This window comes from Meles meles, chromosome 14 (genome assembly GCF_922984935.1).
Source record: "Meles meles chromosome 14, mMelMel3.1 paternal haplotype, whole genome shotgun sequence".
Taxonomy (NCBI): Eukaryota; Metazoa; Chordata; class Mammalia; order Carnivora; family Mustelidae; genus Meles; species Meles meles.
The window spans coordinates 26,531,907-26,603,995 of NC_060079.1; positions in this window are offsets into that span (position 1 = coordinate 26,531,907).

Sequence of the window (72,089 nt, forward strand, 5' to 3'; positions counted from 1 at the left end):
TGTTGGAAGGGATGTGGAGAAAGGGGAACCCTCTTATACTGTTGGTGGGAATGCAAGTTGGTGCAGCCACTTTGGAGAACAGTGTGGAGATTCCTTAAGAAATTAAAAATAGAGCTTCCCTATGACCCTGCAATTGCACTACTGGGTATTTACCCCAAAAAAAACAGATGTAGTGAAAGAAGGGCCATCTGTACCCCAATGTTCATAGCAGCAATGGCCACAATAGCCATTATGGAAAGAGCCAAGATGCCCTTCAACAAACGAATGGATAAAGAAGACATGGTCCATATTGACAATGGAATATTACCCAGCCTCAGAAAGGATGAATACACAAATTTTGGGTCAATATGGATGAGACTGGAGGAGATTATGCTGAGTAAAATAAGTCAAGCAGAGACAGTCAATCATCATATGGTTTCACTTATTTGTGAAACACAAGGAATAGCATGGAGGACATTAGGAGAAGGAAGGGAAAAATGAAGGGTGAAATCAGAGAGGGAGATGAACCATAAGAGACTATTGACTCCAGGAAACAAACTGAGGGTTTCAGAGGGGAGGAGGTTGGGGGGATGGGAGAGCCTGGTGATGGGTATTAAGAATGAAGACATACAAATGGCTATCAGATACATGAAAAAATGTTTATCATCACTACCCATCAGGGAGATTCAAATTAAAACCACATTGAGATACCACCGTACACCAGTTAGAATGGCCACAATTGACAAGACAGGAAACAACGTGTGTTGGAGAGGATGTGAAGAAAGGGGAACCCTCTTACACTGTTGGTGGGAATGCAAGTTGGTGCAGCCACCTTGGAGAACAGTGTGGAGATTCCTTAAGAAATTAAGAATAGAGCTTCCTTATGACCCTGCAATTGCACTACTGGGTATTTACCCCAAAGATACAGATGTAGTGAAAGAAGGGCCATCTGTACCTCAATGTTCATAGCAGCAATGGCCATGGTCGCCAAACTGTGGAAAGAACCAAGATGCCCTTCAACAGACGAATGGATAAGGAAGATGTGGTCCATATACACTATGGAGTATTATGCCTCCATCAGAAAGGATGAATACCCAACTTTTGTATCAACATGGACAGGACTGGAAGAGAGTATGCTGAGTGAAATAAGTCAAGCAGAGAGAGCCAATTATCATATGGTTTCACTTATTTGTGGAGCATAACAAATAACATGGAGGATATAGGGAGATGGAGAGGAGAAGGGAGTTGAGGGAAATTGGAAGGGGAGATGAACCATGAGAGACTATAGACTCTGAAAAACAATCTGAGGGTTTTGAAGGGGCGGGGGGGGGTGGGAAGTTGGGGAGCCAGGTGGTGGGTATTGTGGAGGGCATGTATTGCATGGAGCACTGGGTGTGGTGCATAAACAATGAATTCTGTTACGCTGAAAAGAAATTAGTAAAAAAAAAAGAAAAAAAAAAGAAGGGCATATATTGCATGGAGTGGTGGGTGTTATACATGAACAAAGAATCATGGAACACTACATCAAAAACTAATGTATTATATTGTGACTCACATAACATAATTAAAAATGCATTAGTGTTTTAATACTGTGTATTTTTCTAATATTTTAGATACACTTGATTTTTTTAAAATATTTTATTTATTTATTTGACAGAGAGAGAGAGATCACAAGTAGATAGAAAGGCAGGCAGAGAGAGAGAGAGGGAAGCAGGCTCCGTGCTGAGCAGAGAGCCCGATGCGGGACTTGATCCCAGGACCCTGAGATCATGACCTGAGCCGAAGGCAGCAGCTTAACCCACTGAGCCACCCAGGTGCCCCTTACCTGATTTTTAAAAAAATATTATTAAAGTTAATTTCATCTATTTCTTTTTATCCTTTTTAATGGGTCACTAGAAAATTTAAGGTAACACTATCCTAAATTGTATTTCTCTGGGCGGTGAGTACTGCCTTTGAGTGTGAGCCATGTTTGCCTTAGATAGTATAAAAAAAGATAATGATACAGTCACTTTGGAAGATAGTTTGGAGATTTCTTATAAAACTAAGCACACTCTTCTCATACAACCCAACAATCACAGTCCTTGGTATTTTCCCAAGGAGTTGAAAATTTAGATATACACGAAAACTTGCACATGGATATTTATGACACTGTGTTCCTAACTGCCAAACCCTGGAAGCACCCAAGATGTCCTTTAATAGGTGGATGGATGAATAAATAGTGGTACATCCAGATAACAGAATATTATTCAGTGATAAAAAGAAATGATCAAGCCATGAAAAGACATGGAGGAATCTTAAATGTCTATTACTAAATGAAAGAAGCCAATCTGAAAGGCTACATACTGTTTGATTTCAAATATATGAAATTCTGAGAAAGGCAAAACTAGAGAGACAATAAAAAGATAATTGGTTGCCAAAGACTAGGGGGGAGACTGGGATAAATAGGAGGAGAACAGAAGATTTTTAGGGCAGTGAAAATACTCTGTATGATTGTAAGATTGGTTGGCATATGTCATTATACATTTGTCCAAAACTATAGAATGTGCAACACAGAGAGTGAACATTAATGTAAATTAAGGTAAATGGTATGTAACACTCTGGTGGGTAATGTACTGATACTGATCTCAGTAAAAGAATTTAAATAAAAACACATATGAGCATTATAAAAACTGGTCATTCAGTCATTTTTTTGGTAAAATTGGTACAGAAGAAATTTGTAGGATTGATCATTTTTATTGCAGAATTTAAAAAAACAGTGTGTTGAAGATTTTCATATTTGTGTTTTTTAAAACATTGACAATGGTTTGAAATAGTAATCATGAGAGCATTTCTTATGACTTACTCCTTATCATTTGTTTTCCTCATTCTAATAAGTTGAGTAAAATCTGGTTTAGTTCTTCTACATTAAAAAAAAAAAAAGGCTGTGGGGCAGTGGTGCTGGGAGCCTCGTGGGTGCGGCACTGTTACTCGCAGTCGGTTGGCAGCAGCGGCACAGCGCTGAGCGCACATCGCACCTTAGCAGCAGCAACAACAGTGGAGGCACCCCCACCATTACAGCGCCTGCGCTGGTGTAGCCACCCTTGCTCCCTCTCTCTTCTTCCCTTCTCTCGCACCATGGCTGATCAGCTGACCAAAGAACAGATTGCTGAGTTCAAGGAAGTCTTTTTGTTTGTCTGTTTTTGTTTGTATACTTCATAAATCTTACCTTTGGGGCCCATTTGGGCTGGGCCTTCTCTTTTATCTTTCTTTTTTTTCCCCCATCTCTGTCTTTCTTTTCTTTCTTTTTGGTGGGCACTCTCGATTGCTCAGAAGCGTTCCAGGGTATACCTTGCCTGCACCATGGTTGATACATTCAGCTAAACATCCATTCAGCCATCTCTCACCAAAATGACTAGGAGGAGGAATGCCCAACAGAAGAAAAATTCAGAGACTGGGACCTCTCCATCACACATAGATCACACATGGATATGCACATAGACAGTATGTCAGAAAGGGAATTCAGGCTAACAATTAACAAGGCAATAGCTAGGTTGGAGAAGGCCTTTGATGACAAAATGGAATTGAGTAGGGCAGAAGTGAAAACCACAAGGGATGATGTTAACAATGCTCCCAATGAATTCTAATCTAATCTAAATTCTCTAAAAGCTAGGGTAACAGAGGCAGAAGATGGAATTGGTGATCTGGAGGAAAAACAGATAGAGAAAAATTATCAGGAGGAAGGCTGGAACAAACAGCCTTGAAAACAGAATTAGGGAAATAAATGATGCGATGAAATGTTCCAACGTCAGAATTATTGGAATCCCTGGGGGAAGGAGAAAGAAAGAAGACTAGAAGATACAGTAGAACAAATTCTCCATGAAAATTTTCCCTATCTGGCGATTGGAACCAGTGTTCGTGTACTAGAGGCAGAAAGGTTTCCTCCCAAGATCATAGAATCTGGAAAGACCTTGAGACACCTCATTGTGAAAATGATGAATCATAATTGTAGATAGGAGTTCTTGAAAGGAGCTAGGGTGAAGAAATTCCTTACATACAGAGGAAAGCCCACCAGAATAACGTCAGACCTGTCCACAGAAACCTGGCAAGCCAGAAAGGGCTGGCAAGATGTATTCAAGGCACTGAATGAGAAGAACTTGCAGCCAAGAACACTTCCAGAAAGACTGACATTCAAAATAGATGGAGATATAAAGAGCTTCCAAGACCAGCATGGTTTAAAAAAGTATGTGACCACTAAGCCGACACTGCAGAAAATATTAGAGGTGGGAGGTTCTATAAAAGAGGAAAAAAATCCAAGAATATCATTGAACAGAAATACAAGGAGACAAATCTATAGAAACAAAGACTTCACAGGTAACATGATGTCAACAAAAACATATCTCTAAATAATCACTCTCAACATGAATGGCCTAAATGCACCCATAAAATGACACAGAGTTGCAGATTAGATAAAACGACAGGACCCATCCATATGTTGTCTACAAGAGACCCATTTTGAACCTAAGAATACATCCAGACTGAAAGTGAAGGAATGGCGAAGCATATTTCATGTCAATGGGCCTCAAAAGAAGGCTGGGGTAGTGATTCTCATATCAGATAAATTAGATTTTAAACTAAAGACTGTAGTTAGAGATACAGAAGGACACTACATCATTCTTAAAGTATCTATCCAGCAAGAAGATCTAACAAGTGTAAATATTTATGCCCCAATACAGGAGCAGGCAACGACATAAGACAACTGTTAATCAGGATGAAGAGTCATATTGATACGAATACCTTAATAGTAGGAGATCTTAACATGCCACTCTCAGTAATAGATCATCCAAGCAGAAAATCAATAAAGAAACAAGAGCATTGAATGACATATTGGACCAGATGGACCTCATAGATATATACAGAACATTTCACCCTAAAACAACAGAATATTCATTCTTCTTGAGTGCACACGGAACCTTCTCCAGAATAGACCACATACTGGGTCACAAATCAGGGCTCAACTGATACCAAAACACTGAGATTATTCCCTGCATATTCTCAGATGGCAATGCTTTGAAACGGGAGCTCAACTACAAGGAAAAGTTTGGAAGGAATTCAAACACCTGGAAGCTGAAGACCACTTCGCTTATGAATGCTTGGATCAACCAGGAAATCAAAGAAGAACTTAAACCATTCATGGAAACCAATGAGAATGAAGACACTTCAGTCCAAAATCTATGGGATACAGCAAAGGTGGTCCTAAGGGGGAAATACAGAGCCATTCAAGCCACTCTCAAAAAAATTGAAAAAATCCAGAATACACCAGCTCTCTCTACACCTTAAAGAACTGGAAAATCAACAACAAATTAAGCCAACTCCACACACAAACAGGGAAATAATAAAGATTAGAGCAGAGATCAATGAGACAGAAACTAGAGATACAGCAGAATGCATCAATGAAACTAGAAGCTGGTTTTTTGCAAGAATCATTAAGATCGATGAACCATTGTCCACACTAATCCAAAAGAAAAGAGAGAAAGCCCAAATTAATAAAATTATGAATGAAAAGGGAGAGATCACAACTAACATCAAGGAAGTAGAAACGATCATCAGAAGTTATTATCAAGAATTATATGCCAATAAGTTAAGCAACCTAGATGAAATGGATGCATTACTGGAAAACTATAAACTCCCAAAATTGAACCAGGAAGAAACTGACAATCTGAATAGACCAATATCTAGTAACGAGATTGAAGCACTGATCAAAAACCTCCCAAAAAACAAGAGCCCAGGACCTGACAGATTCCGTGGTGAATTCTACCAAATTTTCAAAGAAGAAATAACACCTGTTCTTCTGAAGCAGTTTCAAAAAATAGAATCAGAAGGAAAACTTCCAGACTCTTTTTATGAAGCCAGCATTACCCTGATCCCCAAACCAGGCAAAGACCCTACCAAAAAGGAGAATTTCAGACCAATATCCCTGATGAATATGGATGCTAAGATTCTGAACAAGATCCTAGCAAATGGGATCCAACAGCACATTAAAAAGATTATCCACCATGACCAGGTGGGGTTCATCCCTGGGTTGCAAGGATGGTTCAACATTTGTAAATCAATCCATATGACAGAAGAAATCAGTAAGAAAAGAGAGAAGAACCACGTGGTCCTCTCAACTGATGCAGAAAAAGCATTTGACAAATCCAGCATCCGTTCCTGATTAAAATGCTTCAAAGTATAGGGATAGTGGGAACATTCTTCAACATCATAAAATCTATCTATGAAAAAACCAAACAAATATCATCTTCAATGGGAGAAAGCTCATAGCCTTCCCGTTGAGATCAGGAACACGATGAGGATGCCCACTCTCACCACTCTTGTTCAACATAGCATTAGAAGTCCTAGCAACAGCAATCAGACAACAAAGAGAAATAAAAGGTATGCAAATTGGCAATGAAGAATTCAAACTCTCTCTCTTCGCAGATGACATGATACTTTATCTGGAAAACCCCAAAGACTTCACCCTCAAACTACTAGAACTCAAACAGCAATTCAGTAACATGGCAGGATACAAAGTCAATGTACAGAAATCAGTTGCTTTGTTATACACTAACAATGAAAATACAGAAAGGGAAATTAGAGAATCAATTCCATTTACTATAGCATCAAGAACCATAAGATACCTGGGAATAAATCTAACCAAAGAGGTAAAGGATCTGTACTCGAGGAACTACAGAACACTCCTGAAAGAAATTGAAGAAGACATAAAAAGATGGAAGACCCTTCCATGCTCTTGGATCGGTAGGATAAACATTGTTAAATGTCTATACTGCCTAGAACAATCTATACTTTCAATCCCATTCTGATCAAAATTCCACTGACACTTTTCAAAGAGCTGGAGCAAACAATCCTAAAATTTGTATGGAATCAGAAGAGACCCTGAATTGCTAAGGAAATGTTGAAAAAAAAAACCACAAAACTGGGGGCATCACGTTGCCTGATTTCAAGCTTTACTACAAAGCTATGGTCACCAAGACAGCATGGTACTGACATAAAAACAGACACATAGACCAGTGGAACAGAGTAGAGAGCCTAGATATGGACTCTCAACTCTATGGTCAACTAATCTTTGAAAAAACAGGAAAAAATATACAGTGGAAAGAAGACAGTCTCTTCAATAAATTGTGCTGGGAAAATTGGAGAGCTATATGTAGAAGAATGAAACTCAAACATTCTTTTATACCATAGACACAGATAAACTCGAAATGGATGAAAGACTTCAATGTGAGACAGGAATCCATCAGAATCCTAGAGGAGAACATAGGCAATAACCTCTTTGATATCAGCCACAGCAACTTCTTTCAAGATAAGTCTCTAAAGGCAAAGGAAACAAACGCGAAAATGAGTTTTTGGTACTTCATCAAGATCAAAAGCTTCTGCATAGCAAAGGAAACAGTCAACAAAACAAAGAGGCAACCCATGGAATGGGAGAAGATATTTGTAAATGACAGTACGGACAAAAGGCTGACATCCAGGATCTATAAAGAACTTCTCAAACTCAACACACACAAAACAGATAATCATGTCAAAAAATGAGCAGAAGATATGAACAGACACTTCTCCAATGAAGACATACAAATGGCTATCAGAAACATGAAAAAATGTTCATCATCACTAGGCATCAGGGAGATTCAAATCAAAACCACATTGAGATACCACCTTACACCAATTAGAATGGCCACAATTGACAAGACAGGAAACAACGTGTGTTGGAGAGGATGTGAAGAAAGGGGAACCCTCTTATACTGTTGGTGGGAATGCAAGTTGGTGCAGTCACTTTGGAGAATAGTGTGGAGATTCCTCAAGAAATTAAAAATAGAGCTTCCCTATGACCCTGCAATTGCACTACTGGGTATTTACCCCAAAGATACAGATGTAGTGAAAAGAAGGTCATCTGTACCCCAGTGTTCATAGCAGCAATGGCTTGGTGGAAAGAACCAAGATGTCCTTCAACAGACGAATGGATAAGGAAGATGTGGTCCATATATACTATGGAGTATTATGCCTCCATCAGAAAGGATGAATACCCAACTTTTGTATCAACATGGACAGGACTGGAAGAGATTATGCTGAGTGAAATAAGTCAAGCAGAGAGAGTCAATTATCATATGGTTTGGCTTATTTGTGGAGCATAAGAAATAAAATGGAGGACATGGGGAGATGGAGAGGTGAAGGGAGTTGGGGGAAATTGGAGGGGGAGATGAACCATGAGAGACTATGGACTCTGAAAAACAACTGGAGGGTTTTGAAGGGGCGGGGGGGTGGAAGGTTGGGGAAGCCTGGTGGTGGGTATTATGTATTGCTTGGAGCACTGGGTGTGGTGCATAAACAATGAATTCTGGTATACTGAAAAGAAATTAAAAAAATAAAAAATAATTTTTAAAAAAGGCTTTGTGTAAGAGGAAAGGAGGTATATAAGAACTCTGCACTTCCCGCTCAATTTTGTGATGAACCTAAAACTGCTCTTAAAAAGTATTACACAGGAGGCGCCTGGGTGGCTCAGTGGTTTAAGCCTCTGCCTTTGGCTCAGGTCATGAGCTCAGGGTCCTGGTATTGAGCCCCGCATCAGGCTCTCTGCTCAGTGAGGAGCATGTTTCTCCCTGCCTCTCTGCCTATTTGTGACCTCTCTCTCTGTCAAATAAATAAATATTTAAAAAAAAGTATTACACAGGTTGGGAGCAAGATGGCAGAGAAATAGCAGGCTGAGAATACATCAGGTAGCAGGAGATCAGCTAGATATCTTATCAAACCACTGCAAACACCTACAAATCCAACACGAGGTTGAAGAGAAGAACAGCAATTCTAGAAACAGAAAATCGACCACTATCTGAAAGGTGGAACCAGCGGAAAAGTGAATCCAAAGCAACGGGAAGATAGACTGCGGGGGGAGGGTCCAGCTCCTGGCAAGCAGCAGAACAACGGAGCACAAAATCAGGACTTTTAAAAGTCTGCTCCACTGAGGGACATCGCTCCAGAGGCTAAGCAGGGGTGAAGCCCATGTGGGGTCAGCATGGCCCCAGGTCCCACAGGGTCACAGAAGAATCGGGTGCCTGAGTGTCTCAGAGCTCGCAGGTATTAGAGCAGGGATGCCGGCTACAGAGACAGAGCCGAGGAGTGAGCTCTCAGCTCGGGGTTACCTTGAACCAGTCACAGGCTGGGTGAGCTCGGAGCGCGGATGGAGGCCAGGGAGATGGGAATGATTGGACGCTATTCTCTGATGGTGCACTGAGGAGTGGGGCCCCGAGGTCTTGGGTCCTCCCAGCCGGAGATTGGGAGGCCGCCATTTTCATTCCCGTCCTCCGGAACTCTACGGAAAGTGTTCAGGGGACAAAAGCTCCCAAAAGCGAACCCGAGTGGATTACTTAGCCTGGCCCCTGGTAAGGGCAGTAAATTCCACCTTGGGCAAAGACGCTTGAGAATCACTACAACCGGCCCCTCCCCCAGAAGATCAACAAGATATCCAGCCAAGACCAAGTTCACCTATCAAGGAGAGCAGCAGAATTCCAGAGGAGGAGGAAGCAAAGCACAGAACTCATGGCTTTCTCCCCATGATTCTTTACTCTTGCTGTTAATTTTTTTAAAATTTTTTTTCTTCTGCTAATTTTTTTAACTTTTACCCTTTTCTTTTTAAACGTTTTTTAACTAGTTTATCTAATATATATATATATATGTATATATATATATTATATTTTTTCTTTATTTTTGTTCTTTTTTAATTTTTTTTCTTCTTCTTTTCTGTACTTCCTTTTAATCCCCTTTCTCCCCCCCATGATTTGGTGTCTCTTCTGATTTGGTTAAAGCACATTATCCTGGGGTCTTTGCCACCCTTTTAGTATTTTATTGCTCCTTCATATACTCTTATCTGGACAAAATGACAAGGTGGAAAAACTTACCACAAAAAAAAAAAAAAAAAAAAGAACAAGAGGCAATACCGAAGGCTAGGGACCTAATCAATACAGACATTGGTAATATGTCAGATCTAGAGTTCAGAATGAAAATTCTCAAGGTTCTAGCCAGGCTTGAAAAAGGCATGGAAGAAACCCTCTCTGGAGATATAAAAGCCCTTTCTGGAGAAGTATAAGAACTAAAATCTAACCAAGTTGAAATAAAAAAAGCTATTAATGAGGTGCAATAAAAAATGTAGGCTCTTACTACTAGGACAAATGAGGCAGAAGAAAGAATTAGTGATATAGAAGACCAAATGACAGAGAATAAAGAAGCTGAGCAAAAGAGGGACAAACAGCTACTGCACCACGAGGGGAGAATTCGAGAGATAAGTGACACCATAAGACGAAACAACATTACAATAATTGGGATTCCAGAAGAAGAAGAAAGAGAGAGGGGAGCAGAAGGTCTGTTGGAGAGAATTATTGGAGAGAATTTTCCTAATATGGCAAAGGGAACAAGCATCAAAATCCAGGAGGTGCAGAGAATCCCCCTCAAAGTCACAAGAATAGGTCCACACCCCGTCACTTAAAAGAAAAATTTACAAGTCTTAGTGACAAAGAAAATCCTGAAAGCAGCCCGGGAAAAGAAGTCTGTAACATACAATGGTAAAAATATTAGATTGGCAGCAGACTTATCCACAGAGACCTGGCAGGCCAGAAAGAACTGGCATGAGATAGAGCACTAAATGAGAAAAACATGCAGCCAAGAAAACTATATCCTGCTAGGCTATCATTGAAAATAGAAGGAGAGATAAAAAGCTTCCAGGACAAACAAAAACTGAAAGAATTTGCAAACACCAAACCAGCTCTAACAGGAAATATTGAAAGGGGTCCTCCAAGCAAAGAGAAAGCCTAAAAGTAGTAGTCCAGATTTAAAGTGAGGGGGTGGAAAACAATGTACCATGCTAATGGACATCAGAAGAAAGTTGGGTTGGCAATCCTTATATCAGATCAATTAGATTTTAAGCCAAAGACTATAATAAGACATGAGGAAGGACACTATATCATACTCAAAGGGTCTGTCCAAAAAGAAGATCTAGTAATTTTAAATATCTATGCCCCTAACATGGGAGCCACCAATTATATAAACCAATTAATAACAAAATCAAAGAAACACATCAACAATAATACAATAATAGCAGGGGACTTTAACACTCCCTTCACTGAAATGGACAGATCATTCAAGCAAAAGATCAACAAGGAAATAAAGGCCTTAAATGACACACTGGACCAGATGGACATCACAGATCTATTCAGAACATTTCATCCCAAAGCAACAGAATACACATTCTTCTCTAGTGCACATGGAACATTCTCCAGAATAGATCACATCCTGGGTCACAAATCAGGTCTCAATTTGTATCAAAAGTTTGGGATCATTCCCTGCATATTTTCAGACCACAATACTCTGAAGCTAGAACTCAATCACAAGAGGAAATTTGGAAAGAACCCAAATACATGGAGACTAAACAGCATCCGCAAATCAATCAGTGTGATACAACACATGAATAAAAGAAAGAACAAGAACCATATGATACTCTCAAAAGATGCTGCAAAAGCATTTGACATCCCTTCCTGATCAAAACTCTTCAAAGTGTAGGGATAGAGGGCACATACCTTAATATTATCAAAGCCATCTATGAAAAACCCACCACGAATATCATTCTCAATGGAGAAAACCTGAAAGCTTTTCTGCTAAGGTCAAGAACACTGCAGGGATGCCCATTATCACCATTGCTATTCAACATAGTACTAGAAGTCCCAGCTTCAGCAATCAGACAACAAAAAGAAATTAAAAGCATCCAAATCAGCAGAGAAGAAGTCAAACTATCACTCTTCGCAGATGATATGATACTATATGTGGAAAACCCAAAAGACTCCACTCCAAAACTGCTAGAACTTGTACAGGAATTCAGTAAAGTGTCAGAATATAAAATCAATGCACAGAAATCAGTTGCATTTCTGTACACCAACAACAAGACAGAAGAAATAGAAATTAAGGAGTCAATCCCATTTACAATTGCACCCAAAATTATAAGATACCTAGGAATAAACTCAACCAAAGAGGCTAAGAATCTATACTCAGAAAACTATAAAGTACTCATGAACGAAATTGAGGAAGACACAAAGAAATGGAAAAATGTTCCATGCTCCTGGATTGGAAGAACAAATATTGTGAAAATGTCTATTCTACCTAAAGCAATCTACACATTTAATGCAATCCATATCAAAAATCCCACCCATTTTTTTTCAAAGAAATGGAACAAATAATCCTAAAATTCATATGGAACCAGAAAAGTCCTCGAATAGCCAAAGGAATATTGAAAAAGAAAGCCAACGTTGGTAGCATCACAATTCCAGACTTCAAGCTCTATTACAAAGCTGTCATCATCAAGACAGCAAGGTACTGGCACAAAAACAGACACATAGATCAATGGAACATAACAGAGAGTCCAGAAATAGACCCTCAACTCTATGGTCAACAATCTTCAACAAAGCAGGAAAGAATGTCCAATGGGAAAAAGACAGCCTCTTCAATAAATGGTGTTGGGAAAATTGAACGGCCACTGCAGAAAAATGAAATTGGACCATTTCCTTTCACCACACACGAAAATAGACTCAAAATGGATGAAGGACTTCAATGTAAGAAAGGAATCCATCAAAATCCTTGAGGAGAACACAGGCATCAACATCTTCAACCTCAGCCTCAGCAACATCTTCCTAGGAACATCGCCAAAGGCATGGGAAGCAAGGGCAAAAATGAACTATTGGGATTTCATCAAGATCAAAAGCTTTTGCACAGTAAAGGAAACAGTTAACAAAACCCAAAGACAACTGACAGATTGGGAGAAGATATTTGCAAATGACATATCAGATAAAGGGCTAGTGTCCAAAATCTATAAAGAGCTTAGGAAACTCAACACCCAAGGAACAAATAATCCAACCAAGAAATGGGCAGAGGACATGAACAGACATTTCTGCAAAGAAGACATCCAGATGGCCAACAGACACATGAAAAAGTGCTCCACATCACTCGGCATCAGGGAAATACAAATCAAAACCACCATGAGATATCACTTCACACCAGTCAGAATGGCTAAAATTAACAAGTCAGGAAAGGACAGATGCTGGCGAGGATACGGAGAAAGGGGAACCCTCCTACACTGTTGATGGAAATGCTAGCTGGTGCAACCACTCTGGAAAACAGCATGGAGGTTCCTCAAAATGTTGAAAATAGAACTACCCTATGACCCAATGATTGCACTACTGGGTATTTACCCTAAAGATACAAACGTAGTTATCCGAAGGGGCACGTGCACCCGAATGTTTATAGCAGCAATGTCCACAATAGCCAAACTATGGAAAGAACCTAGATGTCCATCAACAGATGAATGGATAAAGAAGATGTGGTATATATACACAATGGAATACTATGCAGCCATCAAAAGAAATGAAATCTTGCCATTTGCGACGACGTGGATGGAACTAGAGGATATCATGCTTAGTGAAATAAGTCAATCGGAGAAAGACAACTATCATATGATCTCCCTGATATGAGGAAGTGGAGATGCAACATGGGGGGTTTGGGGGTAGGAGAAGAGTAAATGAAACAAGATGGGATCGGTAGGGAGACAAACCATAAGTGACTCTTAATCTCACAAAACAAACTGAGGGTTGCTGGGGGAGGGGGGTTGGGAGAGGGGGGTGGGGTTATGGACATTGGGGAGGGTATGTGCTATGGTGAGTGCTGTGAAGTGTGTAAACCTGGTGATTCACAGACCTGTACCCCTGGGGATAAAAATACATTATATGTTTATTAAAAAAATAATAAAAATTAAAAAAAAGACGCTTAGAATGGGGGTGAAGAGGGACTTTTTAATTTTTTTTTTCTAATTTGCATCCAAAAAAAAAATAGTACACACACACACACACACACACACACACACACAGCAATACAAAACAAATCCACCCCTTTCATCATGTTTTAAGTAATCTGTGATTCAATGAACTTAGTAACACGCATACTGGCACATATTCTAATTTGAGAATTTCTGATGTTGGTTTGACAAATAAGGGATTTTCTAAAGGTTTCCAGCTCACCTGCCACTCTCAAAGAGTCAGTTATCTGGACTCTTCCAGAAGTTACAAAATAAACAATTAACAGAAATGCTTGGCATCCAGCAGGGGCTGAGTTGAAAAGTGGAGACCCAGTAGCACTGCTTCCCTTCGGCCCTGCCTCCGCTGCAGGAACTGTTGGAGCGGACATTCTCTCACAGCCATGCCTCTCCCCTTCTCCTGATCAGGAAGATGAAGGATGCTAATGCTTCTTAAGACTCCAGTGGGCATTTGACAAACAATGAAAATTTTTCAATAAATGTGTCTCTGGGAACTAATGCAAATAAAGAAAGCTCTGAAAAACTTTGCTTTTTATAGTGAACAAAAATTAGAGTAGCTTAAGCTAAAAATTGTGACCTGACTATAGCTATTTACAAAAATATCTCAGTCATATATCAAACATATCAAGGTCTAAGTTGAAAATTTATACACACTTTACAAAACCCACCAGTTCCTTGGAAAGAACCTAAATTTTCCACGTGTATACTATATAAATCTCCCAAGCGTAAGCAACGCATTTGTCTTCATTTAGCCTTCAACCACTTCATTCCCAAGGAATTGCTTGGCTATTTAAATATAACTTACTTCTGGGGCAGTACAGTTTCTCAGCACAATGTTTAACTTCCCAGAAGCCTGAGGTTTAAAAGGAAAATGTGTACAGTCCTGGGAGATTATGATAAATTGTATTTAGGTTCATAAAATTTTCAAAAATTGCCCTAGGGATACAAATGACCATGCATAGATGTGATATCCATGCCGAGACGGGTATGGAGAGGCCATTACACCTATTCTCCTGCCTTCACATAGGACTCCACCATCCACACTGGCCTGGGTCCTATTGGGTCGAACTCACAGGACAGTTTTGAAGTAGGACACTAAGGGAGAAGTCTGACTGCAGGCAGGGTGCACTCAGGACATTGAAACCACATAGGTATCCTAACAGGCAACTTAATACAGACAATTGTGAAGCAAGTTTTAGAGAATTTCAAAGACAGAAGGGATACAGTGAGGTCTCCCAGAGGAAGTGAACAAGCAAGCAGCTACCATCCCTGAGAAAAAGGGAAGAGAGTGGGATGAAAAGCTTGGAGGAGGAGTCCTGTGGAACTGGGACCACACCTGGGAGGAGAGGGGCTGCAGGCTGGATCTGGCTTCTCCCAGGGGGGTAGCCAGGGTGTTTCTGAGGGCGTGGAAGAAACTGCTGGTGTGAAACCAACTGCTGTATGAAGAACCCATTCTGGAGTGACATAAACAGCAAAAGGAAGCAACGTGGGGAGGAGTAACTTTCTTCTCCCTTCTTCCCTCTAGTTTCTAGCAAAGAACCCCACAGAGAGCTTAATGGCAAAAAAATAAAATAAAATAAAATAAAAAATCACAGTGTGATTTATGGATCTCAGCCCCAGGGTCCCAAAGCAGAGTAAGGAGGGGGGTTTGTCCTGAAAGCTAAAGTTCAATAACCCACATATCAGCTACATGAAAGCCGGTGAGGCTTTACAGTTGGGGCATATGTCCAAATAACTTTGTGAAAAGGTCTGTCTGGGTACAGGACAGCAGGACAGAAAGCAAGGAATCAGTTGAGTTGAAATGTAAAGCTGGGTTAGGGTGGTTCATCATGGAAAACAGACAAGCGCCAGCGTTTGTGAAAACTTTCAGTCCCTTAAAAGCAGAGATAACAGCAGCAAAGTGAATGAGCTTGTCTCTCTGTTCTTTCTTTCAAAGTTTATCTGCACCTTAAGCCAAAAAACAAAACAAAACCCAACAAAACAACAAAAACACCCCCCCCAACCAGAAAACAAAAGCAGCTTTGTCTCCTATTAACACAAAGACCCTGCTTCAGGGTCTGTGGTGCTTCTTAGTGCTTGTCTCAGTGATTTTGTTCTCCCTGGTGTATCAGGAGGACCACTTGGAGACATTATGAGAAGGGGAATTGGGGCTCTCGTTTTCCTAAACATAGAACTCTAGACTTAGCAGGTGTAGACAGGAGTAGACACTGGAACAACGTGTCCTGTCCTCTAGGACCCGGAGTTCCTTACGTTAATACCAGAAAATGAATCATGTATTAAAATACCATCATCACTCTGTTTTCCTCCCAGTCATATGCCCATTACTGCTTTAACCCTAGCTTTCCCTCCTGGGCTGCAGTGAAAGGGAAGTGGGTGAAGATTTCTATTCTACACCTCACTGTGAATGGACTTATATTTATAGCTATGTTTAACTATCAAATTGTCAGGGAAAAGGGAGATTTCCTTCTAATCAGTATCTATCCCATTTTCCCCCCAAACACATGCACACATATACAACCACATGCACATGATAAAATGATCTGTAAAAAGAGCAGGACACCTGCTGACACTGAATATTGTCAGAAAATATAAAAATGAAGACATAAGAGCCTAACAATCAGATGCATATGGATGTTAGAAGCAAAGAGAGAAAGTGGAAGTCATAGCCTGCCTCATCCATTCACGTCAGAGTAGAATGAATCATAGCAGCAACTGGGATAGTGACTCAAACAGTAATTTGAAAAGAAATTTTCTAAGGAGAGGGTGAGAAGAAGAGCTGGCAACTCTGTAACCCTTGAAAGGATAGGTTCATGCAAAACTAGTGGGCCTTATGTGGCCAACTGACTTGTAACAATGAACTGTCAACAGGTGTCTCTGCACGTCGATATGATGACCTTCCTCCTCATTCTAAAGATGGGTAAGAAAAAGTCAGTTAATGGTGGGTCTCTTTAAGCCACCACTTCCTAAAGGAGATGCCAAGATACCCTGAGCTGGGACTATAAACCCAGAGATGTAGCTGATTAAGGGGTGATCTCTCACTAGAAGACTGGTTACTCCTTAGTAATCCTGAAAGAAACAAAAGCAGCCACCGAATTTAATCACAGCTGGTAGTTTCTAGAAAGAATGAAGGAAACCAGAAATGAAAAATCCTTGTAAATCACTAATTTCTCAAAACTCCAATCAAAATGACTCTTCCAGTCATCTTCACCAAATAGGGGTCTGTGGAGGGATGCTTCAGCCCTTCCAGGATCTAGCATGGCTGTGGAACAAATCAGGGCCACAAAGCAGAAGTTCACAGGCATTTGTTTCCTTCACAAAACCTGGAAGCCCACGTCTTGGGGGAGATGGCAGGGGAAGGAGGCACACAGAGGCAATGCTTTCAGCTGCTTAGGCTTCTGTCATCAACCACCCTAATCCAATGAGGCTTCCAATGGGATCCTGGCTTCTGGTTGTCAGTTTACTTCCACTAAAAATATTTCACCTAGAAGACCTTTACGAGAAGGAATTCTCACTGGCTGGTCCCAAGACACACCCAGTGAGCCTCTGAGAAGGAGGGAACTCTTTCAGAATCAGAGATAGCTGATGGCTAGAAGGTGTTCCACTCCTATTCTCTGAGTACGGAGACCAAAAGGAGCATTTGGGCATTTGGTTCAACCAGCGACTCACTAAGGATTCCTTGAAAACATTCTTCTTTTGGCTTTTGTGACATTAACAATCTCCTTCCTATACTACAGCTCCTTCCCAGGATGCTATACTCCTCTCCTCCCATGGAGATAAAAGATGAGCTGCTCCCAAGTCCAGTCTTGAGTCAGCTTCTTATCCGGTCCTTCCACCACAGTCAGGGGATCTCATCCCATGGTTTTAAACAAATCCCAGAAGCCAACAATTCCAAGTTTCCTGATCTCCCTCCTGATACTCACATACATGTTTTCAACACTTGTTCAGTGCCTCCACTGGAGGAGCTAACAGGTATGTCACATAGGGCTAAAATAGAAATTCCGACTGCTCCCACTCCCTTGCTGGTTTGTTTCTAGGGATTCTTCCCAGTCTCAGTAACAAATCCTACTCTTGCTCAAGATGAAAACCTAGAGGTCATCTGTCACTCATCCCTTTATCAGTCCAGCAGTGTGATCTGACAGCTCTAAATACAATACAGACCTCCAGTCCACCATTTCTCCCCATCTGTACTGCTCTCCCTCTGATCCCAGCGTCACCTCCTCCCTGGATTATGGCCATGATCTTAAAATGATCTCATTACTTCTGCTCATGAAATCTATAGCCTACTTTCCACACAGCTCTGCTTGAATGATTATTTAAAACATAAGTCAAATGGTATTACTCATGCTTTAAGCTCTCCAATGACTTCCTACCACACTGAAGAGTAAAATTTATGCTCCTTCCACAGTTTGCTAAACTCTGTGATATCTGCCCCTTGCCTCTCCTTCCAGCCTCACTTCACATTTCTTCCTCCTTTGGCTTTACTGCACCATCAGTCCCATGGTTCTATATTTTTCCTCAAAATTCCAAGTTCATAACTATCCTAGGGCCTTTGCCTTTGAAGTTCTTTTTGCTTAGAACACTGCTTCTCCTTAGATCTTTGCACATCTAGCTTCTTGTTTGCATTTGTGCTTTTAGCCTGAAGGTCACCTCTACAGAGAGGATTTCCCTGACAAAACCTCTAAAGTTTTAAAACTTTTTAAGATTTTAAGCTAAAGAGTTCCTACAAACACAATGGGCAGAGAGAAATTTCTTAACAACTTGGTCCTGGGGAGAGGACCCGGGAAGCCTCTGGATAAACCTAGAAAGTGTTTGCTGCACATAAGACTAGAGATCAGAGGAATTTCCTTCTCTTAGGAAGTCTTCAGAAAGTTCCAGAAGTGCCACAGTCTTTATCACTAGAGTTTCTGGAAAAAGACTAAGAGACCCAGGAAAGTGCATGCTCATCTTACAAGGAGGTGAGATTCAATGATTTGCCTTGCAAAGAGATGTTACTGCTAGGCAGGGATGAAAATAAAAGATGCAAATACAGAGGACCAGGATAAAGAGATCATGAAAAGCCTGGCCATGTTTATGGCCTAGTTAATAAAGGAGACAAACGTACTAAAAAGGAGAGAAAGAAATTCAGGACACTGACGATGAGAAGATCTTCAAAAACAGTGGATAATTAGTATAAACTTTCTTTTCAATTTCTCTTGGAGCTAAAGGTAAATAAATGACAGCTCCTAAAAAGAATTGCTGGCAGCTGGAAAATAAAGAAGAAAACTCAAACAGCATTTCTCCAAATGGGACCAGCTACTGAGCAAAAGGCTGTCACATGAAATTAGACTGGGAAATTTATTTACTAGCCAAATACTGCCCTAGAGGTAAAGAAGGAGCTGCTTAAATCAACTAGACTAGGCTTACCACAGGTAATGGAGCTTGGAGGGTGAATTTTGAAGACCTTCCCACAAGGCAGAATAGAACAGACTGGAGAGAGACTGCCGGGGTACCTGTTACCATCAACAGAAAATGACCATGATTCTCTTAAGGGAAGGACAACTGGGTGGTAAATCCTTCTGTCAGTATGCCAGTGCTGAGTCCATCTGTAACTGGGTCCAGGCTATGGCGTGAGAAGTTGGGCATGTGAGTGATTAAAATATGGAATCTGTGACTCCTAACCTCTCAGAGTGCCTGTGCTTTTGGCCTCACTCAAGGTGTCTGGTGTCTAGGATGACAGAGCAGGGAGATAACAGCTAAGGGGCCCAATGTTAGGACTGTCCCTAAGGAGTAACTAAAAATACCATATATGAGTGAAGCATCTTGGGTTCTCAACAACTATGCTCTTTACAAGTTAAAGTTCTAAATCTGAATAACTCCATTTAAAACTATGTGCATTTAATTTTTCTTAAAGGAAAAAAAATGTTTTTCCTCATGATAAAACTAACTCCTTGGTTAATATATGAGGGTGGGATTAATATTCTGTGATCATATGCCTTGGTCTTTCAGAAAGTAAATAAAACTGTGAAACTGGAGCAAAATTTCAGGGTTAATGTGTGTGCACAATTGTGTGCTGTGGGCTGGCTATTTGCAATTTGTCTGGACTCTTTTGAGACTTTCTTTGTGGGGACACGTCATTCTCTGTTTCTCCTTTTGGGTCATGCTGGAGATAAAAACCCTATGTAAATTTACAACACCAGCACAAGAGATACAATGAATATATCCTTTGGCTTGGAGATTTGCCAAAGAAATAGGTAGACCTTGCAAACTTAAAACTGTTAGTCTAAATTAACACACATACTTATCACTAAATTCTTCTGTGTTTTAGACTCAGTCTCTTCTGAAATTGAAAAAAGGTAGGAATGTGGTTTTTTTTTTTTTTTAAACATTTCACATTTTAGTTGTGATTTCCTTGATTTGAGGAGAGATTCCTTGTCAGATTCCTTGGATTTCAAACAAAATCTCCCACTTTTTAAGGAAAGAACTCTCTTTGTGTCAAAAGTGGTGTTTAGTGTCTTGGCAGGTTGGTTGGAGATTTAAAAATTTATAAAGGGGAAAAAATTGTAATGGCAACATGCCAGCAGTTAGGAGTTGCCTGAAACTTTTTAAGCCTTGTAATAATTTTGGTCTAAAGCCACTACCTCCCAGCTTGGCAGAACAGGTGGAGGTAATAACTTCACAGCCATTTTCTAGGAGAAAGCACAGTATGAAGTAATTTTGAAAGGATTATGACACATTTTATTTTTAAATAAAAAGTAAAAGGTGATGAAACATATGGTAGAATATCTGAGGAATCTTACATGATGTTTGCAATTGAATCAGGGAGGAATTTGTAAGTAAACTTTGCCTTTCATCTACTGAGGTGAAAAATGTGTTTTACCTCATTCTCAGCAGACAAACTACTTTAAAATATAAAACTATAGGTATGGGCAGGGCATGCTATAATTCATACACCAAACTTTGGCTACTGGTATTCCAGCAAATAGAATCTCCTATGTTTCTGCATTTCTCTGTGCAAACACTTGGGGCCAGACCTCAAAATGTCTTAAAATTCCACCAATATTTTAATATATATAGTGAACAAGGAAGTGTAACTGAAATGTGCTATTGACACCTTTTTTTTTTTTAAAGATTTATTTATTTGTTTATTTGACAGAGAGAGATCACAAGTAGACAGAGAGGAAGGCAGAGAGAGATGGGGGAAGCAGGCTCCCCGCCAAGCAGAGAGCCAGATGTGGGGCTTGATCCCAGGACCCAGAGATCATGATCTGAGCTGAAGGCAGAGGCTTAACCTGCTGAGCCACCCAGGCGCCCCCTATTGACACTTTTCTGTCACTTTTTCTGACACTTTTTCATGTGACCCCGGACCACATGTAAAAGCTCATAGAGAAATTATCAGATTTAAACTTTCTGGGTGAGAGTATTTATGTTATAGTTGTGCGACAGTTCTTATACTTTTTACCTGAAGTATTCATTTGTACCTTCTCAGAGGCTATAAATATTGACATTAGATTAAAATTTGACCTGAAAACTGTTAATATACCAGAAATCTTTTCTAGTAATTTAATTGAAGCTTTTTAAATATCCCAAGGAGCGTAGTTTGAGTTGGATATTCTTTGCCTAAGTCTCTCTCTTTCTTTTTTTACACCTTATTTTAACATCTGATGTTTCTGAAGAGGGGCCTCTGAGTAGCTCAGTTGGTTAAGCGTCTACCTTTGGTTCAGGTCATGATCCCAGGGTCCTGAGATTGAGTCCTGCATTTCCCTCTCCCTATCTCTCTGTCTCTCATGAATAAATACATAAAATATTTTTTTAAAAAGTTTCTGAAGAAACATACTCCTTATTTTATGCTTCTGTACCCGCATGGCAGACTAGCAAACTAATGTTCACTCAAGACAAATGGGCAAGTGAACAACTATTATTTCCTGAAAGGTTTATAGCAGGCATAGAGAAAAAAAGCTTTCACAAAGAGATGAGTTTTTTAAATACTATTTTATCTTTTTGAAAGATTTTATTTATTTGTTTGGAAAGAGAAAGAGAGAGAGCCAGTGAGTATGAGCTGGGTGGGAAAGGGCCAAGGGAGAGCCAGAAGCAGACTCCCTGCTGAGCAGGGAGCCCAATGTAGGGCTTGATCCTAGGACCCCAGGATCATGACTTGAGCCAAAGGCAGATGCTTAACTGACTGAGCCACCCAGGTCCCCCAACTATAATATTATAAAAACAAGGAGGGAACGTATCAACCCTCAATCTTTCTGGAATAAAATCAACATTAAAAAGATCAATGACTGGGATGCCTGGGTGGCTCAGTTGGTTAAGCAGCTAGCTGCCTTTGGCTCAGGTCATGATCCTCAGTGTCCTGGGATCGCCTCCCACATTGGGCTCCTTGCTCGGCAGGGAGCCTGCTTCGCCCTCTGCCTCTGCCTGCAACTCTGTCTGCCTGTGCTTGCTCTCTCTCTCTCTCTCTAATAAATAAATAAAATCTTTAAAAAAAGAAGATCAATAACTTCATGAATGGGATAATATGAAAATGGATTTTAATGTAAGGGATTCTAGTTGATAGGCTGAGGAGCAGATTCTCTCACATTTCCCTGTGGTTCCCTAGGGGGAAATATCAGGATTTCTTTCTATTTGGGCAGCTAATATTTGCTCTGAAGCTGCCAACATGGAAGATCATTTGAATTTCTCATATTTTGGAGTTAATTCCAAGATGTGTAGACATAAAGGTAAAAGAAAAGAACAAAAAGGACAAAAAGGAAACAAAAAGGTAACAAAAAGGAAAATAGGAATCACAATCTCTACTCTGTTTCTGGGGTGTTTTAGTTGTGAATCCACCTTTAATCACATTCATCCTATAGCCCCAAAATGGATGAAAGTGCAAGCTAAATGGATCATAGCAAGAATGTTCAAACACACGTTTGGTACTGATGTTAAACAGGATAAATGTCAAATATACCAGGTGTAGATACACTTGTGTATAAATAGGCATGAACCCAGAGTCTGGAAACATCTCATACTGAAAAGAATTAGAAGCAAAAGAAACAAAAGAATTAGAAGCAAAAGAAACAAAGGCTCCAGTGAGCTGTTCTGGACCTCCAGAGAGAGCAGTCCTATCTCTAGGCTCAGACAGGTTGGACACCTGCTCTGAGACCCACGGAGCCGAGCACACTTCATCTGAGCAATGACAATAAAATTCACCTCACTGGATTGGAGAACAATCCCAAGAAAAGTAGCCCCACCACTTCTATCATATCATTCTGTTCAGTGTTTCCACACCTGGAGCTAATGGAAATACTTATGTGTGCGTGCACGTATGTATGTGTTTCCATTCCCTATTCACAGAGTGCAAGCTCCAAGAAGCAGGGACATCATCTCTCTTCACCACTTGATCTTCAGTTCCCAGAACAATGATTAGAACAAAGCAGGTAGGTGTTTGCAGAATCTGTCACTAAGTGTTCTGGGTTTACAAAAAAAAGGGAGGGGCATTTTTTATATAATTATAGTAGACATGAAACCCATTTTTTTTTAAAAAGCCTGATTCACATATGAAATTAAAACAGAGAAATATTGGTTGGTGCAAGTGAAGGCTATTTTGCAATACAGAAAAAATGAGAGGTTTGAGTATTATGTGAAGTGTGAGGGGTGGGGAGTATTATGTGAAGTGTGAGGGGTGTGCAGTGAAGGGAAGAATGAAATAGGAGGCTTCAACTTTAAATAGGAACTTGACCAATGAGCTGCTATTGTTCCAAGAAGGCAAGACTAACCAACAACCACTTCCTGCCTCCCATTGTATGTCCTATCTGGTTGATATTGTTGGGTTCACTTCAGTTACCTTAAGCCACAGCAAGACACCTGTAATTGCTTTTCTGGGTTACTCAGTTTTGATTAAGAATTCTATTTCTGGGGAGGAGTCAAGATGGCGGAGAAGTAGCAGCCTGAGACTACATCAGGTAGCAGGAGATCAGCTCGATAGCTTATCTAAACATTGCAAACACCTACAAATCCAACGGGAGAGCGAAGAGAAGAAGAACAGCAACTCTAGAAACAGAAAATCAACCACTTTCTGAAAGGTAGGACTGGCGGAGAAGTGAATCTAAAACGACGGGAAGATAGACCGCGGGGGGAGGGGCCGGCTCCCGGCAAGCGGCGGAGGAACGGAGCACAAAATCAGGACTTTTAAAAGTCTGTTCCACTGAGGGACATTGCTCCAGGGGCTAAACTGGGGTGAAGCCCACGCGGGGCCAGTGTGGCCCCAGGCCCCGCAGGGTCACAGAAGGATCGGGGGTGTCGGAGTGTCGGAGAGCTCGCAGGTATTAGAACGGAGAAGCCGGCTGCAGAGACAGAGCCGAGGACTGAACTCTCAGCTCGGGGTTACCTTGAACTGGTCGCGGGCTGGGTGAGCTCGGAGCGCGGCTAGAGGCTGGGGATACGGGAGTGATTGGGTGCTGTCCTCTGGGGGCGCACTGAGGAGTGGGGCCCCAGGCTCTCGGCTCCTCCGGGCCGGAGACTGGGAGGCCGCCATTTTCATTCCCGTCCTCCGGAACTCTACGGAAAGCGTTCAGGGAACAGAAGCTCCCAAAAGCGAACCCGAGCCGATTACTTAGTCCGGCCGCCGGTAAGGGCGGTGCAATCCCGCCTCGGGCAAAGACACTTGAGAGTCACTACAACAGGCCCCTCCCCCAGAAGATCAACAAAATATCCAGCCAGGACGAAGTTCATCTATCAAGGAAAGTAGGTTCAATTCCTAAGACAGCAGAGCAATTCCAGAGGAGGAGAAAGCAAAGCACGGAACTCATGGCTTTCTCCCCATGATTCTTTAGTCTTGCGGCTACTTCAATTTTTTTTTCTTTTTTCAATTTTTTTTTCTTTTTTCAATTTTTTTTTCTTTTTTCTTTTTTCTTCTTCTGCTAAATTTTTTAAAACTTTTACCCTTTTCTTTTTTAACATTTTTTGACTAGTTCATCTAAATATACATATTTTTTCTTTCTTTTTTATATTTTTTTATTTGTTTTATTTTTAAAATTTTTTTCTTTCTTTTTTTTTTCTTTTTTTTCAGAAGCTGTTATCCCCTTTCTCCCCCCCACAATTTGGGGTCTCTTCTGATTTGGTTACAGCGCATTTTTCCAGGGTCTTTGCCACTCTTTTAGTAGTTTATTTGCTCCTTCATATCCTCTTATCTGGACAAAATGACAAGGCGGAAAAAATCACCACAAACAAAAGAACAAGAGACAGTACCGAAGGCTAGGGACCTAATCAACACAGACATGGGTAATATGTCAGATCAAGAGTTCAGAATGACGATTCTGAACGTTCTAGCCGGGCTCAAAAAAGGCATGGAAGATATTAGAGAAACCCTCTCTGGAGATATTAAAGCCCTTTCTGGAGAAATTAAAGAACTAAAATCTAACCAAGTTGAAATCAAAAAAGCTATTAATGAGGTGCAATCAAAAATGGAGGCTCTCACTGCTAGGATAAATGAGGCAGAAGAAAGAATTAGTGATATAGAAGACCAAATGACAGAGAATAAGGAAGCCGAGCAAAAGAGGGACAAACAGCTACTGGACCATGAGGGGAGAATTCGAGAGATAAGTCACACCATAAGACGAAACAACATTAGAATAATTGGGATTCCAGAAGAAGAAGAAACAGAGAGGGGAGCAGAAGGTCTATTGGAGAGAATCATTGGAGAGAATTTCCCTAATATGGCAAAGGGAACAAGCATCAAAATCCAGGAGATGCAGAGAACCCCCCTCAAAGTCAACAAGAATAGGTCCACACCCCATCACCTAATAGTAAAATTTACAAGTCTTAGTGACAAAGAGAAAATCCTGAAAGCAGCCCGAGAAAAGAAGTCTGTAACATACAATGGTAAAAATATTAGATTGACGGCAGACTTATCCACAGAGACCTGGCAGGCCAGAAAGAGCTGGCATGATATATTCAGAGCACTCAACGAGAAAAACATGCAGCCAAGAATACTCTATCCAGCTAGGCTATCATTGAAAATAGAAGGAGAGATCAAAAGCTTCCAGGACAAACAAAAACTGAAAGAATTTGCAAACACCAAACCAGCTCTACAGGAAATATTGAAAGGGGTCCTCTAAGCAAAGAGAGAGCCTAAAAGTAGTAGATCAGAAAGGTACAGAGACAATATACAGTAACAGTCACCTTACAGGCTAATAATGGCACTAAATTCATATCTCTCAATAGTTACCCTGAATGTTAATGGGCTAAATGCCCCAATCAAAAGACACAGGGTATCATAATGGATAAAAAAACAAAACCCATCAATATGTTGCCTACAAGAAACTCATTTTAGACGTGAAGACACCTCCAGATTTAAAGTGAGGGGGTGGAAAACAATTTACCATGCTAATGGGCATCAGAAGAAAGCTGGGGTGGCAATCCTTATATCAGATCAATTAGATTTTAAGCCAAAGACTATAATAAGAGATGAGGAAGGACACTATATCCTACTCAAAGGGTCTGTCCAACAAGAAGATCTAACCATTTTAAATATCTATGCCCCTAACATGGGAGCAGCCAACTATATCAACCAATTAATAACAAAATCAAAGAAACACATCAATAATAATACAATAATAGTAGGGGACTTGAACACTCCCCTCACTGAAATGGACAGATCATCCAAGCAAAAGATCAACAAGGAAATAAAGGCCTTAAATGACACACTGGACCAGATGGACATCACAGATATATTCAGAACATTTCATCCCAAAGCAACAGAATACACATTCTTCTCTAGTGCACATGGAACCTTCTCCAGAATAGATCACATCCTGGGTCACAAATCAGGTCTCAACCGGTATCAAAAGATTAGGATTATTCCCTGCATATTTTCAGACCACAATGCTCTGAAGCTAGAACTCAATCACAAGAGGAAAGCTGGAAAGAACCCAAATACATGGAGACTAAACAGCATCCTTCTAAAGAATGAATGGGTCAACCAGGAAATTAAAGAAGAATTGAAAAAATTCATGGAAACAAATGATAATGAAAACACAACAGTTCAAAATCTGTGGGACACAGCAAAGGCAGTCCTGAGAGGAAAATATATAGCGGTACAAGCCTTTCTCAAGAAACAAGAAAGGTCTCAAGTACACAACCTAACCCTACGCGTAAAGGAGCTGGAGAAAGAACAAGAAAGAAACCCTAAACCCAGCAGGAGAAGAGAAATCATAAAGATCAGAGCAGAAATCAATGAAATAGAAACCAAAAAAACAATAGAAAAAATCAATGAAACTAGGAGCTGGTTCTTTGAAAGAATCAATAAGATTGATAAACCCCTGGCCAGACTCATCAAAAAGAAAAGAGAAAGGACCCAAATCAATAAAATCATGAATGAAAGAGGAGAGATCACAACTAACACCAAAGAAATACAGACAATTATAAGAACATACTACGAGCAACTCTACGCCAACAAATTGGACAATCTGGAAGAAATGGATGCATTCCTAGAGACATATAAACTACCACAACTGAACCAGGAAGAAATAGAAAACCTGAACAGGCCCATAACCAGTAAGGAGATTGAAACAGTCATCAAAAATCTCCAAACAAACAAAAGCCCAGGGCCAGACGGCTTCCCAGGGGAATTCTACCAAACATTTAAAGAAGAACTAATTCCTATTCTCCGGAAACTGTTCCAAAAAATAGAAATGGAAGGAAAACTTCCAAACTCATTTTATGAGGCCAGCATCACCTTGATCCCAAAACCAGACAAGGATCCCACCAAAAAAGAGAACTACAGACCAATATCCTTGATGAACACAGACGCAAAAATTCTCGCCAAAATACTAGCCAATAGGATTCAACAGTACATTAAAAGGATTATTCACCACGATCAAGTGGGATTTATTCCAGGGCTGCAGGGTTGGTTCAACATCCGCAAATCAATCAATGTGATACAACACATTAATAAAAGAAAGAACAAGAACCATATGATACTCTCAATAGATGCTGAAAAAGCATTTGACAAAGTACAGCATCCCTTCCTGATCAAAACTCTTCAAAGTGTAGGGATAGAGGGCACATACCTCAATATTATCAAAGCCATCTATGAAAAACCCACCGCAAATATCATTCTCAATGGAGAAAAACTGAAAGCTTTTCCGTTAAGGTCAGGAACACGGCAGGGATGTCCATTATCACCACTGCTATTCAACATAGTACTAGAAGTCCTAGCCTCAGCAATCAGACAACAAAAAGAAATTAAAGGCATCCAAATTGGTAAAGAAGAAGTCAAACTATCACTCTTCGCAGATGATATGATACTATATGTGGAAAACCCAAAAGACTCCACTCCAAAACTGCTAGAACTTGTACAGGAATTCAGTAAAGTGTCAGGATATAAAATCAATGCACAGAAATCAGTTGCATTTCTGTACACCAACAACAAGACTGAAGAAAGAGAAATTAAGGAGTCAATCCCATTTACAATTGTACCCAAAACTATAAGATACCTAGGAATAAACCTAACCAAAGAGACTAAGAATCCATACACAGAAAATTATAAAGTACTCATGAAAGAAATTGAGGAAGACACAAAGAAATGGAAAAATGTTCCATGCTCCTGGATTGGAAGAATAAATATTGTGAAAATGTCTATGCTACCTAAAGCAATCTACACATTTAATGCAATCCCTATCAAAATACCATCCATTTTTTTCAAAGAAATGGAACAAATAATCCTAAAATTTATATGGAACCAAAAAAGACCTCGAATAGCCAAAGGAATATTGAAGAACAAAGCCAAAGTTGGTGGCATCACAATTCCGGACTTCAAGCTCTATTACAAAGCTGTCATCATCAAGACAGCATGGTACTGGCACAAAAACAGACACATAGATCAGTGGAACAGAATAGAGAGCCCAGAAATCGACCCTCAACTCTATGGTCAACTAATCTTCGACAAAGCAGGAAAGAATGTCCAATGGAAAAAAGACAGCCTCTTCAATAAATGGTGCTGGGAAAATTGGACAGCCACATGCAGAAAAATGAAATTTGACCACTTCCTTACACCACACACGAAAATAGACTCCAAATGGATGAAGGACCTCAATGTGAGAAAGGAATCCATCAAAATCCTTGAGGAGAATGCAGGCAGCAACCTCTTCGACCTCAGCCATAGCAACATCTTCCTAGGAACAACGGCAAAGGCAAGGGAAGCAAGGGCAAAAATGAACTATTGGGATTTCATCAAGACCAAAAGCTTTTGCACAGCAAAGGAAACAGTTAACAAAACCAAAAGACAACTGACAGAATGGGAGAAGATATTTGCAAACGACATATCAGATAAAGGGCTAGTATCCAAAATCTATAAGGAACTTAGCAAACTCAACACCCATAGAACAAACAATCCAATCAAGAAATGGGCAGAGGACATGAACAGACATTTCTGCAAAGAAGACATCCAGATGGCCAACAGACACATGAAAAAGTGCTCCACGTCACTCGGCATCAGGGAAATACAAATCAAAACCACAATGAGATATCACCTCACACCAGTCAGAATGGCTAAAATTAACAAGTCAGGAAATGACAGATGCTGGAGAGGATGTGGAGAAAGGGGAACCCTCCTCCACTGTTGGTGGGAATGCAAGCTGGTGCAACCACTCTGGAAAACAGCATGGAGGTTCCTCAAAATGTTGAAAATAGAACTACCCTATGACCCAGCAATTGCACTACTGGGTATTTACCCTAAAGATACAAACATAGTGATCCGAAGGGGCACGTGTACCCGAATGTTTATAGCAGCAATGTCTACAATAGCCAGACTATGGAAAGAACCTAGAAGTCCATCAACAGATGAATGGATAAAGAAGATGTGGTATATATACACAATGGAATACTATGCAGCCATCAAAAGAAATGAAATCTTGCCATTTGCAACGACGTGGATGGAACTAGAGCGTATCATGCTTAGTGAAATAAGTCAATCGGAGAAAGACAACTATCATATGATCTCCCTGATATGAGGACATGGAGAAGCAACATGGGGGGGTAGGGGGATAGGAGAAGAATAAATGAAACAAGATGGGATTGGGAAGGAGACAAACTATAAATGACTCTTAATCTCACAAAACAAACTGGGGGTTGCTGGGGGGAGGTGGGATTGGGAGAGGGGGAGTGGGCTATGGACATTGGGGAGGGGAGGCGAACCATAAGAGACTATGGACTCTGAAAAACAACCTGAGGGTTTTGAAGGGTCAGGGGTGGGAGGTTGGGGGAACAGGTGGTGGGTAATGGGGAGGGCACGTTTTGCATGGAGCACTGGGTGTTGTGCAAAAAGAATGAATACTGTTACGCTGAAAAAATAAATAAAATGAAAAAAAAAAGAATTCTATTTCTCCTGGGATATTCAATGTGTACTCTAAATTTTAGTAGTGCATTTCTAGGCCTTTTAGGATTTCTAGCCATGATATTCCAATCCTATCTTCCTAGTGGAAAATTTAGACAATACATTGGAATACGAAACTTCTTGTTCTAGCAAACTCTCACATTCTGTGGATTCTCAGAAAAAGAAGATAGAAGTCTGGAGTGTTACTAACCCAGAATTTTCTTGCAGATAAGTCAGTTAGACTCATTTTCATTCAACTGGTATCTTCCGGTGAGCAAAAAAAAACCCCAAGAGAATTAAAATTATTAAGATTAAGATATTTTCCATGACTATATAAGAATACTTACATGATATAATATATCATACCATGTTACGAGTGCTATAGGTGTTTTCTTTTTTATACTTTTCTGTAATTTTCATTTTTCCTAAAAAGACGAGTTTAATTTAGAAAAAAGAAATAAGATTTGAAAATTTTAGATTTATAAAGATCTGGAGGGATATAAATCTCTGAATGGGAAAATTTAAGATCTATAAATTAAAAACACAATTTTAGAATGGAGACAAAGTCAAAATTGGTCTGATAATTTGCTCTTTTAAATAATTCCTCAATATTCTGTCTTATCAAATTTTTTTACTCAAGTATCTTTTTGCTCTAAGTGTTGGTTGGAGCAATATGAACACAAGATGTACAATTCTTTACACGTTTCTCATTAGTATTTTCTAATTTCAGCAAACTATTTCTTTTGTTGTTCTTTGCCACTTATCATACACTGTTTACAACCTTATCAACCATCTGCAAATAAAATCTATTGCTTTCAAGACAGTGTACTTCTCAAATGTTTTTAGTTTTAATTGCAATATTTTTCATGTTGAATCTGCTTAAGCCACATATTTTGTATTCAAGCAGATGTTCATGCTTATAATAAATGCTCATAATAAATATTCATGTTGAGTTTATGTGGCTCATAATTCCGTGTATTTACAGATTTTTCAGATGAGGCTACAGACCTCATTTTCTTCTCACTTAAAAAATGCAAAAAAAAATGCACCCAGAATAATATTTAAATTACATTTACACATCTAATAAAGATATATAGTCATTTTAACAGCCTCTGCACTGTCAGTTATTGACAGGAAAATATAAGCTGACACATGCTGGATTTATCTCTAACGGGCAATACAAGTGCTAGAATTCTGTATTAGCACAGTCTTTTCCTAGGATATTATCTGCCTTCAAGTTGGTTTTTGTTTTGTTTTGGTTTGGTTTGGTTTGGTTTTTTGATACTCTCCTGTCTCTAGTAAGGTAAAAACACAGTTTCAAATATGTACTTTTTTTCCCCTTGTAGCAGTCAAGTGTATACCTCCATTTAGAGCAGGTAGATTTAAATCCTAAGTAATGATATGATGATTGGCAAACATGTGTTTTGAGTATACATAAATTTACAAGATTCAAATTTAATATAGAACAAGGGATCCATCCCTTCTATGTGCTGAAATGCACCCTTGGGGGTGGCATTATAGTCACTTTTTAAGTCTTTATTTTTTTAGAGGAGTTTTGTATTCGTAGCAAAATTATAAGGAAGTTATGGGGACTACCATACCCTGCTTCCACACATGTACAGCCTCTCCCGTTATCAATGTCTCCCTCCAGACAGGTACATTTGTCACAACTGATTAACCTGCATTGAGCATATCATAATCAGGAAAAATCCACAGTTTCCATTAGAATTCACTCCTGGTGTTGTGTGTTCTAAGGGCTTGGACAATGATATATCGATCACAGTATCATACGGAATAAATTCACTGCCGTGAAAATCCTCTGTGCTCTTCCTATTCATCTCTTCCTTCCCTACAACCCTTGGCAACCACTGTCTTTCCTCTCTTCATAATTTCGCCTTTTCAAGAATGTCATCATAGTCAGGATCATATAGTATTAATGGCTTTCTCCCATAATTATATGCACTTATGTTTCCCCTTTGTCTTTTCATGGCTTCATAGCTCCTTTCTTTTTGGTGCTAATATTCCACTGTATGGATACACCACTGTTTATTCATCCATTAACTTACTCAAGGACATCTTGGGTACTTCCAATTTTTGGCAATTATGAATAAAGCTGTTGGAGTACCAGGGTGGCTCAGTCAGTTAAGTGTCTGCTTGGCTCAGGTCATGATACCTGGGTCCTGGGATTGAACCCTACATTGGGCTCCCTGCTCAGTGGGGAGTCTGCTTCTCCTTCTGTGCCTCTCTTGGCTCATGCTTTCTCTTTGTCTCTCTCTCAAATAAACAAATAACATCTTTTTTTTTTTTTTAAGCTGCTACAAATATTATACGCTTGCTTTTATGTAAGTGTAAATTTTCAGTTCATTTGGGCCAAGGAGCTTGATTGCTAGAGTATATGGTAAGAATATATTTAGTTTTGTAAGAAGCTACCACACTATCTTGCAGAGTGGACCATACCATTTTGCATTCCCACCCATAGAGAGTGAGAGTTCCTGTCGCTCTAAATCCTCTCCAGCATTTAGTGTTGTCAGTATTTTTTTTTCTTTTTTAAAAGATTTTATTTATTTATTTGACAGACAGATCACAAGCAGTCAGAGAGGCAGGAAGAGAGAGAGGAAGGGAAGCAGGCTCCCTCCTGATCAGAGAGCCCAATGCGGGGCTTGATCCCAGGACCCTGAGATCATGACCTGAGCCGAAGGCAGAGGCTTTAACCCACTGAGCCACACAGGCGCCCCAGTATTTTGAACTTTTGCCATCTAATGGGTGTATAGTGTTATCTTACTGCTGTTTTTTTTTTTTTTTTTAATTATTTATTTTGGAGAGAGAGAGTGTGAGTGGGGTGGAGGGGCAGAGGGAGAGAGAGAAGCTCAGGCAGACTCTGTGCTGAGCACAGAGCCTGATGTGGGGCTTTCTCAAGACCCTGAGATCATGACCTAAGCTGAAACCAACAGGTAGACACTCAATGGACTGAGTCACCCAGGCACCCCTATCTTACTGCTGTTTTAATTTGCTTTCCCTAATGACATGTGGTGAGCATCTTTTCATATGCTTATTTCTTATCCTCTTTGTTGGAGGTGTCTGTTCATTTAGATCTTTTGTCAATTTTTAAAATTGGGCTTGCTCTTTCTTTAAGATTTTCTTTATTTATTTGAGAAAGAGAGCGTGCACACAAGCAGGGGAAGAGGCAGAGGGAGAGGGAGAATCAGGCTCCCAATGAACAGGGGAGCCCAGTGTGGGACTCAATCCCAGGACCCTGAGATCATGACCTGAGCTGAAGGCAGATGCTTAACTACTGAGCCACCCACATGGGTACCCCAGGTTCTTTATTTTCTTACTGAGTTTTAAGAATTCTTTTTTTTTTTTTTTAGTTTTTATTTAAATTCCAGTTAGTTAACATACGATACAATAATATTTCAGGTGTAGAATTTAGTGATTACATACAACACCCACTGCTCATCACTACAAGTAACCTCCTTAAGAATTCTTTATGTAGGGGCACCTGGATGGCTCAGTGCGTTAAAGCCTCTGCCTTTGGCTCAGGTCATGATCCCAGGGGCTCTCTGCTCAACAGGGAGCCTGCTTCCTCTTTCTCTGCCTGCCTCTCTGCCTACTTGTGATCTCTGTCTGTCAAATAAATAAATAAAAATCTTAAAAAAAAGAATTCTTTATGTATTTTAGATAATAGTCCTTTATGAACCATGTATTTTGCAAATATTTTCTCTTAGTGTGTGGCTTGTTTTCTCATTCGCTTGATATTAGAATATTTTTAAAGTACTCTATAAATATATATACATACAGTTTTAAGTATAGAAAGTAGTTTTACATACATAATTTTATGTAATGCTCACAATAATCTCACACCACCAGTTTAGCCTCAGTTTCCTTTCCTGTGAAATGGGGATAATAATACTATTTACTCCAAAGGTGCTGTGAGAATTAAATGAGTAAACATGTATGTAAAGAGCTTAGAACAGTGCTTATACATAGAAAGCACTATGAAAGTGTTAGTATTATTATACTTGCTTTGCAAAGAAGAAAATGTGGCTTACAATGATCACACAACTATTGAGAAGGGAAGCCATGGCTTGGTCCCAGATGCTCCAAATTTTCGTTCAACTGCAGCACTGAAGACAGAACGGAGGCAAAGACTCACGAAATTGCCCTTCTCTTACACCACACGGGTGAGGGGGGCCTCTGTCCTTCGCTGGTGACAAGCTTTTATAATCAATAACTAATTCCTTTGTATTTATGAGGTTTTTTCCTCTGATCTGAGTAGCAGTATTAGCCCATTTTTCATTATTTGCTGGGGGATTGATCTTAAAGATTTAAAACGATGGAAGAGCTGTTACAAATTACTTTTTTCAGACTATTTCATTCAGTGTCTAATAAACCTTAAGTGGGGAAACTAACAAGGCCTGATTTTTCCCATACTCCTTTCAGTCATGGGCAGAAACATAACTGCAACTCAGGTCTCCATGTACTTAATTGGGTGTTCTTTCCACTTCGCCATCTGTTTCTTCCTGCCTGCCTGCTGCCTTCCTTTCTTATCTTCCTTTCTTTTCTTTCTCTCTCTTTTTTTCTTTCTCTTTCTTTCTCTTCTTTCTTTCTTTCCTTCTTCTGCTCCATCTCCCATCCTCCCTCACCTCTTTTTACTCTTCCTTCCATTCTTCAACCCTGGTGCGTATGAAATAGAACTAAGGTAAAGGCATATTAAGGAGAGCACATGATGTGATGAGCACTGGGTGTTATAAGCAACTGATGAATACTGAACTCTACATTGGAAACTAACGATGTACTGTATATTGGGTGATTAAATTCAAATAAAAACATTTAAAAAAGAAATATGTTTAATATGCACACAAACAAACACACCTTACCAGGAAAGCACTCATGAATCATACCCAAGCCATGAAGTAGTACAGTATCACTGGCCCCCTGTAAGCCACCATGTAATGCTCTTTGATCATAAATCGTTTCCTCCTTCACCGCACCCACCAGTCTGTCTCCACTCAAGCTAAACACTGTCCTGATTTGTCAGAATCATCATGAACTCACACTTTTAGTTTCACTATCTATGTATGTAACGTTTTTATAGTTTTATCATCTATGGACACATCTATGTATTTAATATAATTTAGTTTTGTCTATTTTTGGAGGTGTATTGAGGTAAGATAATATACAATAAACTGCACATATCCTGTAAATTTGATTCATTTTGACATCACCATAATCATCCTAATAATCATCCCAAAGTTTCCTTGTGACTTTTATATTTTCTCTTTCAGGTCCCTCCTTGCTCCCTACCCATCTTCCTCCCACAACTCTAGAGAGCAACTGATCTGCTTCCTGTCATTATCAATTTGTTAGCATTTTCTATAATTTTATATATGTGCAATCAATAGACATGCACTCTTTTTTTGGTCTGGCTTCATTCGTTCTAAAAAGTATGCAGTAATACCTTATTATGGTTTTGGTTTTCATTGTCCTGATGATTAATAGTGTTGAGCATCTTTTCATATGCTTGTCTTCTACATATCTGTTTTAATGCAGTGTCAAAGTCTTTTGCATATTTTTTATGGACTTATTTGAATACTTCTTACTGAGTCATAGTGTTCTTTATATATTCTAGGTATAAGCCTTAGTCACATATATATTTTGCAAGTATTTTCTGTAAGATTGTGGCTTGCTGTCTCATTTTTGTAAGTACCAGTTGAAGAGTAAATGTTTTAAATTTTGTTGAAGCACTATTTCTTGAACTTTCTTGATAGTTCATGTTTTTTGGTACTTTGTATTTAAGAAATCTTTCTGCAAACCAACATTAATAAAATTACTATTTTCTCCTAGATTTATAGTTTTAACTTTTACATTTAGATCTATATTCCATTTTGAGTATATGGTGAGCAAAGGGTAAGGTTCATGTTTTTGTCTAAAGCTAACAACTGTTAGAGAACTATTTGCTGAAAAGACTATTATTCTTCTATTGGACTGCCTTGGCAACTTGTCAAGTTAATTTACCCTACGTGCATCTATTTCAACTTTTTCTATTGTATTCCATATATCTATTTTATGCCAATATAGCCCTGTATCTACAACTAACTTTATAGTAAGTCTTAAAATCAGGAAGCTTGAATCCTCCAACTTGGAACTTCCTTTTCAAAATTCCTCTGGCTATTCTAGCTAATATGCAATTCTGCACAAATTTTACAATTAGTTTGTCAATTTCTAAAGGAAAGTATTTTGAGATTTTGGGATTAAACAATCTATAGATCAATCTGTAAAGGACTGATGTCTTAAACAATAATTAATCTTCCAATCCATGAATATTTTCTCTCTCCCATGTATTTAGGTCTTCTTTAATTTTTCTCAGTAAATGTTTCTTGATTATAATGTTGTACAGTGCAGTTTATTCTGCTTGAAGTTCTTTCAGCTTATTGGATCTCTGTGTTTATAGTTTTTATCAAATTTGGAAAATTTTAAGCTTTTTTTTCCCCCAAGTTTCCCCTCTCCCCCACCCTGTCTTCTTCTGGGACTTCAATTTCGAGTAGGTCAAATTGTTATCTACAGGTCACTGATGCTATGTTCACATTTTAGGTTTTTTTCCCCTCTGTCAGCTTAATTTTGAGTAGTTTCTACTGTTATATGTTCAATTTCTCTGATCTTATCTTTTACCAATGTCTAGTTTGTGGATAACACCATTCTGAGTATTTTTCATTTTGATACTGTGTATTTTTTTCATCGCAAGAAGACCTGTTTGATTCTTTTATAAAAAAGAATCATTTCTCTCCTCTTACTGACATTTCTCTCATCATGCTCATGTTTTCCTCTTTGTTCATGAACTTGATGGAGTAAAATTCCATATGGAAGGGATCTTTCTAAGGTTAGATGCATATATATAGTTGTTCCTGGGGCCATTTGCAGATCTTGCCATAAGTTAGAGGATGAGAATCTTGCCTAGGTACATGATGAAGTTCATTGCTGGGAGCTGGAAAATCCAAGAGAGTCCATAATGGTCTTAAGAGGATGGGGTGAAAACACTAAAGAGTTAAGGGTCTTTATATATATATGACCAGTTTCTTTGAGTATACAATTAGTCTGAAATCACCTTATGCCAAGGTCAAGGGTAGAAGTATCTCTTGAATGATCCAGGCAAATCAAGCCTAGTTAGACTTTAATTTTATTCAGATTTTACCTACTTTTCATTCACTTTTACACTGATCTTGTAACTTTTGAGTCCAGTTTATTTCAGGGAAGGTCTGTAGTTTATATGTTTTATGACTGACCTAGACATTGATGTCTGACTTTTTTACTTTAAAAGATCAACAAAATAAAAAATTTTCAGGATGGACAAATCTTCATTGCGATATCCCCTCTAAATTCTTCAAATTGCCTTTATCTACTTTTTAAAAATATTTTATTTATTTGACAGAGAGAAATCACAACTAGGCAGAGAGGCAGGCAGAGAGAGAGGAGGAAGCAGGCTCCCCGCGGAGCAGAGAACCCCATATGGAGCTCGATCCCAGGATCCTGGGATCATGACCTGAGATGAAGGCAGAGGCTTTAACCCACTGAGCCACACAGGCGCCCTGCCTTTACCTCTTTTTTAAGCTGTCTGTGGCAGTTACTGATGTGGACTCTATAAATTCCAGATATCCTTTACTGCTAGCTCTGCAATAGTAGAATTGGAACCTCTATTTACAATAGATTTGTACATACTTTGCCAAGTGGCATGATGTTGTTTTGTAGGTAGAGAGTACTGGAGTGATATAGGAAGTGGACAGAGTTTCTTTTTTTGGTTCTGGCATGTTTATCTAAGCAGGCTTCTTCTGTGTTTCTAAAATATTTTTGGCAGTAGCATCTACCATCAGCAGAGCCCAGAGGCTGGGAGGAATTGTGAGTACCCTATGTCAGCTCCCTCTGGCAGCCCCCACGAATCTTTTCAAAGACCCAGGCATCAAAAGTTTTGCCCAATATTCCCTTGGTTAGCTTAGTTAGTTTGGTAGCACTAGCTCATGGACAACTTCCTCAGGCCCCTCAGAGAGCAATTTCCCAATGAATACTATGGCGCTTTTCCACCGATGACTCCCTTCAGAACCCCTCAGGCAGCTGTCTTACTTATACTTGGATGTGTCTAAGAATATGTGATTACATCCAACCTAATTTATTTTCAGTAGAGCTGTTGATCCAGATAACTAAGGTTATGTTTATAAGAGATTGAGACAATTTCTTTTTTTTTTTCAAAAAGGTAATTTCTTGAACTTTAAGAGATGAAGGCACAGGAAAATAGGGCATAGTTTAGAATCCTGAGATGGAATCATTCTGCCAGTCTTCTAATAACTAAAGCCTTTTTTTTAAAAAATAACTAAAACCTTTTTTGGATTTCCATTTGCCTCAAGATAAACTCTAGGCTCGTTAGATGGATGGTATAGACGGCCTATCATGACTTTACCACAATTATCATTCAAGACTCATCTCTTGCCATATTCTTACAATAATTCTAAGCTCCAGTCACTGAATTCCTTGCATTTCCTTTGATGTACCATGGCTTTTGCATATGCTACTCCAGCTGCTAGATTAATTCTTCCTCACACCTCAATCTGTAGTTTAGACATGACATCCAAAAACTTCTGCTGGCCATATTTATGTGCTCCTCTCTAGTGCTTCCATGAACTACTTCTGTTTGTACGTAACACATTTTTATTAATCTATTGATTCGAAAGGTCATTTGTTCATTCAGCAAATATCTGTTTGCCATCTTCCTCCTGCCTCCTCTACTCTGAGAAAATGAAGATATAAAGATGAATAAGACAACCTTTACCCCAGCTTTGTTTTCTGATATGTATTTAATGGTCAGTGTTCCTTAGTCTATCATGTGGTTGTTACCTTCTCAGGACCTGAGAGTACTTGCACATAACAAGTACCAAATAAATGTTTCTTGAACAAATTAATGAGTACTATAGCAGACAAAGGGGGAACTAGGAAGTTCCAAAAGATAAAACTCACACTGAGATAGGTCAAACTGTAAACAGTGGTTTAGCTATCTCTTTGTAGTGAGTTTTCAGATAAACTTTACTTTCTTCTTCATATGTTTCTGTATTATTTGATGTTTCCATGATAAACACATTTATATACGGAAGAATAAAATAATCAAAAATTTTCTAAGACATACAGCAGCTCTGCAAGCTCAGACATTTTTGTATTGTTCTGGAGCTGCCTGAAATCAACACAGCAAGCTATTTCCCTCAGTTCTGACAAATCAGTGATTGGAGGGTTCATTGTATTAAAAATAACTGAGGACTTTTGGTTAACTACTTTAGAAGCTGAAGTACCAATCACTGTCAAAGAGGATGTGTGAAAAGCTGGTCACTTAAAACGTATCTTTTTCTTAGTAATTCCCACAATCCTCTAAACCCAGTTCTCTCTGGCAAACTTTAAGTCTGCATTTTTATCATTTTCAAAAGTCTGACATTCCTAACAAATACTTGCAATAGCCCATTTCAGCACTACCTGAAAAACAGCTCACACTCTTTCAATTGACAATGTATTTTTAGAATACCGGCCTTTTCCCATCGGTTTTGTGCCTCCTGGAATGGAGTATGGCAGAAAGCCTTGACACACTGCTGCTATCTTGAGCAGTCAGTTTTAAAATCTCTGCTGGGCTGTTCAGAGGTGGACAGCTGAGTCAGAAGCCACAGTGAGTGATTAATTTTGTCAGACTCTTCATCAATGAGTGGGAAAGGAAAAATGGGAAAACCCATTGTAGGATTAATTAACATTAGAGAAAGTAATACTGCTAGATGCAAGGTGTGAGTTCATGACATCTTGGAAGCACCATGACCCAATGGCAGGGGTATGGGCTCAAAGTTCAAACAAACCCTTTGTCACTTACAGCTTGTGTCTTTGTCTGATTAAACTCTCAGAATTTGGGGTTCTGGGTGGCTCAGTTAGTTAAGCATCTATCTTTGGCTTAGTTCATGATCTCAGGGTCCTGGGATCAAGCCCTGTGTTGGGCTCCCTGCTCAGCAGCGGTCTCCTTCTCCCTTTCTCTCTGCTCCTCCTCGTGCTCATGCTCTGTCTCACTCTCAAATAATGAAATTAATTAATTAATAACATCTTTAAATTAAACTCTTACAATACATGTTACTTTCCCTTTACCAGTCAAGTAAATGAAGAAAAAAATCCTTAATAAATGCATGACTTGGTGATTACTTAAATTCGCTGTATTAATTTCCTGGATTTTTAGAATTTTTTCCATGAGTATAAATTACTTTCATAAATCTTTTAAGTTTGAATAAAACAAGAAACACTACATCAGAATCTGAAATAACTATCAGTATCAAAAAGATCACCTATTAAAGTCACACATAGGTCAAAAACCAGCAATCCAAAACTTTGAAGTTAAAACAACAAATTCAAAGAGGCTGCTGGAAAAGAAAGAGAGCAACTTGCCAATCAATGGAACTATAATCCAAGGGAGGAGAGGGACACCTCCTTTCATATACTTTCTCACTACACATTCTTTCCCCTTCACCCCTGATCCTTCTCCTGAAACCTACCACTACTTGAGTCTAAGGTAGGGGCAGGGAGAGGAGACAGTCTGTTTTGCTTTCATTGAGAACAGGAAGTCTGATAGACCAAAGAAGTGGGGCCATTTCATGATTAAAATGCTAGAGGGACATTTCCGAATGAAAAGGAAATTTTAGAAAAAAAAAAAAAAAGAGTGAATGGCTGTTTCTGTACCAAGGAAGGAACTAAGGAATTGCAACTTCTCCAGCCTCCAAGTTGAAGATCATTTACTCTGGATCAAGCTATAAATGCATCTAAATGATGAACTCAATGAAGGCACATGGTTGAGTTCAAGTAGAATCCCTTGGACGGTTTTTAAGGCACAAGTAAAATTGTGACATGATACAATTTAGTGACCTTAATTGAGACACAAAGTGTCCACAAACAAGTCTCTGGAGGGGAATTTGGAAATAAAAATAGCTACCACTTTTTAAGATGTGGCAGAAGCTTTATAAATGTTTTGTATATATATTATTTAGTCATCATCATCATGATCTATGATCTATGTCCAGTGTAAAAGCTCAGACACAGGAAGATAAACAATTTGCTAATCTGCTGATTATCATGTGACTAATAAGTGGCAGGGCTTGCATTCTTAACCACTACGCTATGTTGCTTGCTATATTTCAATCTAGTAAATGGGCAACCAATAGGAGATTGGATAATCATTACAGCAGTCCTTGGCTATTATAGAGAGGCCTTAAAAGAAGGAGGTGGCTGTGAACTGTTTGTTGTGAAGTGACCTTAGCCATTTGTCATATACATACGTGCAGTCCTTTTTGGTATTTAGTTACTGCCTATAATCTTCCTACCTACTGATAATGAAAATGAGTATCTAATCAAATTCTTCTACACGTGGATACATTTACTAGATAAATATTCATTAGCAAAGAATGCAGAAAAATTTCCTACAACATATTCGATAACCTCAGTGAAATTTCAGCTTTCTGCCCTTGTATGAAGGTTTCACCAAACAGACCAACAAAAGTTCTGAGGCAGGATTCTGCATCACTAAGTGATAGGCACCCTGTAGTTAGAATTCTCCTAAACTGATGGCTAGACACAGAACTGATGAGGACTCAAGCCAAGGACTCCAGCCACAAAGGTGAGGGATACAACCACAGTGGATTCCTATACCTTTTTCTTATAAGAATAGAGAGCATCTCTTAAGCAATTTTAACCAACACACATGATCACTACATCCACACAACTAGAATACCTTTATTTTCCTCTAATGAGAACCCACTTCCAATATTCACCATGCTTAATAATAAGTCGCCGTTTCTGTATATAAAAATCCATTTTGTCTCCTGGTATGCTAATTATCAAACTATCAAATTTTGATTGAGACATGACCTGTAGGAGCTGCGTCTGGAGCATGGCCCTTCAGGTATAAAGCCAGCTGACTTCTCTAAAATTAAACTTTAACTGGTGCAAACATAATGTGACACAGATTATGCTGCAATATTTCAAAGTAAATCACAGACCTTGTAACATAATTGCATATTTCTAATTTGCACATTCTTTGGGGCTCCTTTGTTCTGTCTTCGAATTCCGCTTTCATTTTTGGAAAGGTAGTTTTCTTTTCTTGATAGACTTTTTGGTTTTGCCCATGAAAAACAAATACTGGGATGCTCTTTTGTGATGTATATGATATTGTATCTATGGTTACAAAACTCAAACCATTTGGATACCAACAACCACATTATTAAGTGCTTACAACAGTACTGGGGATTTTATTGGGCACTTTGGAGGTATTGTTTGATTTAAACCTCACAGTGGTCCAATGATTAATTTATTTTGGTTTTCAGGGAATAAATGTGAGGCTCCAAGAGATGAAATAATTTGGTCAAGGTCACACGGTAAGTGACAGCAACATTATTCAAACCCTGATCTATAACTTCAAGACTTATGCTCTTAATCAATTCACCACACTACCCTAATGGGGTTATTTGAAAACACACGTTGTTACTTAGAGACAGTACATCATTTACCCCTAATGGTTAACTTTTTAACAAATGTTCAAGAGGACTATAAGAGGATGAGGTATTGTGTGTCTTTTTGTGGTGGCTATAGATAAAAATGCATGAAGACAGAGAGAGAGGTAAGTGTGTGTCTGTGTGTGTGTATGTGTGTGTATGTGTTTGCCTCGACTTTTAAGACAATTACAACACATTTAGAATATATTCTGTTATCCAGAGTAAGAATGGTCCAGGCTAGTAACTCTTGGTAATTTTCATTTAGTAATCCAGAAACATTTTTAATAACTGAAAAAGTGTCTTTCTCATTCCCACCTCATGATGTTTTGTTGAAAGTTCTTTGGGCTCCAGACATGTAGAGAACTACATTCTTATGTTTATAACACAGGAAATGAGTACCTTAAGGATTTGCCAAGTAGCCTGAAGATAACTCTCATTCAATGAGTTCATCTTTGCAACCTTGCATATAAATATTTGCAAATATGATTGGATCATTGTGAGATTAAAACATATATGAAAATGACAAAATGTTCCAACATCCTTGTCTTAAACTTTTGTAGACAATGAACAGGCTAACTAGATTTTTATTTCTTGCTTACGCGAAATCCAATCATTGGCAGAGGTCATGCTCCATGCAGTCATGCAGCCATTCAAGCAATGGAGATCTGTATCCAAAATATAGGACTTCTAAAGTCACCCTGGGCATTGAAATCCAGGCTAAAATTAGGATAAAAGTGAAAACTGAGGATCACATAGGAGGTCTATATGGATTGACTTGAAAGTGGGATATAATTTTTCCACCCACATTTCCCTAAGCATATTTCAGCTGCTTAGGCCCTACTTAGGTACAGGGGAAGTTGGGAAATGTAGCCTCCTTATGGGGAGAAGCTTTTAAAAAGAAGTCTCTAAATTCAAAGTAAACAAAGGCATTGCCTGTAAAGAACATTAGCCTAGTCTCATTACACACTTTAAAAATAAACTGAGGAGGGGCTCCTGGGTGGTTCAGTGGTTAAGTGTCCGCCTTTGGCTCAGGTCATGATCACAGGATCCTGGGATAAAGCCCCGCATAGGGCTCCGTGATCAGCAGGAATCCTGCTTCTCCCTCTTCCCTCCCTCCTGACTTGTGTTTCCTCTCTGTGTCTCTCTCAAAAAAAAAAAAATAAAATCTTTAAAAAAAATAAGAAAATTAAAAAAATAAACTGAGGGAAAGAATGTGCAGAAACATCTCTAAGTCTGTAAGTAGTATAAAATCATTTCTGATATTCTAGTTTCTTATTTATGGAATTAATACATGGTAAGATATTTTCTGGAATTAAAATGCAAGAAGACCTATTTGCTTATAAGTTTACCTAAGATATTGTTAAATGTTAACTATTACATGAAAAAATGATCCACTACCTTTGGGTAATATTATGTTTTAAAATAACTCCATTAAAAGCAGTATCCTGTATGAATTAAGAGAATGAGCCCTGGAGTCAGCCAGACCATGGGAGCTAATATTTCAGTACAGGAATGCATGAAATGGTGTATTGGAAAAAAGTATTTCAGTGTCTACTCAAAGGATAATGGGCATTAAAGTTTATGCTTCAGGAAATGTCTCAGAGTTACTATTTATTTTTCTAACATCATCAGAACAGTAGATAGCTAGGACAAAAAGGCTCACAATTTGTTAAAGATCATTACTAAAAATCCTGAACACAAAGCATAGAACATTAGTCTTAGACAAACATGGCACAACTGACCTTGAGTCACCTGGTTCTGCTATATTTGTTGACAATAATACCCAAAGCTGAAACCATTATTGAAAACAAATACTTTTGAAAATAGAAATGTTAATAGAAGTACAGCTTTTACATTTCCTTATTGTTTCTCTTACTCTATTGGGTGACTCATACATATATATAGCTCCATGCTTATGGCTTATAAGTGTGTGTGTGTGCATGTGCCTGTATGTCCCACATGCACATCCACTCCTTTCAGGCTGGATGTCTGCAGTAGTCTAAGCTGATAGACAAAACCATGTTCCTCTAAGTTGACACTGCAGGACAACAGCTGCCAGATGCTCAAAAGAAACATCTGTTCCTGTAGGCCACAGGAGACAGCAATGAAAGAAAAACAGAATGATTTTACATGATGAAGTAAATCCAACAAATGTGCAAATAGAGCTCATCTATCCTATTTCAAAGACATTGGCACATAACGGGAAATAATAAATAGTAACATCGTCTATTATGCTGTAGGGGGCTATTTCTGTTTTTAGAGATGTGATATCAAACACAACATTATTTTTATCAATTTTGCTGTGAGTGAGTGGATGATGACAATGAGAAGAGTGGCATTAAGACAAATCTCACTTATAACTGAATTTTGCCCCAGTTTGTCTATACAGGATCATGATGGTAAAACCATCTACCTTTACTCCATAATGATAGTGGAGTCACTTTCCTTGAAGCCAAATGAAGTAAATGCAGAAAAGTACTGCAAAGTAAGCATCACTAAACTGGAAATTCACTTTCATGGTAGGATATCGTGTGGTTGTGTTGTTCATTGGAGAAAGAAAATGGAAGGTCAGAAATAAACTGTAAGGTGGAATACCTCCAATGTAAATACCACGGAGTGGACATCCTTTGATCAAGATAGGACTTCTGAAAATTTTTGGCCCGAAGTGCCTTTCAGTGGTGCTGGTGGTACAACCTATGTGTAAGTGGCTCTGTGGTCACTGTTCTCAATAGCCTGGGTCCTCCTGCCTCTCCTGCTATCCCGAGTACTAGGAGTGCTAAGAAGGGCAAAAAGGTGGTTGGGAGACAAACTGACCCATGAGGATATCTGTGGGAGGCTATCTGAGGGCCACCAGAGGTACAGAGAAGGAGGAGAAATAGACCACACACGTTACCCCAGGCATGAGGGACCCACACCAGGGAGGCAAATCCCCATTAACATCTGACTTTGAAAACCAGAGGGGCTTAACTTTGCAAGTTCTTGTAATCAGTAGGGCTTAATGCCTGGAACTTTAAAAATCAACTGCTTGGGGGCACCTGGGTGGCTCAGTGGGTTAAGCCGCTGCCTTCGGCTCAGGTCATGATCTCAGGGTCCTGGGATCGAGTCCTGCATCGGGCTCTCTGCTCAACAGAGGGCCTGCTTCCCTCTCTCTGCCTGCCTCTCTGCCTACTTCTCTGCCTACTTGTGATCTCTTTCTGTCAAGTAAATAAATAAAATCTTTAAAAAAAAATCAACTGCTTGGCTTCTTTCTTCTCTTTCTCTCCTTCTTCCCCTCTCTTCTCCTTGTACCCCCATATATTAATAAACACAGAGAAATAGTTGTTCTATTTTTAGTCAATGAACACTGTAAAATAATATAACAATGAGAGTCTCTTTAGTTTTATTTTCTTTCTTTAGTTTTATTTTATTCTCTAAGAACTCTATGTTCCCATATGAGAAAACATATTAAAATTATAAAGGGCAAGTAGAATCATCTTGTAGCCTTTATAAGATCACATGAAAAGAAAACAAGTTTCACCCTTAATAGGGAATACATGGAGACATTTTTCAAGTCTCCAATATTTGACATATACTAATTTCTCTCTTTGGTATATTACAAAGCTGTAATCATCAAGACAGTATGGTACTGGCACAAAAACAGACATAGATCAAGGGAACAGAATAGAGAACCCAGAAATAGACCATCAATTCTGTGGTCAACTAATCTACAACAAAGCAGGAAAGAACATCCAATGGGGCGGGGGCAGGGAGACAGTCTCTTCAACATGGGTGTTGGCACAATCGGATAGCCACATGCAGAAGAATGAAACTGGACCATTCTCTTTTACACACACAAAAACAGACTCAAAATGGATGAAAGAGCTAAATGTGGGACAGGAACCCAACAAAATCCTAGTGGAGAACACAGGCAACAACCTCTGTGACCTTGGCTGCAGCAACTTCTTTTTTGACACATATCTCCAAAGGCAAGGGAAACAAAGACAAAAATGAACTACTGGGACTTCATAAAGGGAAAAAAGAAAACCCTTTTGCACAGCAAAGGAAACAGTCAATAAAACCAAAAGACAACTGACAGAATGGGAGAAGATATTTGCAAGTGACATATCAGATAAAGGGTTAGTTTCCAAAACCTATAAAGAACTTATCAAACTCAATGCAAAGAACAAAGAATCCAATCAAGAAATGGACAGAAGGTATGAACAGACATTTCTCCAAAGAAGATATACATAATGGCCAAGAGACACATGAAAAATGCTCCACATCACTCAGCATCAGGGAAATACAAATCAAAACCTCAATGAGATATCACCTCACACCAGTCAGAATGGCTAAAATTAATAAGTCAGGAAACAATAGATGTTGATGAGGATGCAAAGAAAGGGGAACTCTCTTCCACTATTGGTAGGAAGGCAAACTGGTACAGCCACTTTGGAAAACAGCATGGAAGTTCCTCAAAAAGTTGAAAATAGAGCTACACTATGACCCAACAATTGCACTACTGGGTATTTCTACAAAGAATATAAACATAGTGATGCAAAGGGCACATGCACCCTAATGTTTATAGCAGCAATCTCTACAATAGCCAAACTACGGAAAGAGTCCAGATGTCCATCAACAGATGAATGGATAAAGAAGACGTGGGATGGATATCCAATGGAATACTACTTATCCACCAAAAAATGAAATCTTGCCATTTGAAATGATGTGTATGGAACTAGAAGTATTATGCTAAGCTAAGTAAGTCAATCAGGGAAAACATTATCATATGATCTCACTCATATGTGATATTGAAGAAACAAAACAGAGCCATAGGGGAAGGGAAGGAAAAATCAAATAAGATAAAATCAGAGAGGAGACAGACCATAAAATACTCTTAAACATAGGAAACAAAATAAGAGTTGCTGAAGGGCAGGGGTCGGGGACGGGGTAACAGGGTGATGGACATTAAGAAGGGCATGCGAGGGGCGCCTGGGTGGCTCAGTGGGTTAAGCCTCTGCCTTTGGCTCAGGTCATGATCTCAGGGCCCTGGGATTGAGCCCCGCATCAGGCTCTCTGCTCAGTGGGGAGCCTGCTTCCCTCTCTCTCTCTGCCTGCCTCTCTGCCTGCTTGTGATCTCTCTTTCTGTCAAATAAATAAGTAAAATCTTAAAAAAAAAAAAAAAAGGAAGGGCATGTGATGCAATGAGCAGTGGGTGTTATGTAAGACTGGTGATTCACTGAACTCTACTTCTGAAACTCATAATAAACTCTATGTTAAATAATTGAATTTAAATAAAAAATAATAAAAATTCATAAAAAATTTGTCTTTTTGGAAGAATAAACTTATTCCATTGAAAGTGTGTTCCAAGTGTCCTCTTTCTGACTCTGTGCTTCTTATCCAAAGTTCTGGGAGGGCATCTGTGAAGGGAGGGTAGTCCCACTTAGCTAGATACAGTAATGGACAAGAGATCCAGGACACTTTACAAAGAGGTTCATCTCTGTTTGCAGAGTCTTGCCAAGTCTTTGACTAGTACCTTCCAGTGACTTACACTTTCCATCTGAAGTCATCAAAGGCAAAGATGAAAGGGAGAACTCTCCTCCCCTTCAGGTCCAACATTACGGTTTTTAGATACAGACTACAGGCTCCCAAACACATGCTCCTGGATGAAAGACCAGTTGTTGCTTTACAATCTGGCCCCAGTACTCAGGAAAGAGAGGTAGAAGGAAATAATAAGTCACTCTGAATTTGTAGGTGGCAGTTTTAACGAGCAAGGGACTTTAAGAGGCTTGTCTTTGATGACTGCAGAATGCTTAGATTTCTACACCCACCCACCAGAATACCTAAAGCTATGTAACAGCCTTAACTGGCTTTAGTCACATATACTGTTCAGATAGGCTCAACAACATATTATCTCGTGGCTATACCCCACTGCAGGAAAGGCAAGTGGAGGCTACCGTCCAAGGAGCCTCTGATTGCTTGGGTACAGCTCATCGGCAACCTGTGGTCACATCCTCTAGACGACCTCTCCAACATCAATTACTCCTGAATTTATGGTTACGTCCAGAACCAATCTGAGAAGCCACACCCCATCCCATTCCATTCCCATTCACTGCCTCTTGAAACCCTTAGAACATGGTGTGTAGACTTTCAGAGAGGACAGAGATCAGCAGACTCTAAGAGATTTTGGTGATAACATGAGGCTGGCCAGTATCCCAAGAGCAGGCCATACCCTATTTTAAACCTGACAGGCACTGTGAAGGTGCTGGGAATACGAAGCTCAGTAACATGGGACCTTTTCTCTCAAAGCCTGTCTACTATAGTGGTTCTCAAACTTTAGCATTCATAAGAATCAAAGGGAAAGTTCTTTAGAATATGGATTATTGCCCTTCATCCCAGGTGCTGGTAGAATTTCGGATTCCACATTTTTTCGTAAGTGTTCCTCAGTGATTCCATTCAAGATATACTCTGTAATGTGCTGAGCTAAAGGGAGGAATGTTAAAATGAAAGAGAGAGAAAAAATGAGGGACAGAGGGAGGGAGGGAGGCAGAGAAAGAGAAAAGATGATGAATAGGGCAAAAGGAAATACTGTATCACAGAATTGCCAGCAATTACACCTGGCTGGAAAAGGTTAACTTTATCTGTCCTGTGCCTACACGACCTGTAGTCTTCAGTTCATCATCAGAAGCAAGCAGTCACATCTACAATTTACAAATTTGTCTTTCATTTGCTTCTGCTGAAGGAATGGCATGCTTGTGCATGCAACTGAGTTCAGTTCAGGGATTTCCTAATTGAAAATGCATGACTCAGAGTAATATGCAGGCGTGATAATGTAGAAAGGGCCTAGTCACATTTATTATTTTCTCTTTCAACTACGTTTTTCTACTGGCAGAAAAGGAGGCAGTAACATCTCAGGTATGTGGTTGCCATAGGGACAGAAGTTGTGTTTTACTGGGGAATATCGCTGTAAATAGCAATGAAATAGCAATTCAGTGGAGGTCAGAGGCACAAATTCACTGAAACTACAATCAAACCAGACAGCTTCTCAATCCATCCAATAGGAATTTTGCAGTTGCCACTGCAAGGTTGGTGGAAGAATGGTGAAATCAAACTGATGTTTCACTCCTGTCTCCAAATGCCCTTAAGTCCTATGGCCCTGAGCTTTCAAGATGTTGTGCCTTCTTGTGTGTGGAGTTGGTTTGATTTGTTGTTGATTCTCCAGTTCTTTAACGTGTAGAGACAGCTGGTGTATTCTGGATTTTTCAATTTTTTTGAGGGAGGCTTGGATGGCTATGTATTTCCCCCTTAGAACCACCTTTGCTGTATCCCATAGGTTTTGGACCGAAGTGTCTTCATTCTCATTGGTTTCCATGAATTGTTTAAGTTCTTCTTTGATGGTAGAAACCAGAGATACAGTAGAACGTATCAATGAAACTAGAAGCTGGTTTTTTGAAAGAATCAATAAGATTGATAAACCATTGGCCACACTAATCCAAAAGAAAAGAGAGAAAGCCCAAATTAATAAACTAATGAATGAAAAGGGAGAGATCACAACTAACACCAAGGAAGTAGAAACAATCATCAGAAATTATTACCGACAGTTATATGCCAATAAGCTAAGCAACCTAGATGAAATGGATGCATTCCTGGAAAACTATAAACTCCCAAAATTGAACCAGGAAGAAATTGACAACCTGAATAGACCAGTATCTAGTAACGAGATTGAAGCAGTGATCAAAAACCTCCTAAAAGACAAGAGCCCAGGACCTGATGGATTCCCTGGGGAATTCTACCAAACTTTCAAAGAAGAAATAACACCTATTCTCCTGAAGCTGTTTCAAAACATTGAAGCAGAAGGACAACTTCCAGACTCTTTTTATGAAGCTAGCATTACCCTGATCCCCAAACCAGGCAAAGACCCTACCAAAAAGGAGAATTTCAGACCAATATCATTGATGAATATGGATGCTAAGATTCTCAACAAGATCCTAGCAAACAGGATCCAACAGTACATTAAAAAGATTATCCACCATGACCAGGTGGGATTCATCCCTGGGTTACAAGGGTGGTTCAACATTTGCAAATCAATAAATGAGATAGAACATATCAATAAGAGAAGAGAGAAGAACCACATGGTCCTCTCAACTGATGCAGAAAAAGCATTTGACAAAATCCAGCATCTGTTCCTGATGAAAATGCTTCAAAGTATAGGGATAGAGGGAACATTCCTCAACTTCATAAAATCCATCTATGAAAGACCCACAGCAAGTATCATCCTCAATGGGAAGAAGCTTGCAGTCTTCCTGTTGAGATCAGGAACATGACAAGGATGCCCACTCTCACCACTCTTGTTCAAAATAGTATTAGAAGTCCTAGCAATGGCAATCAGACAACAAAGAGAAATAAAAGGTATCCAAATTGGCAAGGAAGAAAGTCAAACTCTCTCTCTTTGCAGATGACATGATTCTTTATATGGAAAACCCAAAAGACTCCACCTCCAAACTACTAGAACTCATACAGCAATTCAGTAATGTGGCAGGATACAAAGTCAATGTGCAGAAATCAGTGGGTTTCTTATACACTAAAAATGAAAATATAGAAAGGGAAATTAGAGAATTGATTCCATTTACTATAGCACCAAGAACCATAAGATACCTGGGAATAAACCTAACCAAAGAGGTAAAGGATCTGTACTCGAGGGACTACAGAACACTCCTGAAAGAAATTGAAGAAGACACAAAAAGATGGAAGACCATTCCATGATCTTGGATTGGAAGAATAAACATTGTTAAAATGTCTATACTGCCCAGAGCAATCTATACTTTTAATGCCATTCCAATCAAAATTCCACCAGTATTTTTCAAAGAGCTGGAGCAAATAATATTACAATTTGTATGGAATCAGAAGAGACCCTGAATTGCTAAGGAAATGTTAAAAAACAAAAACAAAACTGGAGGCATCACAAAGAGGCAACCCACGGAATGGGAGAAGATATTTGCAAATGACAGTACAGACAAAAGGTTGATATCCAGGATCTATAAAGAACTCCTCAAACTCAACACACACAAAACAGATAATCACATCAAAAAATGGGCAGAAGATATGAACAGACACTTCTCCAATGAAGACATACAAATGGCTGTCAGACACATGAAAAAATGTTCATAATCACTAGCCACCAGGGAGATTCAAATTAAAACCATATTGAGATACCACCTTACACCAGTTAGAATGGCCAAATTTAGCAAGACAGGAAACAACATGTGTTGGAGAGGATGTGGAGAAAGGGGAACCCTCTTACATTCTTGGTGGGAATGCCAGTTGGTGCAGCCACTTTGGAGAACAGAGTGGAGATTCCTCAAGAAATTAAAAATAGAGCTTCCCTATGACCCTTCAATTGCACTACTGGGTATCTGACCCAAAGATACAGATGTAGTGAAAAGAAGGGCCATCTGTACACCAATGTTCATAGCAGCGATGGCCACGGTCGCCAAACTGTGGAAAGAACCAAGATGCCCTTCAACGGATGAATGGATAAGGAAGATGTGGTCCATATACACGATGGAGTATTATGCCTCCATCAGAAAGGATGGAGGAAAGGATAAAACTTTTGTATCAACATGGACGGGACTGGAAGAGATTATGCTGAGTGACATAAGTCAAGCAGAGAGAGTCAAGTATCATATGGTTTCACTTATTTGTGGAGCATAACAAATAACATGGAGGACATGGGGAGATGGAGAGGAGAAGGGAGTTGAGGGAAATTGGAAGGGGAGATGAACCATGAGAGACTATGGACTCTGAAAAACAACCTGAGGGTTTTGAAGGGGCGGAGGGTAGGAGGTTGGGGGAACCAGGTGGTGGGTTTTAGGGAGGGCACGTATTGCATGGAGCACTGGGTGTGGTGCAAAAACAATGAATACTGTTATGCTGAAAAGAAATAACAATCAATCAATCAATCAATCAATCAATAAATAGATGTTGTGCCACGAACTCTGGGTAGTAGAAAGGTCAGACAATAGACGACAATGTTGTTTTTAATCCAGCGACCCAAAAGTAAAAAAATCAGGACTTCAGTGAGATTCTCGTATCGGATACCAGATGATCTAACATAGAGACAAATGGGATCATATATTGAAGAGAAACCTGGAGTTTCCTATTCAAATTAACCTATGAAGCCACCTCTGTCTTCCTAAAAGATACAGCGTAAGGACTGCTGACAGATGGATATCATATGAATCATACGAATATATATGCACATAAATATATGTGTGTGTGTATATACATACATTAAATGTATATAAACTATAGGTACTGTTGCTTTCAGTGGAATAGGTTTAGCTAACAATAACCTGTCTCACTTTTCTGCCCCCTATCTTTTTTCTATTTTTTTTCTGGAACGCAGTGCTTGGGGGCTATGAGTCAAGCATGTCTATGTCTTCTCCCTAATTTTCTAAGATAGGTGCCTGCAATCCTTACTCTGTTGCCTCTTAACATTTTCTGTTACAATTTAGGATTTGGTGGCAGGGTGGTGGTGGTGGTCTAAAATGTGTATTTTAGATTTTATGTAAATATTTTAATTTTCTCTTTGATTAGCACGGAGTAGCTTTTTGGTGACCATTCCCAAATGAGGGAATATGGAACACAGCATATGTTCTCTATGTGAATTAGGTGGATGACACAGGAAAAGATTAAATGTGGCACTGCCTTTTATAAAAATGTCACTTAAATATTGGAATGGTTCTATTTAATCTGAGTGCCTTTGAAATGGGTAGTACAAGGTATGCTTGAGAATGTCTACCCCTTAAAAGCCCTCTTGTCTAACAGGAGAAAGGAGGTTCCCAGATGCACATGTTTCATTTGTTGATGGCCTGGGTAAGCCATTAGTTTGTACACATCTGTCTTCTTTTATCCAAGTGGGCAACTATTTTCTCTGGGCTCAAGCAAAGAAATGATCATTTGTACCAGTGCTGGAAGAAAAACTAGCTGTTTTGACTCTATGTTAGTCTCTAAGGTTTCATGTTCTTAATTAGAATTGTATCTTTTTCTTTTTTAAAGTATCATTACATTTATTTGCTTATTTGTTTTTAATAAGAGGTGAAGAGTTGAGTTAATGAGAGTGTAACACACTGTCATTATTGTTCTTCTAGAATTTTATTTCCCTCTTTCAGGTAATTTGCATCATAAAGAGATACTGACCTACCACCAAATGACTTTTCTTCATTTATTATGACAGTATAATTCTGTATTCTTTATTCCATTAAGGTGAATTATATTAAACAATTTTTGATATGAATTTATCTTCCCATTTCTGAGGCAAAACCGACTTGATCACAATGCATTTTTAATACAGTGTTGAAATTGGTTAAAATTTTATTTAGAATTTTTATGTCTATGACCATAGTGGAGTTATATTCCTCTTTTCTCCTAGCTTCAACTGAAAGTTTAGCATACTTATTTTCTACCTTTTCTTATTTTTTTGGTACATGTATTTAAAAGTATAAATTTCTAAGTATTTCTTTAGCTGTATACCCCAGAATCTGACATATAGGCTTTTTAAATTTAATTTTTATTTAATCCTAAATATTCTCTAATAGTGCTATTATCTTCTCATACCAGAAATTCTATTTGGTAGCATATTTTGTAGTTCCCAGATAAATGTTCCTTTTTAGTTATATTTTAGTTACATTTTTATAACTGAATTCCAATTTTATTGCATAATGTACTCTGTATTGATGTTTTCTTTGTTATTACATTTTTCACTATTCCAATGTGAGCATGAAGAAATGTGAATATGTGTACACATGTACACATATATATGTATATACACAAAGGCATATATATGCACACCTATTAATATGAGTTTGTTTCATATTACTGAGATTTTTTAATTACCTATTTTGGCTACTTGATCTATCAATTTTAAAGAGGGTGGTTAAAATCTGACTACAATTTTTGTTACCCAAGTTTACATATATAGTTAAAATATCAGAATGTACTATGAGTCCCCTGTCCCACACCCCCTCAACCCCATTTTCTTCCCAGAAGTAACTCAAAGTTTCCTACGCTCTTTTAGTTACCATTTACCTGGAATATTTTCTCTTGGCCCCTCATTTTCAGCCTGTGTGTGTCCTTCACGCTAAAGTGAGCCTCATGCAGACAGCCGGATCTTGTTTCTTTTAAATGCATTCGGCCACTTCCTATGTTTTCACTGGGTGAGTACAATATATTTCCATTTAAAACTTTGTTGACAGGAGAAGCTGTGAGCTAGGGGTTCTCTTCCTCACTGGTTTTGCCTTCTCCCAGAGTGCAGCATTCTTTCAGTTCATTCCTGGTTTCTCCCCCAAAAGAATGTGTCCATGCATTGTTGCTGAACTGATATGTTTGGGGGGGAAGAGGAAGGTCCAGGGTTTCCTATTCTGTCAGGCTCTTAATGGCACTCCTCCTTAGACTTTCCATTCTAATCCATTCTCTACACAGTAGCCACTCTCACCTCAAATACTTCAGCCAAGCTCAGCATGGCTCAGCAGGATCAGGTCCTTGCCTTTCTCTCCAGTCTAAAGAATATTCTCTGTCCATCTCTCACTAAATTCCTGTTCCTAAAACACACCCCATGCTTCACTAGGTTTCTGTACAAGCTGTTCTCTGTGTGTGAGATGTTGTTTCCCCAGTTAGTTATTGCTCATTTTTAAAATGTCACCTTGAATAGTACTTCTTCAGAGAAGTTTCCCCTGACCATTTATTCTGAAGCGATTCCTCCCCAGCATCCTTTCCACCAGAGTCACTTTCTTTTCCTCTGTATCACTTACCACAATTACAGTGATGGCAGCATTTTGTTGTTGTTGTTGCTTACTTTGTGTCTATCTCCCCAGATAGGCTGCAAATGCCACAAGGCAGGTGCCATGTCTGTTTTGCTCACCAATGCCACCTCAGGGTGCCTAGCATACTGTAGGGATATAGTGAATTTACGAGGACTGCTGAGAGAAAGTTCATCTCTCTGTAGATTTGGCTGAATAAGCTGTGTCATGGGCATGCTGGTGTTTTCTACATCTTTATGGTCAACATTTCATCTTTTGTAGCTGATGAAATTTAGAAAATGAAAAAGAACAAAGGAAAATGGTTTTTATTTTAAAGATTGTAGAGATTTTGCTATTTATTTGACAGAGCAGGAAAGAGGGAGAGGGAAAGCGAGACGTAGACTGCCCGCTGAGCAATGAGTCCAACGCGGGGTCCCATCCCAGGAACCTGAGATCACGACCTGAGCCAAAGGCAGATGCTTAACCGATTGAGCCACCTAGGCATCCCAGGAAAATGGTTTTTAAAGTATCCCAATTTGTTATGTGAGTTTTGTGGAAGATGAAAAGGAGAAAGTAGAAGATAGGGTGCTTATGTGGTAATAAAATTAATTCCATGTATTTACAGGTTCCTGAAATGTGGAATAGTTTATTAATTCCCTGAAAGCCTGTTATGTATGAGGTTCTGAACTAGATACAATAGAATATTTAGATCTACATTCTGATTTCTATTTCTGAGAATTTACACTTAAACATGCAATGGTCTGTGTGGAGAAAACAACCATGTATGTAGCTATAATACAAAGCATAATCATTTAATAGAGTTTATTCCCCCAGAGCTCAGGAAATAGGAAGGGGGGGAATCAGGTAAGACTTGAGGACACAGGAGACAGCTTAGCACTCAAACACGGGCAGGATTTTGAGAAGTGTTTGGTCTTCCCTGTCTTTCCCATCATGTGAGCAACACTGTACAATGGATCAAACTTGATGGTCAAAATGAGTTTAATCGGATTGTATCCTCACGGGTGTTGGCACTGCAGATGAAACTATATGCTGTCTAAAAATTGCACACAAGTTAAAATTTTTAGATATTTAACATGAGAATGAAAAGAGGTATTTTTATGCTAATTAACTGAATTTTTGTGTTGTGATTAGCCTAAAAGGAAATTAAAACTAATCTGAATCATGACTTCTCCTCAGTGGGCCCTTACGAATTTGAGAAAAAGGTGTTTTCAACACTCTGCATGAATTTTTAAGCAAATGCAGTCTATGTACTTTTTTTTTTAAAAGCCTAGAAATCAAGTAATTCATCTGCCAAAATATTTTTGTTCATGTAAACATAAACCTACCTCTATTTAGGACACAATCTGATTCACTTTGCACATAATTCTTCCCTTTCTTTATAACCTTCCTTAGATCGCACCATACACAGCACAGCTAATTGCTTCTGAGAATTTTAATGTGAAGGGGACTTACTCCCCTCTCTCAAGGCAATTTGGTACGTAAATAGCAAAGCAGTGTTCTGACTCATGTAAGTCACACAGCAGTCTGTAAATGTTACAACCTTTCTTTAAAGGTGAAATGATGAACGCAAAGCGACCCCTAAGGATTTAATAATTCATAGGGATCTAGTTTTCTGTTACATAACGTCCTTTTCCTTAGAAAATGCTTAGTTATATGCCCTTTATGTGGCAAATTAAATAGGAGGCCATAAAAAAGGAAACTGCCTATGAAATTCTCTTTCTTTATCTAGAGCAATAGGGGTCTGCAGTGTGGCGGGGGGGCTCACTGAGGAGGGACCAGTCTTATTCTATGTGGACTTGACTGTAGGTCTAGATCAGCACAGGAGCCTTCAATTTCCTAGTACTTATATTAGGAAAACGAAACCATAATAAACTGGACCCTGGAGTAGAAGAATAAATGTCAATCAGAGATTTGATTAAAAAATTAAATTGGGAAGTGAGAGAAATCAGGCTCTATGACAAGAAATTAAAAGTTGTAAGGCATAAATTTGAAAAGTTTTAAAGAATCATCATTTTGCAAGGATGTGTGGTCACATAAATTTAAAGCAAACCTGTCTATGCTTAGCCTCACGTCTAAGGTATTTTCACGTTTAAAATACTGAAAGGAAGTGAAACGGAAGTCGATCCCGCCTGCCCTGCACTGCACGGATCAGGAGCTCAGTCTCTAGAAAGTTCTAAGACACCCAGATCTTAGCCCACCTTCGAGGCTTGTAAAACATACTCAGGAAATAGAATTAATGTTTAACCTTTGAACAACTTTTGGTTTTATATAAAGTTGTTTATAGTTACACATGATTTAAGAGAGAGCAACTAGATTCAGGCTCTGGATTCTCAGTGAGATGTTCAGCAGATTTGGCTCCAATCTCTTCACAGAACCATGAAGCATCTATTGAAGGTAATCCAACACCGTTTTTTTTTTTTTTTTTTTTTTAAATAACAGAGTCTGTTAGAGCAATTTTAAGTTCACAGCAAGAAGGAGCAAAAAACACAAAATTCTCCCATATACTCTACTCCTTCCCAGCTTCCCTCACTATCATCATTCCCCACCAGAGTGGTACATTTGTCACAATCTGTGAATCTACACTGGCATATCATTATCACCCAGTGTCCCTAATTTACATCAGGGTTCCCTCTTGCTATTGTACATTCTATGGGTTTTGACAAATGGATAATGACATGCATCTGGCAATTAGATTTTTTAGTTCTAATATGCAGGAAATTAATTTGAAGCAAATCTACAGATGCACCTGAACGGCTAAGTCGGTTAAATGTCTGACTCTTGATTTTAGGCTCAGGTCATGATCTTGGGAGTCCTGAGATTGAGCCCCATGTGGGGCTCCACACTCAGCAGGAAGTCTGTTTGAGGATTCTCTCTCTTCCTCTGCCTCTTCCCCTCCCCCATCAAATAAATAAATCTTTCTAAAAAGGAACAGATCCACAAATTTGAAAGTTTGGTGAAAGAAAAATTGCACAAGGCAAGTGAGACAGTCAAGGAAGACTTTACTGAAGACTATTGCAACAGGGGTCAAAAGAGTTACAGTAGAAGAGAGAGATTCAACTCTCCTCCATTGAAATAAAAGGTGAGAGAGTTTATAAGTGCTGAAATGAGGTAACAGAAAAGTACTGGAGGACATTAAGGGGGAGTTTTAATTAGGGGAATTTAATTTTAATTAAGGGATTCCTTAATGTGATTAGGCCATCTGTGTTTGCTAATAGTAGATTACCTATGTTAGGTTCTTACGCTCCCTCAGAGCTGGAAAAAAGGGGGCCAGGAATATCCTTGATGATTATGTTTCAAAGGGATGACTCCCAGTGCCTGAGAAAGATGTTCCTGGGTTGTGAAGCTAGCAAAAGAGTGGGAATAAGATTGACATCTCAAAGAAGCAGAGAAATTGCAAGTGTTCTAAAGTAACTGCTGTAAGGAAAGGGAAGTCAGGGGCTTATAGTCAGGAAGAAGCCTGTCTGAAGTTCAGACAAACCAAAGGGAACATGAACTTCCTCCTGGTCAGTTCCACAGAATAGATTTCGGGTGATCACCAACAAACTGGCTCGCTGTCTCTCCTCAATTCCTTAAAAATGAAACAATATACAATGACTAAAGCTGACCCCAGAGTTTCCTAAATCAGGACAATTTCCGAAGACTCCACATTGGTATAGAGACCAAGGGAGGGAGCAGTGAGTGCAGGAGGAAGCAGAGAGGGAGGGGAGGAGCTGGCACTTCTGAATAAAAGAGGTCACTGAAGACTGGAATTGTAGGCGTGACAACAGCACCTTCTCCCTCTAATTTTCCCCCTCTGTCTCGTAACTCTCAATGACTTATTGTTCTCTTATGTCTCTCTTTTCCTTCTGAAACTACCTTAGCGAGTAAAGCAACGACATAGTGAGTACCAGGAATAGCTTGTCTGTGGTTCAGTCCTTTATAATCAGATTCATGGAATGACCTTCTTTAGGGACTGTAGAAGCCTCTCAGTTCTAGCAGTAGCTTCAGATTCAGTGCAGCAAGTAATTAATTGCTTTCTAAGATGAAACTTTAGGTTGCGGTAGTTTGGCTTATTAGGAGAGATGTTCCAACTCTGAGTCTCATGGTCTTGCAAAGAAATCAAGGCAATGGCACTGTGCACACTGGTGCTGGAGAGTGGGAACCTAGACTACAACCAGCTGCTTCAGCCAGACTCACCTCCTTGGGCAAGCATGGTCTCTTTTCACTCTCTTTGATCTGTCCCCATCCTTCCCATAGGCTCCGAGGACAAGGGCCGAATTCATACCAGGCATAGCATCAGTAGGGAGGTTGAGGTTTGGATGTGAAAGATCTCTTCTTCTGGCGTCTACTCTCTGATTCCTGGTCCTACTGATTTCGACATCTCCTTAAAGATAGAGTCAAAGAGCAGGTAGCAGACGGCATGGACACTTACGAACTTTTTTACTCTTGAATTTGCCACTCTTGTCCTTCTCTGCTTTCACTTCCATTTCTGTTTCCTTGTGGAAGGAGAAGACCCTGAATGGCAAATTTTTCAGTGAGTGAGAGGTCTGCCTGACCCAGGCAATAACCTCTGGCACAAGAATGCCTTTTTCTTCATGGCACTTAAGTGTCTGCCTTGGCCTGGCCATCCATCCTTCTCGTGCCTTCTATGCCCAGGCGCATGACAGTCCAGCTGATCAAGTCATCGACTGGTAAGTCAAGGGAAATGCTGCTGACCACCTGCCACCTACTGTGTGATCTTACCTAAGTCACTCACCCCTTCCCTGATTGGACTTCCTCATCTGGGCTAGGGAAATGTGATGTAAATCGTATGGTTAGCCCAGTGTTTAAAAATGACCTTTTAGCTTATATGATAATAAAGCTGGTCATCAGGAGCATTAGGTTTATTTTTATTTTTTTTTTAATATTTCCATTTTATTTATTTTTTCAGCGTAACAGTATTCATTCTTTTTGCACAACACCCAGTGCTCCATGCAATACGTGCCCTCCCCATCACCCACCACCTGTTCCCCCAACCTCCCACCCCTGACCCTTCAAAACCCTCAGGTTGTTTTTCAGAGTCCACAGTCTCTTATGGTTCGCCTCCCCTCCCCAATGTCCATAGCCCGCTCCCCCTCTCCCAATCCCACCTCCCCCCAGCAACCCCCAGTTTGTTTTGTGAGATTAAGAGTCATTTATGGTTTGTCTCCCTCCCAATCCCATCTTGTTTCATTTACTCTTCTCCTATCCCCCTACCCCCCCATGTTGCTTCTCCATGTCCTCATATCAGGGAGATCATATGATAGTTAGGTTTATTATCACTTTTGAAATGAAACAGCAGAATATAGTTGGAAAAAATGGAAACGAACAGGGTATAACAAAGTGTGAGAAGTCTTTTAATCGAAGAATTGAAAGTAACAAAGGGGATGCAGACCAGTAAGAAGTGAATTGAAAGGTCACAATCTGAATCACAGTCACAAAACTAAAGAGCAGTGTGTTCTCCTGCCAGACACATGGTGGGTGGGATGGGGTGGTAACAAGGATTGTGGAGATCATGGAGCCCATCAGCAGGTTTACTTAACCCATGTATTTGAGAAGACCACACTTCCTTCTCCCTTACAGACTAAATATTACATTGCGACTAATAAGGTGAAAGTGTTACGAAGTGCTTACTTGCTCAATTCACCTCTTTTGTCCATTTCCTGACACCTGCAACTTCCTTGCCTAAAAACAAGACAGTGCAGCAACTGAGAGTCATACTCATAGGAAAATGACTGATACCAGGTCTGTTTCTGAGAGCATGCTTTGATAAGGAAGAAGGCAGCTGAGAGAGAAAGAGGGCACCAAACTAAAGGAAAAAATGAGCCTCGTGTGGTAGGACTGACAGAAGGAACAGAATGATCCAGAATCACCTTAATAACTGCTGGAGAAAAAAAGTTTCTAAGTCTCCGTTGAAGCTACTAAAGAACATGAGAATGAGAAAAAGAGGCATGCTACCGTAGACAAAGAGCTTCCAAACAATGTACGAATTGTTGGGACTTTTAAGAAATGTCAGGATTATTATTCCCATTATGAAGAAAAAATTGTAGCAAATAAGTTCAGAACAAGTTCAACCTCTCTTTATGCTAGGAATAAATAATTTGTATGTGTTTTTATTACTGAAAATATTTTCAATTATGCTTGATATATTAAAGACCAAAAATTGTATTAATGCAATATTGAATTTATTTACGTGAGTTTTCAAAGAGATTATTTTTCTGTAAGCCCAGGAGTCCTAACTTCGAGTAATTTTTTTTTAAACTCCAAAGTAAAACCATAATCTTCCTTTGTGCAAAATAGCCTCATTTATAATTGTTAGATTCATGTTGTATTTAGTTTTTAGGATGTAACAATCATTCTATTACCAAAGAGAAAGATCTTACCTTTCTATACTGAAAAACTATGTATTTGTTTGTTTGGGGATGGCTCAGAAGGAAATGTATAATATGTATAAAATGTGTAATATATATAATAAAGAATATTAAAAATAAGAGGGATGGATTTCCATGATTTTGCTATCCCTATTTGCTTTCACAATGAATGGAGATTAAGCAGGAATTTCTCAGTTGTGGTGGGTTTCCAGTCACGGCTCTTCTATTTATGTGATAGGGAAGGTTTGAGGCCATCATTGATTGAAGAGCTCCATAAAGCCACACTTTCCTTATTCACACTGGAAACACAATCCTTTTACCCTCTGCTCACCAGTAAGCACCTCAAGAGATGTTACAGCAAAGAATTTTACTCACCAAAACAACCTCTGGGCAAAGGAAATTTATACAAACATATTGCTCTCAAATGAATTATTTGGGTCATAAAAAGAAAAGCAAATGCATGGAAACTACATTTTAATTCCCCATTAAGCTCTATGAAAGGTGTATTAGGCTCAGGAACCTAATATAGGCTAGCAATTTAACCAGAGGAACTGCTTGGAGGATACTGAAATAAATCAGTTTGGTAATTTCAAAAAGAGTTTCTATAGATATGCACTGGATTTCTTTTTAATTATTCTACATCTGTTTAGAGATATGCAATTTCCAACTATGTAATTGGATTTTAAGTACTTTTTCATTACTATAAATAAAGTGTTACACGCAATTACATTGAAAAATCTGCCGAGCGAAAGCAAGCTGCAGCCCACAGGTTACGGCACTGGAGCCGATGGAGGGTGCTCTTCTGATGGGGGGTGATAGCCAGATTCAAAAGAACACCTTACTCCTAGAGCTGGATAATAGGCTGATTATATTTAGAGCATATACACTTCCCACAATCATCTGGTAGGAAAGATAGCCCTCTTCAAACTTCATCTCCTCCACTGGACAGTATCATGACTAGGAGGAATTATCAGTGGAAGAAAAGAATCAACCCATCCTGGATATAGGTCTAGAATGCTAATCAGAGTTTTGAAGAGATATATCTATTTTTGTCCTGTTTTCAAACCTGAGATCTTTTCCAGCACAGACTCTCTTACTTTTAGTCTGTGGGGGCAATTTTGGGTAAAGGATTAGCAGTTATGTGCCCTTAGTGTGAATTTCAGCCTCCTCTAGCCTCCTCCATCATAGGAGGCCTCACTCAATTCCTCTTTTTCCCAGTTTTAACTGGTAAAAAATTCAGGCCTTTCCTCACAGCTGCTGGATAGGAGAAGCGGGTAATTCTAAAATCTTTTAAGCAAAGTTTCTAGATTTAACAATCATTGCAATTGACAAGGACCTTATAGATTTCTTATAGACAAGGAAAGTGAGGAAAGTTCAAGGGATGTTGCTCAAGACAGAACAAACTGTCTGCAAACTCCCCTGTACCCTTGCTACTCTCTTTCCATTCTCTTCCCTTTTTATTTACCAAAACAGCCTTTCCATTCTAGCTCTGCAGTATACTAAGCACTTTACCATTGTTCATGCTAATTTCCTTGCCGCCTCCTGCCTCACCCTACACCACCTGCTGAATCATCCTCCCAAGTCCTCTCCTGCCTTAAGACTCAACTCCTGTGTCAGCAGCTCCCACCAGAAAGTTTTCTTAACATATTATCTATTGGAATCTATGCAGCCTCAGTGGACACAATGTATATTCTATACAACAGCCTTGCTCTGAGTGGTTTCCTGCTGTGCTCTCACTGTTTTAGGTACCCATGTTACTTCCTCCCACAGTGTCCATAGTTTCTTTTTTTGTATTCTCTCTGGATCTGTCTTCTGGTCCCTGCCTACATTTCGACAAAAAGCGAGAGAAGGTCTTCCAGTCATCAGAATTGTACTTTAGCAAGGGAGAAGCAGCACATTAAATAGTAAAGGTGCGATCTATCTGGTATGACTCTGAGTCAGTGATTAGTGTTCAGAGAAGGGAGGAGCAGAGGAGATGAGGCTTCTTGGTATCAATCAGTTAGCCTCTGTTGATTGGAATCAATACAGTACAACACTTTGAAGTCCATCTTACTACAAAAATAAAATATTAATAAAAGTTCCCCATAACTTTGTGTTTGGGATAAAAATATGAGAAAGACACACTGTGGGTGTGCCCGGGTGGCTCAGTTGGTCAAGTGTCCAACTCTTGATTTCAGCTCAGGTCATGCTCTCAGGATCTTGAGACGGAGCCCTGCATCGGGTTGTTTTGCGCTCAGCAGGGAGTCTGCTGGAGAATCTTGCTGTCCCTCTCTCTCTCCCCTTCCCGTCACTCTCTCTCAAAATAAATAAATCTTTTTTATAAGACCATTTATATCATTTAAAGATAGGACAATTTGATTTTCTTCAAGTTTTGGAACAAAGCTATGTGTCTAGATCCAATACTTTTTTTGTGTGTGTGTCATCTTAAACATCTTCTTCATAAGCATTTACAAAGGTCATTTATTGTCCTTCCAAGAAAGCACGAACTGTTATTTATTCCTCTCAGAACAGACATGGAAGTAGACTGAGCATTCTTTGGGGCTATTTTTTTTTTTTTTTTTTTTTTTTTAGGGCTACATGAGTGAGACAATGAGTTAAAATTCACCGACATGATCACAAGGAAGTGGTTTTTAGGAGCTTGTATATGAGGCATTTGGAAAATTAAATATCCATTTGCATTATAACCCATTACACATTTGCCCACAGATTAAGCAACCCTCTATTGAATTGTATGTTAGGAACTTCAAAAATTGACAGTTCATTTAATTTACCAGCAATGAAAAAGAAATTTCATCATGTCCAATTTTATATTTTAAATACAAGTCTTATCAGAGATTTTTTTTTTCTTATTTCTCCAAGCCTGTGGCTTGGTTTTTCAATCTCTTAATAAAGTCTGTAATCAAGTGGACATCTTTACTTTTAGTATAGTCACACTTATTTATTTTTTCCCACAAATTGTTCTTTTTTTTTTTTTTTTTTTTTTTTTTTTATATAAATACATGTATTTATTTATATAAGTATATATATATATGTATGTGTTTTACACACATACACAATGAAAATACTATTTCTCCAAATCCTGATTCTTTTTTTTTTTTTTTTTTTTTTCCCCCTTTTATTAATTTTTTCAGCGTAACAGTATTCATTCTTTTTGCACAACACCCAGTGCTCCATGCAAAACGTGCCCTCCCCATCACCCACCACCTGTTCCCCCAACCTCCCACCCCTGACCCTTCAAAACCCTCAGGTTGTTTTTCAGAGTCCATAGTCTCTTATGGTTCGCCTCCCCTCCCCAATGTCCATAGCCCGCTCCCCCTCTCCCAATCCCACCTCCCCCCAGCAACCCCCAGTTTGTTTTGTGAGATTAAGAGTCATTTATGGTTTGTCTCCCTCCCAATCCCATCTTGTTTCATTTATTCTTCTCCTATCCCCCTCCCCCACCATGTTGCTTCTCCATGTCCTCATATCAGGGAGATCATATGATAGTTGTCTTTCTCCGATTGACTTATTTCACTAAGCATGATACGCTCTAGTTCCATCCACGTCGTCGCAAATGGCAAGATTTCATGTTGTATCTTCAAAAGCCATTGCCAGATCCCAGGTTATGTAGATTTCCTCCTGCATTTTCTTCCAGTTCTACAGTTTTTCATTTTACACTTAGGTATATGATTCATTTTTATTTAATCTTGTGTAGGTATAAAGGCTCTGCTTAGGTTTATTTTACTGCATGTGGATGTCCAATCGTTCCTGCACCATCTGCTGAAAAAAGACTGTCTTTTTCATTGAATTGCCTTTGCTCGTTATCAGAAATCAGTTGACTAAAACTGTGTGGGTCTAGTTATGGGTTCTCCATTCTGATTCATTATCTCTGGGTGTATGCTTTTGTGGTTTTGCCCAATTTTAATAGATGAAGAAATCATCTCAGGGAAGCTAACTGATCAACTCAAAATCACACAGCAACTAGGTTGCAAAGTAGGAATTTCAAACGATGTCCTTTGAAATCTGGTATAATATCCAGCTTATTTGAACCTATAACTACCTTTCTTTCAATGCAGAACAGAAAACCTGTGTACCGTTAATCATATTGCAATAACCAATCTGTTTTCCTTACATTTTTCTCTTTGGCCCTAATACCTGCTGCACATTGGCCACAGCGGGGGCAGAGTTGCCAGAGAGAGTGGCTGCTATAAGTCCCATCTACTTTGCAATTGGAACCTTGGCATTGTTTAATTTGAAGTTGATTGCTTTACCGAAATATGCACAGGTGCAAATTAAAAAAAGTCCCTTCACAATCTAAGATGGAAGATTTCTGATAACACTGTACGGGCTGGATAATGACGTGTGCTGCTAATGATGCAGCTGCAAAGAGCTTAGTTGTTGTTCCTGCTCCCGCTTTATAGAAAGGAAAGAGGGTGTAATCAGTTGAGCTGGGAAGAAATGTTCACAGAGCCCTAATTTTACCACTATAGGCAGTTTTAGAGAAGGTAAGGTTTAGTTCCAAGATTTTTTTTAATTTTTAATTTTATAGAAAGTATAATAATAATTTAGAATTATGTGAGGCTGGAATTCTATAAGATATAGTTATCATTTTTTTACAAAGTTAACAAAGATATTGCTTCTATGAATATTGGGGTGCATGTGGTCCTTCTTTTTACTATATCTGTACCTCTGGGGGATGTCCGCAAGAGCCAGTCTGTGGAAAGAGCTGAGATGCCCTTCAACAGACGAATGGATATAGAAGATGTGATCCATATATACAATGGACTACTACTCAGTCATCAGAAAGGATGAATACCCAACTTTTGTATCAGCATTGATGGAGCTGGAAGAGATTATGCTGAGTGAAGTAAGTCAAGCAGAGAGAGTCAATTATCATATGGTTTATTTGTGAAGTACAAGGACTAGCACAGAGGACATTAGGAGAAGGAAGGGAAAAATGAAGGGGGAGGGAATCAGAGAGGTAGATAAACCATGAAAGACTATGGACTGCAGTAAACAAACTGATGATTTTAGGGGTGGGCAGTGGGGGGATGGATTAGCCCAGTCCTGGGTATTAAGGAGGGCAGGTATTGCATGGAGCACTGGGTGTTACACACCAACAATGAATCGTGGAACACTACATCAAAAACTAATGATGGACTGTATGGTAATTAACATAACAAAAAATAATTAAAAATTTTTTTTAAAAAAGGGAAAAAATAAAGTTAAGAAAGAGATGAGCTCTGCAGCTTAGTGGCTGTGTGACTTAACTTCCCAAGGCCAGTGTGTTCTTGCTTTCAGGATGGAAGGACTTCCTGGTCCTTGGTCCACAGAGAGTTATTCAACCAACAGTAAAAGGAATTCAACAAACAGTAAAAGGAATTCAAGACTTAAATCACCTTCTATGGAATGGAAAATTCTATAGAATTTTCTAGAGGAAAATTCTGCATAACGAATAAAATGTTTAACAATTATCACATAGGATAATTACAAATCTTCCTTATCCCCATGTTTTATGATGGCTCAGTGGGACTCTAGCAGGAGGATGAATGACAATCTGACTTGGGTTTCTTTTCTTTTCTTTTTTTTTTAATTATTTATTTATTTATTTGACAGAGATCACAAGTAGGCAGAGAGGCAGGCAGAGAGAGGAAGGGAAGCAGGCTCTCTGCTGAGCAGAGAGCCCGATGCGGGGCTCGATCCCAGGACCCTGGGACCATGACCTGAGCCGAAGGCAGAGGCTTTAACCCACTGAGCCACTAGAGACAGTTTATACTTGATAGTACACTTCAGATGCTTTAGTATCTGAGATATAAACCTTGTGTCCTAAGTATATTATGCTTCTCAAAGTTTAAAGGTTAGAGAGAATTTAGAAGACATACATGTGTGTCACAGATTTTCTAGAATGATGTCGGCAAAAAAAAATTGTGGAATATAAAGTCAAGGTTCTTTAATAATATGTAGTACAAGAACTAAGGGATCAAGATGTTATTAGCAAATGATTTATATAGGTAGTAATGTTGAAATGGATATTCCTTAAGACTTTTATTTATCAAAGTAGTTCAGACAAAACTCTGTTACTGATATGACTCCCCAAATGCTGTTTTATGGATTTGTTTTTTTTGCACAGTGAAATCTTGGCAATTCCTCACATCTCTCAAAAGACATGGATCGCATTTATACTATCAAAGTGTTCAGAACTCCAAACTTCCTCTCAGGCATCAAAATGCTTTGCAACATCTATACTGCAAATATGGGCTAAAAACTTTGCAATATATATTTTCTGTGCTAAATTTGAGCTTTGAAATATAAGGGGATTAGTAATTTTCTACCAGAACTAACAGCTGCAAAATAAATCAATTTTAAACTTCACTAAGAAAACCACACATTTTGTTGATGTTTGAAGGGCTCTTAAAAGTCCTTAAGTCCAACGGTCTACTTCTACAAATTAGGAATGAATGGTCCGAGAATGAAATGCCTGAGATTCCAGAATGCTCTGGCTATAGAGCCCAATCTCTAGACCCTCTGCACAGTTCCATGTTTCCTTTTAGCATGAAAATGAGCCCTCAGTGCTGCATATTTATTTTATGTAAGTGAAGACAATATATGTTTAGAAAAGATCTTTTCAGTTTTTCAAGGACAAGTTTTTAGTACAACTCGTCTGGGCCTCATTTGGAGGCTAAAAATGAAAGCTGAGTCAGTGTGAGGGTATGAGGTCTTAACAAAGATAGAGCCACACATATCAAAAGTTGTAATTAAAAAAAAAGTCCTCAGAGGGTGGATCTGTTTCTCCACAATCAATATGCTCCTTCTTTTCTGGTAATGAACATACTGTTTCAAATGTAGATTAGAAAGGTTTTCCAGCCTTTCTGTATAGGAACATTACATTTTTAAAGTTCCCATTAATCAAAGATGTTCTCCTAGATTCAAGGCATCCGTACAAATGGATAAGGAGCGAGGACACATTACAGTAACTCAAGATGCATTAATACCAGGGGTTCTCAAAACTTAGAATGTATAAACAGCACCTAACCTTTGTTCAAAATGTGAATTCCTGGGTATTACCCACATATTTTGACCCAGTAGATGTGCAATGGGGTCTAGAGATTTGCATTTATGAAAAAAAATGTGAAGTGTTTCTAAAGCGACTATGTAGTTAGAGGTTTGAGATTTTTCTCTAGATGAAAAAAAAAACAAACCATTAAGTCATTTTTTGGTATTTGTTAATTTACTTTCTATTGCTCCTTTTCCTTTTAAGCTTCACATCTCTTTCACTTCAGACCTTTTAATTATTTTTAAAGTCTCAGTGTACTTTTAAGACTTTTTTTCCTCCCTTTATTTCTATCTATAAAGAGATGCAGTGTTCCTGTAAGACCAAAACGAAACTTGGGCAGCCTCTCCCATTTCCATGATATTTCCCACTTTTTATTTTAACTTCCATTGTGCAGACAGATGTTTTCCTTCTGTTTTCTCTTGTATGTGCTTTGGAAACCTCTAAGGATCAGAGTCCATTTTGAATTGCAAGTTCTTTAGCAAATAACCTGTCTTTTCCTAAGCAGTATACGTGTTACAGGTCCACTTAGTGCAAAGAATTTGACAATTAATTCTCCTAGTGTAGTTCATCACTCTGGACAAAACTCCTAAGCAAACTTGGGGTTGAATCAATCATCTGAAGAAGATGCTTTGTTCTCCAGAATAGAATTAATAGAATTACTGCCTAGCTTGTTTCTGAAATTCTATATGGCTGAATGGTAGATTTTATTTCACTTTTCAGTTGCTAGGCCAACACCCATAACATTTTTAGAGACAAGGAACTATGGTCTGGGTCAAAAATATCAATATAAATTAGCCATGGTGTTTGAGAGTGGTGTTTTTCTTGTGATTATTATAGATTAAAAAATTTGCATTGCTGGCCATTTGGATGTCTTCTTTGCAGAAGATGTGAGATATATATATATATATATAATGTGTAAATACACACACACACACACACACACACACACACACACACACACACACACACGGAATACTACACAGCCATCAAAACCCCAAAATCTTGCCATTTGCAATGTGGATGGAACTAGAGGGTATTATGCTGAGCGAAATAAGTCAATCAGAGAAAGATAGTGATCATATTATCTCTCTGATATGAGGAATTTGAGAGGTAGGGCAAGGGTTCATGAGGGGAAGGGAGGGAAAAATGAAACAAGATGGGACCAGGGAGGGAAACAAACCACAGAAGACTCTTAATCTCAGGAAACAGAGGGGAGAGGGTGGGAGGGATGGGGTGGCTGGGTGATGGACATTGGGGAGAGTATGTGCTATGGTGAGTGCTGTGAATTGTGTAAGACTAATGAATCACAGACCTATACCCCTGAAACAAGTAATACATTATAATGGTTAAAAAAAAAAAAAAAACCAATTGCATTGTTGTGACATGTTCTCTTTGGGTTCTTTCATTTAGAATCCCTAGGGTTCTTCAGAGAAATAGAACCAAAGGAGATAAATGTGTCATCTATGTAACTGTCTATCACCTATCCATCTAGAGGGGTATAGATACAGTTACTAAGGAACTGGCTCATGTGATTATGAAGGCTGAGAAGTCCTAAAATCTGTAAGCTACAAAGCCTGCACACTGATGGTCTAAGTTTCAGTCTGAGTCTCAGTCCAGGGGCGGGAAAAAACCAATGTTCCAGTTTGAAGACTGGCAGAGAAAGTATATTCTCTCTTTCTGAGCTTTTATTTATTTATTTTTAAATCCAGGCCTTCAACTGATAGGATGAGGCCCACCAAGACCACAGAGAGCCATCTACTTTACTCAGTCTACTGATTCAAATGTTAATTTCATCCAGAAACACCCTCAAAGACATATACAGAGTAATGTTTAACCAAATACCTGGGCATCCCATGGACCAATCAAGTGACACATAAAATTAATCATCACAGCCTACTTTTGAATACTTTCCTCTCCTCGGGTTGGTACTGTAAGATAGTTCATGAATTAATTTACATTTGTGAAAATATTAATACTATACTCTACCTTTCCCCTGACTTCTGTGCCCCAAAGCCCCAAACTAATTCCTTTAGAGTGCTAAGTTGCATACAGGTCATATCAATGGGAATGTAGCATGAGTCAGAGTGAACAGGCCAGCCTCCATCTAGGCAGACATAGTCTTCATGGTTTAAATGAAGCTACCTCATCTCTGCAAGAGACTATACTGGGATTTGAGGCCCAACCCTATAATAGGCAATGTCATTTTCCTGGCTTTATCCTTTGGGAATATCCCTTTAGGGAAAAAATAGAAGAGAACCAGGCAGAATTTACAGACTTATTTTATCTACATATAAGATATAACTGACAGGAGTTAGTAGTAAATTCTCACTACTAACTGACCTGGGGTGCCTAATAAAACTCCTTTATTTCATTTTTTTTTCAAAAAATACCTTTGTGCCTATTAAGTAGTGGCATCAGAGGTACAGTGTAGAAATCAGGTATGCCCTCTGTCCTTCTAGGGAAGATGAACATACCCTGAGTTTGTTTTGGATATTTAGCCTTTTCTGGTGCCTATGAGTCAACAATCAATAATGTCATTAAAAATAGTATGCAGAACCACGATGTCATTCTAGTTGAGCAACTTTACTTGTCCAATTTCCCAGAACATAGACTAAGACTACCAAAATCAGTTAAAGAAAACAAATTGCTGAAAGAGATAGAAAGATCTCTTCCCAGCTTGAGTGGATTTCAAGGGCTGGCGGGAAGTGATTGTGAGGGAAGGAGGATTATACCCAAGAGTGACACCTGCAGTCCTTCCTGCTGACTCCCCAAGCCCTGCTAGGGGCACTACAAGGGAATTCAAGCAAACTACTGTGATGAATTTGGGGAATGATAATAATGCCTATCTACCCTTCCCCCCAAATTAATGACTGATTAAGAGATAGATGCAGGAATCCTGGATCTAGAGATTGAAATATTAGCTTCATTACTAGTGAAGCTACAATGAAGAAGGTTAGGAATATTAATGGCTAGAATCAAGTTTCCTAATACAGTGCTACTCCTCAGGCTCAGGCAGAACTATATCATCACAGTTCTCCCTGACAAGGGCAGGGTGCTTGGGGTAGAAATTCCTCTTCGAGGTGTTATGACAGACCCTTTTGAAGAATGGAGGGTTTCCCCTTTCTACTCTGTAATTTCAGAATCAGTGAATGTAGGTTTGTGCTACA